Source organism: Prunus mume, linkage group LG2 (genome assembly GCF_029339155.1).
Source record: "Prunus mume cultivar Tortuosa linkage group LG2, ASM2933915v1, whole genome shotgun sequence".
Classification (NCBI taxonomy): domain Eukaryota; kingdom Viridiplantae; phylum Streptophyta; class Magnoliopsida; order Rosales; family Rosaceae; genus Prunus; species Prunus mume.
Window position 1 is genome coordinate 3,140,738 of NC_142699.1, and position 70,319 is coordinate 3,211,056.

The 70,319-nt window shown below is 36.7% G+C and overlaps 8 protein-coding genes and 1 pseudogene across 11 annotated transcripts; 5 read left to right on the forward strand and 4 right to left on the reverse strand.

Annotated features, from left to right (window-relative positions):
- Window positions 1–17,543: 17,543 nt before the first annotated feature.
- LOC103319294 (ran-binding protein M homolog) lies at window positions 17,544–24,596 on the forward strand. Its single transcript, XM_008220803.3, has 10 exons — window positions 17,544–18,177; window positions 19,023–19,169; window positions 19,260–19,346; window positions 19,497–19,542; window positions 20,884–20,957; window positions 21,834–21,996; window positions 22,836–22,904; window positions 23,182–23,241; window positions 23,698–23,784; window positions 24,133–24,596. Exons 1-10 carry the CDS (start codon window positions 17,810–17,812, stop codon window positions 24,412–24,414), a joined length of 1,383 nt encoding a protein of 460 aa, XP_008219025.2. The 5' UTR covers window positions 17,544–17,809; the 3' UTR covers window positions 24,415–24,596.
- Window positions 24,597–25,286: 690 nt separating this feature from the next.
- On the forward strand, window positions 25,287–26,968 carry LOC103319296 (phloretin 4'-O-glucosyltransferase pseudogene; annotated as a pseudogene).
- Window positions 26,969–27,768: 800 nt separating this feature from the next.
- On the reverse strand, window positions 27,769–32,905 carry LOC103319365 (2-isopropylmalate synthase). Its single transcript, XM_008220897.3, is given in 7 exon segments — window positions 27,769–28,225; window positions 28,227–28,302; window positions 29,206–29,276; window positions 29,426–30,538; window positions 30,540–30,677; window positions 31,752–32,309; window positions 32,626–32,905. Coding segments are annotated over 7 exon segments (2,328 nt in total). The 5' UTR covers window positions 32,749–32,905; the 3' UTR covers window positions 27,769–27,976.
- A 1,853-nt stretch (window positions 32,906–34,758) lies between these two features.
- Window positions 34,759–36,245, forward strand: NDHT (Chaperone DnaJ-domain superfamily protein). Its single transcript, XM_008220805.3, has 2 exons — window positions 34,759–35,205; window positions 35,709–36,245. Exons 1-2 carry the CDS (start codon window positions 34,856–34,858, stop codon window positions 36,130–36,132), a joined length of 774 nt encoding a protein of 257 aa, XP_008219027.2. The 5' UTR covers window positions 34,759–34,855; the 3' UTR covers window positions 36,133–36,245.
- A 221-nt stretch (window positions 36,246–36,466) lies between these two features.
- LOC103319366 (putative F-box/FBD/LRR-repeat protein At4g03220) lies at window positions 36,467–39,433 on the reverse strand. Of its 2 annotated transcripts, none has more exons than XM_089047369.1 (4): window positions 39,126–39,433; window positions 37,854–38,859; window positions 37,170–37,362; window positions 36,467–37,001 (listed from the first exon to the last, which is right to left on the reverse strand). In XM_089047369.1, exons 2-3 carry the CDS (start codon window positions 38,850–38,852, stop codon window positions 37,231–37,233), a joined length of 1,131 nt encoding a protein of 376 aa, XP_088903495.1. In that variant the 5' UTR covers window positions 38,853–38,859; window positions 39,126–39,433; the 3' UTR covers window positions 36,467–37,001; window positions 37,170–37,230. The 2 variants fall into 2 exon arrangements, with proteins under 2 accessions (XP_088903495.1, XP_008219120.3); XM_008220898.3 differs by having other exon boundaries at window positions 37,854–38,913; window positions 39,126–39,430.
- A 1,289-nt stretch (window positions 39,434–40,722) lies between these two features.
- LOC103319298 (uncharacterized) lies at window positions 40,723–42,613 on the reverse strand. Its single transcript, XM_008220806.3, has 2 exons — window positions 42,325–42,613; window positions 40,723–41,228 (listed from the first exon to the last, which is right to left on the reverse strand). The coding sequence occupies exons 1-2, from the start codon at window positions 42,505–42,507 to the stop codon at window positions 40,833–40,835; spliced, it is 579 nt and encodes a 192-aa protein (XP_008219028.1). The 5' UTR covers window positions 42,508–42,613; the 3' UTR covers window positions 40,723–40,832.
- A 1,074-nt stretch (window positions 42,614–43,687) lies between these two features.
- Window positions 43,688–46,328, reverse strand: TFIIIA (transcription factor IIIA). Of its 2 annotated transcripts, XM_008220809.3 has the most exons (6): window positions 46,119–46,328; window positions 45,787–45,920; window positions 44,806–45,094; window positions 44,386–44,621; window positions 44,139–44,282; window positions 43,688–44,005 (listed from the first exon to the last, which is right to left on the reverse strand). In XM_008220809.3, exons 2-6 carry the CDS (start codon window positions 45,805–45,807, stop codon window positions 43,829–43,831), a joined length of 867 nt encoding a protein of 288 aa, XP_008219031.3. In that variant the 5' UTR covers window positions 45,808–45,920; window positions 46,119–46,328; the 3' UTR covers window positions 43,688–43,828. The 2 variants fall into 2 exon arrangements, with proteins under 2 accessions (XP_008219031.3, XP_088901082.1); XM_089044956.1 differs by lacking the exons at window positions 45,787–45,920; window positions 46,119–46,328.
- A 2,709-nt stretch (window positions 46,329–49,037) lies between these two features.
- Window positions 49,038–56,238, forward strand: LOC103319300 (O-fucosyltransferase family protein). Of its 2 annotated transcripts, none has more exons than XM_008220810.3 (10): window positions 49,038–49,695; window positions 50,032–50,104; window positions 50,771–50,844; window positions 51,555–51,643; window positions 53,122–53,319; window positions 53,844–54,048; window positions 54,141–54,308; window positions 54,755–54,922; window positions 55,072–55,262; window positions 55,790–56,238. In XM_008220810.3, the coding sequence occupies exons 1-10, from the start codon at window positions 49,327–49,329 to the stop codon at window positions 55,968–55,970; spliced, it is 1,716 nt and encodes a 571-aa protein (XP_008219032.2). In that variant the 5' UTR covers window positions 49,038–49,326; the 3' UTR covers window positions 55,971–56,238. The 2 variants fall into 2 exon arrangements, with proteins under 2 accessions (XP_008219032.2, XP_016648041.2); XM_016792555.2 differs by having other exon boundaries at window positions 49,075–49,695; window positions 50,762–50,844.
- A 1,956-nt stretch (window positions 56,239–58,194) lies between these two features.
- On the forward strand, window positions 58,195–59,895 carry LOC103319301 (myb-related protein 330). Its single transcript, XM_008220811.2, is given in 4 exon segments — window positions 58,195–58,470; window positions 58,614–58,743; window positions 59,024–59,513; window positions 59,515–59,895. Coding segments are annotated over 4 exon segments (942 nt in total). The 5' UTR covers window positions 58,195–58,337; the 3' UTR covers window positions 59,704–59,895.
- The last annotated feature ends 10,424 nt before the right edge of the window (window positions 59,896–70,319 follow it).

A 70,319-nucleotide genomic window follows, 5' to 3' on the forward strand; every position in this document is an offset into this window, starting at 1 on the left:
TCTCCATAACCCAAGAGCCCAATCCGTTACTATTAGGTCATTACTCGAGTAACTATTGTCCCTTTTCGATTTTTTACTTTTCCATAATTATTATACATATAAAGATCTTGGTACTTTCACATTTAATAATGTATTATACACTTCCGCACGTATTTCTCATGTTTGATACACGTATTTTTTACAAAAATTTCTATGAGGCACACAAATTCGCGTATTATATACATATTCTCGCATATTATTGAATAAAAATAATATATATGTATTTTTTAAAACGTATAGCCGAACGGCTATACCCAGTTTTTAATTGTTTTTAAAAGCGGTATAGCCATGCGGCTATACGCTTTAGCACTCTGCCCTTTTGACGTGCTCCTAGGCTCTGGGCTGGTTTTTATAGTACAGCCGATCGGCTATACTGTAAAAAAAATAAATTAATGTTTTATGAAAATTACTTTCTTTACCTTTTGTTTTTGGGCTTACTTCTTCAATTTATTATATGTAATTAAGTAATATGTTAATCTTTTTGAATTACTTTACTTAATAATTATATTTTAATCACTTTTTAATACAACAAAATTAAAGAAAAAGTGCACAAAATAACTAATTTCTATTTATTAAGTGTTTTGTGAAATCTGTTGGGTGTCTTAATTAAATTTCTCCATAACCCAAGAGCCCAATCCGTTACTATAGAACATTACTTGAGTAACTATTGTCCCTTTTCGATTTTTTACTTTTCCATAATTATTATACATATAAAGATCTTGGTACTTTCACATTTAATAATGTATTATACACTCTGTTTGCCCGTTTTGCGTCTACTCCTGTGATGGAAGGGCAAAGTTCTGCCTTGAGAACCATAAACTGGTCGACAAGTCGCTTTCTTTGGTGTGCGAGCGTGCACTGCTAGTAATAAAATTCTAGCAGACTTAGTTTGGAATGGATAACTTGCGCCCCAAGTTACTGATTTCTGCAAACAAACGATTGTGAATTTGGGTGAGGAATATCTCCCAAGTAAGTTCTTTCTTGCCTCGATCGGTGAGGACTTTAACAATTTATCTCAAGTATAAAGAGGTCATTGTGGCCATAATGGTTGATGGAATTTAAATGCTTTTAAGCGAATCGCCTTTTACAAAACTATAACAATAAATACTCATGCTAGAGAGATGAAGATACAGCTTGGAACTCCATTTCTGCTGGATGGGAGGCTCTGTTACTGGAAATGTCCATCGAACTGCCCGGCTGGAATGTTGACAACTCGATTGCTAAGCTTCAACTATAAATCGATACCAAAGGTAGATTCTGAGCTTCAATGTACTTTAAGCTTTTGTGAAGCTTACGAGTGGGCGAAGCTGCGCTTCTTGATCTGTAAGCGAAGTGGCATTCTCGAGGACTTCAGTGGGCTAGAGATCTGACCGTAAAATTTGTTGAGGTTTTCATGTTTGGGAAAAGCTCAAGCTCTACTGTCTTGGTTTTTGCTAAGTCTGAACCTTGGGAATTCTAATCTAAAGCTGGTTTTCACTTGGAATTCAAGTGAGCTTCTGGTTGAGTTGTTTGTTTGTGAGTGTCTTGGCTCAATGAGCTTTGGTTGCTTCAGTGTTTTGAAGGTTTTTTGAGATCAAGTGATCATTTTGAGTTTTTGTTTTTGATTGATTTTTTGGTTGTTTTTGGGTGTCCTTACCCTGTTCACTCCTTCTTGTATTTATAGTAAACTGTTTCTTCTCCGGAGTAGGGTGATTGTGTTTTTCATTGGCGGCAAAGATATTTTCCCCATTTTCCTCTTCTTCTTCGATTTAGATAGGCTCTCGGATAGGCGATCACTTCCTGTTTTCAAACGCCTTGTGATATTTTACCCGTGATGGTTAGTTTGATTCAATCACTTCTTCTATGGCATTGCCATTGCTGACTTCCGCCATTGTCTTGACTTTTTATCCCGAAGTTGCCACGTGGGATTGTTCCTATACTGGCTCCCTCTTCCTATTTTGGGCTGTGAGGCCCAAATCACTTTGTTTGCTCGATGAGCTTTGGGTGGACTCTTCGATTTTTGGGCTTCCATCTTTTTCTGGGTGGGTGTGTCAATTTTGCCCAAACAATGCTTAAGTCTGAATCGTTTTGGAACAGGTTTCAGACTTAAATGATATGGCCATTAAATTGGCGCGTGGTAAATTCCCCGTTAACGGAAAATGTAGAAGTACAACAAAGGGACAAACTCAAAGACAAGTAGAAACAAAGGGACAAACTCAAAGACGAAGTAGAAACAAAGGGACAAACTTAAAGACAGAAGTAGAAACAAAGGGTAAACTTAAAGACAGAAGTAGAAACAAAGGGTAATTTTGAAAGGAATCAAAAGATTTAGTGCAATCTTGTGTCTATCCCAGGGTCTGTTTGTACAGCCTGCGAATCCCACGTGGTTGGATAAAACTTTTTAACCATTTGCCATTGATTGGGGCCGTATGAATTTCTCCATCCCTATCCTGCAACCTGTATGCCCCCATTCCGAGGATCTGATTGATTATGAAAGGGCCTTCCCATGTAGGCGACCATTTTCCATAACCAGCCACATGGGTTCCGAGGGGCAGAATCGCTTTCGGACTATCTCCCTTCTTCAAAACTCTTGTCCTCGACTCTTTGTTGTAGGCCCTTGATACACCTGTTTCCCGCCAGAGTTTGTTGAGAGTGTCAATTCTGCCTGCATCTAATCCCTCTAGTTCCAGCAGCATGGCACAGGAGTAGTTTTCTCCTACTAAGTCATGTTGGTGAGCAATTCTAAGGGATTGAACAGCTATCTCCATAGGCAGAATTGCATCATGACCGTAGGTTAACGACATAGGAGTCATGCGGTCGCTTCTCTTTTGAAGTTCTATATGCCTGAGTTTCGACTTCTCATGCCATTGTTTCGGATTCTTCTCAAGCATTTTCTGATAATGTTGATGATCACTTTGTTGCTTGATTCTGCCTGTCCATTGGCTTGGGCATAATAAGGAGTGGATTGGAGCAGTCTGAATTTGAATGCCTCGCCATGTCCAGCATTTCTCGGATATGAAGGAGGATCCTCTATCAGTTGTGATTGATTCTGGGATGCCAAATCTTTGGATAATCTGCTCTTCTATGAAAGTGATGATCTCTTGAGATGTAGTAGATTTAACAGCCTTGGCTTCCACCCATTTAGTGAAATAGTCTGTGGCAACAATGATAAAGCAGTCTTTGCTCTTGTGGCTGGATAAATCTTACCAATGAGATCCATTGCCCATCCTCTAAAGGGCCATGGTTTTACCACTGGATTCATGGGAACTGATGGAGCTCTGGATCGGGCCGTGTCTTTGACAAGATTCACACCCCTTGGAATAGTTAATGCAATCTTTCATCATGGTTGGCCGTAGTAGCCATATCTCCCAATTAACGACATTTTTCTCCCACCTTGATGCGCTCCACAAATTCCTTCATGGGTTTCCCCCATAACTTTCATGTATTCTTCCTTTCCGAGGCACCTTAAAAGCACCTCATCCTTGCTCTTTCGGACCAAATCTTCATTCCACATAAGGTAGTTTAAAGCCATGATTCTGACTCTCTTCTCATAGGGCAAAGTTGGATATCGTAGATAGGTCATGATAGGATTTCTCCAATCATCTTCAGTGATTGTGGCAGAGTTGACATCTATCTCCATCCCGGCCGCAGATGGTAGGCTTTTCTTTCCTACTGATGATTCTTTGTACACGCCTTGGGCATTTGTACACTGTTGCCACCGGGCCAATTCATTGGCCGCAAAATTTTCTTCCTTGGGATATGTTCCCAAGTGGCTTCTCAATTCTGGAAGATTCCTAGCTGCCACCAAGTAGACAGCCAAAGAAGGGCTTAGGCACTTGTATTCCCGACAATTTGTTTTAAAACCAGCATGGAATCTCCCAGAATTTCCACATATTGGATTCCTAGTTCTACCAGATTTCTAAGCCAATGATTAAGGCCTCATATTCTGCCCTGTTGTTGGTGCATTGGAAATCCAATTGGAAAGAGTAGCAGTGTCTGATTCCAAGTGGTTCTTCCAAGACAATTCCTGCCCCTGAAGTTGTATCAGTTTTTGATCCATCAAAGTATAACTTCCAAGGTGCAAGATGAACTGAGTAGATAGGATTGTTGAGGCAGGTGTGAGCTCTGGTCAATAGATCTGCATTTGCTATGTCTAAAGAGTCCATATTTTCAATCTCCTCTCCGGGATGATCTGCTAGGAAGTCTGCTGCACAGCTTGTCCTTTGACGGCTTTGAGGAACATATCTGAAGGCAAATTCTGTCAAGGCCAAGGTCCATTTTCCAATTCTGCCTCTTAGCATTGGTCTTGTTAGCATGTATTTGATCAGATCTGTTTTGGCAATGATATAGATGGTGTATGGCAGCATGTAATGTCTGAGCTTTACAGCAGTGAAGTACAAGGCTAGGCAAAGTCTTTCAATTGCAGAATATTTTCTTTCCACTTCTCAGAGTTCTGCTTAGGTAATAAACCGCCTGTTCCTTTCCTTCCTTGTTATCCTGAACCAATAAACTTCAAATGGATACTTCTGATGCAGATATATAGAGCTTGAGTGGTCTGCCTCTCCTTGGTGGGGACAGAACTGGTGGATTTGAGAGGTAATGCTTGATTTCCTCAAAAGCTTGTTGGTGCTGTTCTTCCCACTTAAAGGTTTGTTCCTGTTTTAATCTTAACAAAGAAGAGAAAGGCTGGATCTTTCCTGCAGAATTGGATATAAATCTCCTCAAAAAATTAATTTTTCCTAAGAGACTTTGCAATTCCTTCTTGTTCCTAGGTGGCAAAGCTTCTATGATGGATCTTGCTTTATTTTTGTCGATCTCTATGCCTCTTTGGTGGACCAAGAATCCTAGGAAATTTCCCGCTTAAACTCCAAAAACGCATTTCTTTGGGTTCATTTTCAGTTTATGTTGCCTCATTCTTAGGAATGCTCTTCTTAGATCTGTCATGTGGTTTCCCTCCTCTGGTGATTTAATCACAACATCATCAATATAAACTTCCAGGGAATGTCCAATCATATCGTGGAAAACAGAATTCATTGCCCTTTGATAGGTAGCCCCTGCATTTCTCAAGCCAAAAGGCATTACAGTGTATTCAAAAGCACCTATATGCCCTGGACACATGAAGGCTGTCTTGTGGATATCTTCTTCTGCCATCATGATCTGATTGTAACCTGCGTTGCCATCCATAAAAGATAGCATCTGGTTGTGGGCAGCTCCATCTACTAGCATGTCTGCCATTGGCATAGGGTACTCATCCTTGGGAGAGGCTTCATTCAGTTTCGTAATCCACGCAGATTCTGACGCCCTTTTCCTTTTTAGAACGGTACAATATTAGCTAGCCAATCAGCATAGATGGCAGGCCTGATGAATCCTGCCTTGAGCAGCCTTTCTATTTCTTCTTTGACTTTTAGTTCTATGTCCATGGACATCCTTCTTCTGGCCTGCTTGACTGGAAGGTATCCTTCTTTGATTGGCAGCTTGTGCTCTACCAATTCCCTGTCTAATCCTGGCATCTCATGATAATGCCAAGCAAAACAATCTTTGAACTCTTGCAGAAGTGCAACGAGTTCATTCTTAAGTGGTTCTTTCAATAGTGCGCTGATAAAGGTAGGCCTTGGATCCTCCCCTGTTCCTAAGTTTATTTCTGCAAAGGATCTTCTACCTCTGGCAGAGAGTCATCCAGTGCGGCTGGTGCAAAATCTAGCACTTCCTCCTGTAGTTCCTCTTCCTCCTGGCTTTCCGTGCTTTCATGAGTGAATTCTGCCATATTGATGGCTGAATTCTGCGCAAAAAACTTTCTTTCCTCCCAGTATATCAACAATCTTTTTGTAATGGACCGGATTGTTGCAGCTCGATCCTTTTCTTGTTGATTGGGACTAGACATTAGTGCTATGGAAATTTAGAACAAAAGGTCTGTTCCAATCCTCCAAGGAATTGGTTAGACCTTCTTCAATGAGCCTCTGGGCCGTGACACCATGGGGGCGGCCGTTCTGGTTGACTCCAAAGAAGGTGAAAGGTCCAAGGTCATCATGATAATACCTTGCCTCACAACACATGGCAGAAGGTAGAAATGGCCGTGGATCGGCCTCTATTATCTCCATGTAGCCTTCTTCATTCCATAAAGCTAACTGTTGATGAAGAGTGGAAGGAACACATAGACTCTGGTGAATCCAGTCTCTGCCAAGTAATGCATTGTAAGTGGTAGAGGTAGTTTCTACCACAAAGAATGCAACCTTCAGCTTCTTGCTTCCTACTAAAACATCCACATCTAGGATCCCAAGGGTTTTGGTGATGCCTCCTGCGAAATTGGTGACGGTCAGGCGGTTGGAATTAAATCATTTTCTGTTCTCGCCATTTTGCTCAGATTCTGTGAGGCAGAAGGTTGATGGCTGCACCTCCATCTACCATAGTTTTGGGAATAGGAACACCCCCAAAGTTTGCTGTTATAAACAAGGGTTTGAGGTGGTTTGCCATTTCTTTGGTTGGTTTGGAGAAGCAAAGCGATCTGTAGCCAACTTGTAGGTTGTTCCTTCATCCTGGGATTGTCTGCTTGTCGGCCTTTCTTCCGCCGCCAACCTGCATTCAAAACTTTCTTGGGAAAATACGTCTCCGTCAGAGTGCTCTTGTCCTTCTCATCGCCTGAACTTTTACGCGGAATGAACACCATATTGATGCCTAGGTCGACGTAACAAGTCCTCCAATTCGCACCAAGGCCTCGGTTCCGCATCCAATTCTCCGTCATAATCCATCTGTTCTCCATCATACTCCTCCGTCCATTCTCCTAGTTCTTCTGTTCCGAGGAGCGCATTCTGGTCATCTGTAGATGGTTCATAATCCATTGCTCCTCTTCATATTCCTCAACCCAGTCTCCTTGCCCTTCTCCTGGAATAGGATCGGTTTTTTCCTCTGCAGTCGGGGAGTTTTAAGTAGATTTTCTGAGGCGGAGGTAGAATGGATAGAAGGTTTCTTTGAGGATTCTGCTTTTTCCAACTTCTGTGGTTGAGAGATTGCTTGTTCTGTCTGGGGAAATATTTATGGCTCTTTCCCTTTTTGGCGAATTGGCCTCTGAAGCACTGCGTTTTTCTCGTTCTTGAGGAATGTGCGATCTGTCTCGAACCCTCCTCCTTTGGGTTCTTGTCAGCTCCATTGTTGGTCGCCACTTTTCCCGACAGATACCACCTGCCTTCAATGATGGCCGCCAAAGGTTTATCACTGGCACTCTTATTGATTTTTCTTCCTTGGGCTGCTTAGTCATTCTTCTTTGGATTAGACAGGCCTAGGGTAGTTTCTCTGTCTGCCTTATCTCGGGCGTGGTTCCAATCCGGTCAAAAACACTTGGAGTGGGCAGATCCTGTTTTCCAGGGATTACCTCCTCCACCTCACACGCACTTGCTGCAGAGCACTATTCCAGTGAAATGGTTGCTTTTGGTCTTTCCATAGTCTCCTTTGAAACTATTCTGCTTCTACCGGAGTCACCTCTATAGCCGTTCGTCCCTCTTTCGTTACGCCAATTTAGGTTGACCATATTAACTTGTGGCGGGGAAAAGGATCCGTGGTGACGGATGGAGGCTTTTCGCTAGCTTCACCTTCCCGCTGTTATCCTTCTGTATAACATCTCGAAAACAACACAACTATTGGTAGAATGATTCCAAGAATTGTGCCATCTGCAATCTATGCGCGCCTTGAGTTCTTCTGGTTTGGGCATTCTGTGAGGCGTCTCTATTGCTTTCAGTAGCAACATTTCATCAAACAAAGCATCTACTTTGGTCAGATCGAAAGAATATACTTTGTTCTGCATGGGTTTGTTTGGAACGAATCCTCCTGTGAATGGTGGTGGCTTTTGATCCCTTGGAGGCTTTGTAAGGGTTTTACAACTGATGGGATGCTTTAATTTTGCCATTTCCGCAACTGCAACCTCTCTCTCCTCCGATTCCTCTGCATCTTCTTCTGACTCCACTTCAATCATATGTATTGAGGAAGAAGGGGATTTGTAATACGTGCCTTTGGAAGAGTTTCTATTCTGCTGCTCCTCTCTGAGCAATTCCTTGTACTTGGTTGCTTTATCTGCCAGTTCTGCCAGATCTCCAAACAACATCCCATCAAATCTTTTCCTCAGAGAAATTTTGAGGGCAGCCTGAGCCATTTGGATGAAGTGTCTTTCTTCGATGGGGATTCGGCACTTCATTTTGAGCTTCCTGAACTCTTTATAAAGTCTTGGCAGTTCATCTTCACTCTTGAGAGCGGCAAGGTCACTGATGGTGACTTCTGTGAATCTGTAATAGTAGTCATGGAAGACGCTCTCCATTTGCTCCCAAGTCTGAATATAATTAGTGGTGTTAGTGTACCAAGTGAAAGCTTGTCCAAAGAGAGAATTCCCAAAAGTCTTAGCCTTAACAGTGGGTTATTCTCTATGGCTATGCATTGGGTGAAAAATCTGCCTACGTGCTCAACTGATGAAGCATGAGGATCCTCTCCGTTGAATAAAGTGAAGTTTGGTACTTTAAAACACAGGGCAAGGGTATCCGATCGATGTAAGGTGGATATGGCTTCCTATAGGTGGGCCTTTCCCTCCCCGGCTTCAGGCTCCATCATTTCCCTGATCATCCTCTGCAATGCCCCCACGTCGCTTTAGAGCATTAACGGGAGGGGTTTTGTCCTCATAGCCGAGCAAATCCTGCTCGCCGAGCAAATCGTGGTTCTGCCTATATGGTCTAGGCAGAACTTCTTCCCCGTGCTCCTCCGCTCTTCGTCTGGGTGGTTCCTCCAGTTGCCCCTGCTGTTTACATGCGTTATTAGCATAAGGATAGTTTCCCCCTCTGCCTCTCCTTCCTCTTGCAGGTGGAGGGAATGGATTGGGGTCCATCCTTCAGGGCCTGTAGGTAATATTGCTGCCTGCTGCAGAATTTCCATAGGGAGATCTTGTGGGGCCGCTTGCTAACAAGTCGAGGTTCCGGCCGATTCTGCGGACTTGTCTGCGCAGAGCTTACGCCGTATTGAGGGCCACACGTTCTTGGACAGAACAACCACTTCCTGTGTCCACTGATTTCTCCCGTTACGGTATCCGGCTACTGTGCACCGAGAGGATTCTCTTGACATGGCCATGCCAATCCCGGTGGGGACCATAGGGAAGGTCTAGTTCGACCACCTCATCGGGATTGGGAATTACGCCATGGCGACCTCCGATCCTTCCCGACTGCTCGTTGACTGCCATTGCATCATGGTCTGTCATATTATTTAGGTATCTTGGCTCCTTTGTGTTGTGACCTCTTGTCGTAATACGATTCCTACAGTTCATCCTTCGAGCCGGTCCCGACCTCCTGTGGCTTTGCCATGTGAATGCCGGGCATCACTTTCTTCGATTCAGTCCTTCCCGAGGGCCACTTGGTTTATTTCCATGTCGTGGTGTGGGTTCTAGCTAGAGCTTCCAGTATTCATGGACTGTAAAGAACTCAACGAGAAAATGTATACTTGAGAAGTCCCAGGCGTGCCAAATTGTTTGCCCGCTTTGTGTCTACTCCGTGATGGAAGGGCAAAGTTCCCTGCCTTGAGAATCATAAACCGGTCGACAAGTCGCTTTCTTTGGTGTGCGAGCGTCGCTAGTAATAAAAATTCTAGCAGACTTAGTTTGGAATGGATAACTTGCGCTCCCAAGTTACTGATTTCTGCAAACAAACGATTGTGAATTTGGGTGAGGAATATCTCCCAAGTAAGTTCTTTTCTTGCCTCGCATCGGTGAGGACTTTAACAATTTATCTCAGGTATAAAGAGGTTGTTAGGTCCGAATGGTTGATGGAATTTAAAGCTTTTTTAGCGAATCGCCTTTTACAAAACTATAACAATAAATACTCATGCTAGAGATGAAGATACAGTTGGAACTCCATTTACTGCTGGATGGGAGGCTCGCTCGGCTGGACTGAAATGTCCGGTTGGACTGAACTCCGGCCGGACTGGAATGTTGACAACTCGATTGCTAAGCTTCAACTATAAATCGATACCAAAGGTAGATTCTGGCAGAGCTTCAATGTACTTTAAGCTTTGTGAAGCTTACGAGTGGGCGAATCGCGCTTCTTCGCGTATGGTCGCTTCTCGAGGACTTCGGTGGGCTAGAGACTGCACTATAAAATTTGTTGAGGTTTTCATGTTTGGGAAAAGCTCAAGCTCTACCTGTCTTGGTTTTTGCTAAGTCCGAACCTTGGGAATTCTAATCTAAAGCTGGTTTTCACTTGGAATTCAAGTGAGCTTCTGGTTGAGTTGTTTGTTTGTGAGTGTCTTGGCTCAATGAGCTTTGGTTGCTTCAGTGTTTTGAAGGTTTTTTGAGATCAAGTGATCATTTTGAGTTTTTGTTTTTGATTGATTTTTTGGTTGTTTTTGGTGTCCTTACCCTGTTCACTCCTTCTTGTATTTATAGTAAAACTGCTTTCTTCTCGAGTAGGGTGATTGTGTTTTTATTGGGCAAAGATATTTTCCCCATTTTCCTCTTCTTCTTGATTTTGGTGATAGGCTCTCGATAGGCGATCACTTCGCTTTTTCAATTGCCCCTTGTGATATTTTACCCGTGATGGTTAGTTTGATTCCTTTTCCGACAGCTCCTGCTTTCTGCTTATCCTCTCTCGAGATTGTAACTTGCTTATCTTCTTGAGAATTACCTTCTCTGAGAAGACAAGAAAAATCTGAATATACATATATAAGAGGATTTGATCTTCGATTCTTGTAATCAACTTGATGTCATGAACCCTTCAATCACTTCTTCTATGGCAGTTGCCATTGCTGACTTCCGCCATTGTTGACTTCTATGTGTAATTAAGTAATATGTTAATCTTTTTGAATTACTTTACTTAATAATTATATTTTAATCACTTTTTAATACAACAAAATTAAAGAAAAAGTGCACAAAATAACTAATTTCTATTTATTAAGTGTTTTGTGAAATCATTGGGTGTCTTAATTAAATTTCTCCATAATCCAAGAGCCTAATCCGTTACTATTAGGTCATTACTCGAGTAACTATTGTCCCTTTTCGATTTTTTACTTTTCCATAATTATTATACATATAAAGATCTTGGTACTTTCACGTTTAATAATGTATTATACACTTCCGCACGTATTTCTCATGTTTGATACACGTATTTTTACAAAAAATTTCTATGAGGCACACAAATTCACGTATTATATACATATTCTCGCATATTATTGAATAAAAATAATATATATGTATTTTTTAAAACGTATAGCCGGACGGCTATACCCAGTTTTTAATTGTTTTTAAAAGCAGTATAGCCAAGCGGCTATACGCTTTAGCACTCTGCCCTTTTGACGTGCTCCTAGGCTCTGGGCTGGTTTTTTATAGTACAGCCGCCCGGCTATACTGTAAAAAAAATAAATTAATGTTTTATGAAAATTACTTTCTTTACCTTTTGTTTTTGGGCTTACTTCTTCAATTTATTATATGTAATTAAGTAATATGTTAATCTTTTTGAATTACTTTACTTAATAATTATATTTTAATCACTTTTTAATACAACAAAATTAAAGAAAAAGTGCACAAAATAACTAATTTCTATTTATTAAGTGTTTTGTGAAATCTGTTGGGTGTCTTAATTAAATTTCTCCATAACCCAAGGGCCCAATCCTTACTATAGAACATTACTTGAGTAACTATTGTCCCTTTTCGATTTTTTACTTTTCCATAATTATTATACATATAAAGATCTTGGTACTTTCACGTTTAATAATGTATTATACACTTCCGCACGTATTTCTCATGTTTGATACACGTATTTTTTACAAAAATTTCTATGAGGCACACAAATTCGCGTATTATATACATATTCTCGCATATTATTGAATAAAAATAATATATATATGTATTTTTTAAAACGTATAGCCGCACGGCTATACCCAGTTTTTAATTGTTTTTAAAAGCAGTACAGCCATGCGGCTATACGCTTGAGCACTCCGCCCTTTTGACGTGCTCCTAGGCTCTGGGCTGGTTTTTTATAGTACAGCCGCCCGGCTATACTGTAAAAAAAATAAATTAATGTTTTATGAAAATTACTTTCTTTACCTTTTGTTTTTGGGCTTACTTCTTCAATTTATTATATGTAATTAAGTAATATGTTAATCTTTTTGAATTACTTTACTTAATAATTATATTTTAATCACTTTTTAATACAACAAAATTAAAGAAAAAGTGCACAAAATAACTAATTTCTATTTATTAAGTGTTTTGTGAAATCATGTTGGGTGTCTTAATTAAATTTCTCCATAACCCAAGAGCCCAATCCGTTACTATAGAACATTACTTGAGTAACTATTGTACCGCTTCGATTTTTTACTTTTCCATAATTATTATACGTATAAAGATCTTGGTACTTTAACGTTTAATAATGTATTATACACTTCCGCATACGTATTTCTCATGTTTAATACACGTACTTTTTAAAAAAACTTCAATAAGGGACACAAATTCACGTATTATATACATATTCTCACATATGATTGAATAAAAATAATATACATGTATTTAACGTAATCGCCGCTCGGCTATACTCAGTTTTTCTTAGTTGCTTTTTAAAATAGTATAGCCGCTCGTTTTCCCATTTTTTCCCCAAAAAAAATATACAAATTTATAAATAAACTCAATCCTAGACATGTATTTATAGAAAAACCCAAGCACTATTTAAACATAGAAACACACCCAAAGTCAACTTTTTGAGTGTGTTTATAAATGGATTTTGAGTGTGTGTAATGATGGATTTTGGGTGTGTTTATATATTTAAATAGTGCTTGGGTTTTTTTTTATAATTTAAGCCCCCATTTTGGGTGTTTTAGTGAAACTCCCAAAAAAATATGACTGCCTTTTCACACGTGGTCCTATGCTCGGCTGGTCTTTTTATATAATAAATAGTATAGCCGGTCTATACTGTTTAAAAAATAATAATGTTTTATGAAAATTAGTTTCTTTACCTTAGTTCTTTACCTTTAGTTTTTGGGCCTACTGCTTCAATTTATTATATGTAATTAAGTAATATGTTATCCTTTTTGAATTACTTTACTTTGTAATTATATTTTAATTACTATTTAATACAACAAAATTAAAGAAGAAGTGCACAAAATAACTCATTTCTATTTATTAAGTGTTTTGTGAAATCTTTTGGGTATCTTAATTAAATTTTTCCATAGCCCAAGAGCTCAATCCGTTACTATTAGGCCATTACTCGAGTAACTATTGTCCCTTTTCGATTTTTTTCTTTTCCATAATTATTATACGTATAAAGATCTTGCTACTTTCACTTTTTATAATGTATTATACACGTCTGCATTTATTTCTCATGCTTACTACACGTATTTTTTACAAAAATTTCAATAAGGAGCACAAATTCACGTATTATACACATATTCTCACATATTATTGAATAAAAATAATATACATGTATTTTTTTTTAAGTATAGCCGCTCGGCTATACGCAGTTTTTCCTAATTGTTTTTTAAATAGTATAGCCGCCCGGCTATACTCTTTTTCCCTTCCAAAAAACATATGACTCCGCCCTTTTTTTTTTTTGGTTTGAACCACAGGTGGTCGTGGTTTAAGCCTAACCACAACACTAACCTTTTCACGTGGTCTAGGCTGGTCTTTTTATATAATAAATAGTATAGCCGGTCGGCTATACGGTTTATAAATTGTTTACTTATTTATGAAAATTAGTTTCTTTACCTTTTGTTTTTTGGTCTACTTCTTCAATTTATTATATGTAATTAAGTAATATCTTATCCCTATTCTCCAAAAGAAGGTATTTATAGTACAAAAATATAACCTTAATGGGGTCAAACTAGGGAACAAGATAAAAACTTAATTACACAATATCTTTACAAAAAGGAAAGAAATATAATCATAATAAACTAGGAAATAAATATCCTAATTATAAAATACAACTTGAAAAATATTCTTATATTGTTTGAAAACACGTCAAATGTTAAGACGCACCAAACATTTTAGTTTTACTTACACTTGAAAACAATAGGACAAAGTAATTATGACAAATAATACAAAAGTTGCGTTTTAGACAAGAACCAAATGGAGCCTACACTTTTATGTATTAGATGATTAATTCACTCCCTTTGTTCCCATAAAAAAAAGAAAAAAATATAAAAAAATACGTTGTTTTAAATAACAACCAATATCTTCACTGTAATAAAAAATACCAAAAAATTATTTATTTTTTTCTCTATACCTTATTTCCATTTTCAACATTTAAGTGTCTTTGTTTTTACTTTATTTATTTTATATTACTCCATTTACTTAAGTTTACAATGAAATAAGAAGTACATTTGGATTCAAATAAAATACTAGAAAATAAATTCTAATCAATAAATATGAAAAATCGGTTTTAGTGCAAAATACGATTTAGGCTAAAAATGATGGCTCATTAAGTCAATATATACTTCATATTAAATCCCATAAAATCTTTTCTTATTTGATGTGTAAGGAATAAAAGCCGCCAAAAATTTTCTTGAGAAAATGATTATTTCAAAAACCATTTTTCATATTATTCATAAACCCAAAAATCTTATCCAAATTAATTGTTTAAGAAACAAAGTTGTGAAAAAAACAAAAAAATGAATAGTATTTGCCATGTTTGGGTTGGGGAATGGCCTAACTGTTTACATGAAATTCCTTGGTCTCCGCACCTGATCCAACAACAATAAAAATTTTGAATATTCTATTATACCCAAACATTTTTCCCATATAGACACACTTAGAAGCCACTTAATAATATATTCTTATAAAAACTATATAATATGCATATATATTCTAAACACAAGGAGCGTTTGGGTTGGGGATTACCATCACCGCCTTGCCCCAAACATTTTACGAAAATTTCCCCAACTCATTCTCATTTATATCTTTCATATCCGATCAATAAGGTCTAACTCAGTAGAAAAAGGGTCTTTAACTTGCAGACAAGAGGTCTTATTAGTTGTGTGTGAGAAATCCGACTCCCCTTTAATTTAGGGGGGGTGTATTCAATTGAAATTTTAAAAAACATTTTAGGGATAAAAAAAGTCTAGTGGATTTAAGCAGAATGTAATGACTTATAGGATTTTATTTAAGGACTTTTTTATAATCAAGATTTTTTACTTATGTATTTTAAAAGATTTATATCAAGATTTATAAGATTTGAAAGGACCACATGGATTTAATGGATTATGAATTAAAAAAATCTAATGGCTTATAATATACCACATCAGCTAAATAAGTTTTGGTTTTATTTTTTTGAAAATGACAATGCTAACTGCAATTCTGCTAGTAACCCATATCGGTTCCCAACTGCTACAGCACTGGCGGAGTACATGCCAGTGAGCACTGGCCCTCTCAACTATTGTTGTACATACAATTTTATGTTAGTATATTGTATAAATATTATAAAATTCCTCACAAATTCTTAAATGGCCTCTATTTTCTTTTTTTCTCTTTCATTTTTATGTCTAAATTTCTTTTCGATTGCATGTATTTTGTTATCATAAAAGGGTGATAGGTTATTCATACAAAAAGTAAAGAGAAAAAAAATAGAGAAAAGTGATAAAATTAGGGATTTCTTAAAAACTAGGTTGATTTGTCATAAAAGAAAGTGTTTGAATTTTTAAAGGTGCCCCCTCTTACTTAAATTTATGGCTCCGCCACTGTGCTACAGCGAAGCCTCTTGGAGGCATTTCGATGAACAGATGGTGAGAACCAACAGAGAGCTGAGGATTGCAAGAACGGTGGGCATGTACAAGAAATGTATTTTGTACAGTCACTCTACCAGACTCATATGTGATCAGATAATACAATACCCAGAAGAATACCATTAACTGAGATACAAAATTGAAAATCTCTGCTGCTCCAGAAACAATGGAACTACCAATGAAGAACATAAATTTTGCACTACCTTTAAGAACTGATGTACTACTAGCAAGTATGCGTTGTGATACATCCATTCCTCGAATTGAAAACCCTTTTGCCATCTCAACTAATTCTTCTTGGTAATTACTAATTCCCTAACAATTGTATCAACCTCTGTGTAAATATGTCCCCATTCCCTCTTACTGATTCGATTTCTCAAACTCAGAAGTTTTTCTGTGTACGGAGATGGCCTACCAAGTGCCGTTGAAGGCTCTGAAGCAAAATCCCATGTGAAAAAAATCTCACATGAAAAATCTCATGTGTTGGGGTAGGATTTGAGATAGAGTTTAGTATTTTTACCTCCCACTAAAAGTCCCCACAATTCCACATCTTAAAAAATCCTTCAAAATTAGCAAGTTTTTGAATACCATAAGATTTTTTTATACTTGTTTAAAGTCTTGATTGAATACCATGTGATTTTGACTCCTTTTTTTTATAAATAAAATAAAAAATCCTAACAGTCTTAATGGAATACCACAAGATTTGTTTAGATTATTTAAAAGTCTTAATTGAATACCACAAGACTTTTTTTATCCCAAAATATTCTTTTAAAATCTCAATTGAGAAGATCATAGTTACACACCCTATATTTTTTTTCTAAACAAACCCTAAACTCTCTCTGAAGAAGAAACTGTGAGCTTGCACTACAGCCGCCGCCCCCCTCTGGAGGTGGGTAGCTTCCCCATCTTCCATCTTTCTCTCCTCATCTCCCTTTCTCCTTTCCTACTTTTCTTCCCCTATCCTCTTCTCCTATCCTCTTCTCTCCCTAGATTCTTTTGGATTTTAGGTCATCTTGCCCTGATCTATCTGGATATTGTCTTTTGTTTGTTTGTTTGTTTGTGTGTTTATTGTGGTAGGTCCTTGGTGACTTTTGTTGTTCTTGGATGTGTCTTGCTGTCACTGGGATGGCTGGGGTGCAGTGTTGTCGACCCAACTTTTTTCTTTGGTTTTTGTTGTGTTTTTTAAGCAAGTACTGCAATCCACCGTAAACGCCATGATTTGTTGCAACTTTTGGTCCACTCACATGAATTTTGCTCTAGTTCAGTGTTTGGAGTTGGAAAAGTGATTATTGCCAGTTTGTGTGGGATCGAGTTTTGTCTATGCAAAATAAGAGGTTTAGCCATGTTGGTGCTACGAGTCTCTTTGGTTTGTTGGAGAGGATATAGTGTGGTGTCCTTGTTTCTGTGTTTATTTTAGTCTAATAATTCTCAAAACTCAATAGGAGTTCACTGATGTTTGTATTTAGTATTCGACTTTTCGATGCGGATTTGCCGTAACTGCTATTGTGCGATGGATATGTATTGTAGGTATGAGTATAGGTGTTTTTGTCTGCCGAATTGGAGGTTTTATGTTTTCTTGGCATGTGTAATTCTCTCCAAATCAAACCAATTTATTTTTGTGTTTAGTCAATAGAGATGTTGTACTCATATTTGGCATTACGGCTACTCTAAACCTTTTTTGTTGTTGTAGTTATTGTTGTGTGTGTGTTATCAATAAAATTATTATCACTTTTAATTAAAAAATCTCAATTAAATACCCCTCTTAAACAATAACTTATACTGAAAAATAAATAAAAATATCATTCATACCCGACCCATTTAGGTTGAACCCGTCGGGAAACTGGCCATCCCCTTGGAAAATTGCCATGCTAGCGCAAGTATTTCATAAAATATTTTCAAGGAAACACGGTGATAAAAGATTCTTGATTCTTTCCCTCTATCTGCAGTAACAAATCTTTTCCATTTATCTTACTCTGCTAAGTCCCCAAATCGAAGAAGGGTTTTGGTTTCCAAGTTTCCACTCTGATTTTCACCAAATGATTCTTGAGTTCTAGGGTTTCAGATTCAAACAATGAGCAACAACACCAACAGTACCAACGGCCACAGCGATCGAGATCTCGGCCTGTGGTTCCTAGAGCAATCGCGGCTTGGCTCGGCTCGTGTGCCGACGGACATGGACGAGGACGAGGAGGCTCCTACAGAGCTCAATACCATAAATAGTTCTGGAGGCTTCCTCGTGGTGTCGCCCGATAAGCTCTCGGCCAAGTACACCAACGTCAACCTTCATGGACACGACGTTGGTGTCGTTCAGGCTAACAAGCCAGCTCCGGTCAAGCGGCTTGTCTACTACTTCGAGATTTATGTCAAGGATGCTGGGACCAAGGGTCAGATTGCCATTGGATTTACTTCTGAGAGCTTCAAGATGCGGAGGCAGCCCGGGTGAGGCTTCTAGTTTGATTGGGTCTGTTTGCTGTTGGAGAAAATGAATGAGCGTAATTGTCACAGTTGTTAGTGGTCTTTTTTGGTTGTTGGTAATTTGTAAATTTTGGGAAAATATGAAAGAATTTAAACGGATGTATTGGGTTTTAGTTGTGGATTCAAGTTGGGGCATTGCTTGGTGTCTGTGAAACCGAATAGGACAAGACAGAATAGAAATAGGAAACAAAAGTGAGATTGTGTTTTAATTTGCAACTGGGGACTTTGTAAGCTAGAGATTTCTGATAATGTTATTGGAGAGAAGCTTGTTTTGGTTTTGGTGGTTCTTTTTAGTTAGGTTAACTCGTAGAAAGGTCAATGGACATATGTTTTACTGGCAAATAACTCACCAGCTGATGAGTATTCTGTTGCATAGGTTTGTCTGACCTTTAATTGTCTGAACTTTTTATTCTTAATTGGATTAATAATTGCATGGCCTGTGAAATAATGGTGAAACATATGACACATACGAACCATAAAAAGTTTCCTTCGTTGAGATGTACATAAATTTTGTTATGAATTGGAGAGTTTGTTTCTTTTATGCAGTCAACAGCCCCTGGTGGCCTGCCACTACCTGTGATGAATAGGATTTAGTGGGTTGGTGTCAATTTTAAATCTTCTGTCTTTATTTGTGCTTCTCAATTCCCAAGGGAAGAAAAGAAGGAAAAACAAAGCAAAAAAGCATTCCTTTTCTGCATGTAGCATTGTTTTTCATACTGTTTGTGAGATTTGAAAAGTACTAGTTTGAATTGGCAAGTTCTGTTATTTTAGTTATTCTATTTGTGTTAATCTAATCATCCATGAGGCAGGTGGGAGGCAAATAGTTGTGGCTATCATGGGGATGATGGACTACTTTATCGCGGACATGGAAAAGGAGAGGCTTTTGGCCCAACCTATACCTCTGGTGATATAGTTGGAGGTGGTATCAATTATGCTTCACAGGAGTTCTTTTTCACGTAAGACAGTGGTCTACTTTGTTTAGTCTGTTTTCTCCTGAGAATACAGTGGTGTTTAAGGTTATCTTGTTTGTTTCATGTGTTTGCCAGTAAAAATGGTGCTGTAGTGGGGACAGTGCCCAAGGATATGAAGGGTCCCTTATTTCCTACAATTGCTGTACACAGCCAAAATGAGGAGTATGTGGTATCCTCTTTGAATGTTTAAGCTTTTTCAAATGTTCATCTGTTGTAATTAGGCAATTGCTTGCGTATTTACTTCTCAGCTTCAGATAATACAGATTCATGTTCTCATGTTCTTGAGATGTGTGCTTAATTTTGATCTGGCAGGGTGAATGTCAACTTTGGGCAGCAACCTTTTGCTTTTGATCTTAAGGCAAGATATACTCATCATTCCTTCTCTCTTATTTCAATAAATATGATCTTTTATTTTGTCCCTGTGTCATTGGTGTTCACAATCTCAGCAATCCATTGGTAGCTGTTTCTCTTTTAAAACTTTCAAGTGTAAAATTTAGATTTAGATTACTGATAACCACTTTTGTTGTGGTTATTATTTTGTTTATCAAGTCAACTTTGTGTTAGTAAAGACGCATAAAAAAAAATTTATTTACCCCTCCTGCGCTCTCCAGCTGTTGATCATAGACTATGTTACTGTTAGGATTTGTTGGGTCATGGAATGGGCAGAGGCAAGGGAATAGCTTTCCCATGGAGTGCTTTCTAACTTTTAGATTAAAGCATGGGATTTTCTTTCCCATAGGTTTCCAACTTTAGAATAAAGCATGGGTTTTGTAAATGCAGCGAAGTTTGCAGTCTTGTTTTCATTCTCTTAGGAATGAATCTTCAGGACAGTTTTCAACTTTCTGGAATGACTACGAATACCACTTGTATCCCGTCATGCAATTAACTAAGGCAAACATGGACAGGCCACTTTTATCCCTTCTTACAAATACCACTTGAGTCCTAGTAATGGACAAAACCTCAACGGGGATAAGAATGAAATCACTTTGATGATTCCAATTCACAGCATGTCCAAAGAAGCAGAAGGAAATAGCTGCACTACACAACCAACATTCCTGTAATATTTGTTCCTCAAATTGGGCTTAGGATTCACAAGAGCCAGTTATGCGCGTTAGACAGGGCCTTAAAGTTGTAGCAGTGGATATATGCTTTTTGACTTCATTTTTCTTTTCAATTATGCCCATCATTTTGAAATTTGGAACAACTTTATTGTTTAATCAAGTAAATGGACAAAGACAGTGAAAAGGGTATTGAAACAATCTTGTACTATTTTTTAACAGTCTGAAATATGAGGTACCATTTGATTCTTCGAATAAGTTTAGTGGAGAAAATATTTGTGGCATTTTTTATTCATTTGAATTCCCAGGTGGAAAAATAATTTATGAAACTATAGGACAAGCAAAGGGGTCCCTTTCTGGTAAACACTCTTTGACCCAGAAAATTAAAGATAGGCCAAAACAGATAACCCCAATATTTATTTTGAAAAAGGGTGCTGAATGAATAGCATTCCTGCTCTGCATTGATTTTTTGCTTCTCTCATTCTTTACTGTTTGTACTATACTTTTCATGAAGTCCTATTTCATAAAGGATTGTGCAGGTTAGACTTGAAAAGATTTATTAGATTGAAGTTATAAAACTTGCTATATGTTTTGAATATCATGTCTTCTTGTCGAAACTAATTTTCGCAACATCTGATTAGGAATTTGAAGCGCAAGAGAGGATGAAGCAACAAAGGATGATTGAAAAATTTTCATTGCCAACTGTTAGTCATGGGTAAGTTCACATTTTTATATATCTTGAAGAAAGGCATCTAATGTATTTTGGCTTAGGCATATACGTTAAGGAGAAATGATCTGATGTTGATGGTTAAACAGACGCTCTGTGATTGGTTTTAGTAATTAAAGTTTGTGTTTCTGTGGTTATCTTTTATATAACTTGTTAATCTGGTTATAGGAATTTTATAGGTTGAGGAATTAGATGCAGTTCAGTGATAGTTGTAGTTGGATTAACGCAGCCAAATCTTTTCAATATATTTTCAGTTAGGTCATCACTCTCCTTCTTGAATTTTGAATGTTCTTTAAATCTGGAGTTTTGTTAGTAAATTATATAACCTTGTCCGAATTATGTACTCACATGAATATTGACACTGAATTGTCAACCAGGGTTCAAGTAGGAATTTTGACAAATTCAGGGTGTTAGAGGTAGGAACTGGCTACGTTTGGGGGTTGTTGAGATGCATAAAAGTTGCATTGATAGCCTTGAAAATTTGAAACAAAAGAGGGAAAACGGGGGGCCGGCAGGTGAGCCGGGGTCTTCCCAAGTTTTCCTTCCTGTCATTGTAGCAGACTCTTCCCATCAAGAAAAAAGGAAAAAAAAATCTTACAAGCTTTGGAATTTGAACCCTTTGTTTCAATAGACTCACTAGGATGAAAACTAGAATAGGCTCCTTAAAGTAATAAATTTTGATCAATAGTCCAGTTGAATTCCTGGTAAGTTTTGTTTGAGAGAGAGAGAGGATGTCAATTTTACCTGGGTTGAATTTTGTTATTTCTAGCAACATATCAATATGAATTTTTCCTGGGTTTAATTTTGTTTATTATTAAAGCTTTTATGTGTCAATTGTTAATTCATTTATACTTTGTTAACCAGAATTGTTCGCTCCTACTTACTACATTATGGCTATGAAGATACGCTCAATTCATTTGACATGGCTAGTAAAACTACTGTTCCTCCTGTACATTTAGCTCAAGAAAATGGTTTTGATGAGCAGGACGTTGTGTTTGCACTAAATGAAAGAAAGACTCTTAGACAGGTATCATTCTATTGTGATTACAATCTGTCTTTAAAGTTAAGTTAGTTTTCTGCTTCCTTTTTGTGTTTTGAACCATCCCCTTTTTGGGATCCTCTTATATTTGCATGAAAGTTTCCAAATCCCAGTTGTTTGGGATGATATATATAATTTTTTTTTGGGCTTTTGACTCAAAGGTTTCAAGAAACCAGAAAAAAAAAATGTTGCTGCTATAATCTGGAGACTGTAGTATTTAGTACGATGTTCAACCACAGAACTTGATGACATGAGCAAAGATTTATGCCTGCTTGGCTGATATCTATATGAAGTTTTTCTGTAGAATCAGATCTTAGCAATGGCTGCAAGATCCATCAAATTGCTGGGTTGTAAAAGATTTATTTCTTATTATTGATATATTTACAGTGACACCAATAATAATGATATGGATGATATATGCATTTTATCTCACATTTTCACGTCTAATTTCTGTTGACAATAGTTTTGTGCAACATGTGAATGTTTTAGTCTAGTTCGCCTGAAATCAGCCTATGAAAGCATCCATTTTTTGTCATTCAATTTGAAGATATGTTTACCTGCTCATGGCTTGGTTTATTTATGTAATTTAGTTAATCTGTTCACGGCTTAGGGAGTGTTCAACTGTCAAATGGTACACTATCTCCTCATGGCTTAGGATTTTGGGGAATATCATAGAATCAGTTTGTGTACCATTTGATATATGGATATTTTTTATGTCCTTTCCATTGCTTGTGTACCACTTCATTGGTTACTATATAACCAAAATATATTAATTTTTTCTAGTATAAGATTTGTATCTGGCTGACCACTTTTCTCTGCTAATGAAGCTTATCAGGAATGGGGAGATCGACTCTGCACTAGGTAAACTCCGGGAATGGTATCCCCAAGTTGTTCAGGTAGACTGTCTAATGCTTCAGAATGTTTTCTTTTGTGGTCATCTTTGTTTTTCTGTATTTCTTTGCTCTTGACGTTGACAAGATTTTTTGGTACATGCTGTGAATTCTGCAAAGTTTGTGCTTGAGAGGATTCAAACAGAAATTGTATTAAGGTCCTCACATATGTTTTAATGTGGTGGTTTTGAATTTTGGTTATTGGTAAAGTTGATCATCCTAAACTTCTTAGGATCAATGCTTAATTTTATTAAGGTTCTGACATATGTTTTACCTTCTGCAGGATGATAAATCAGCTACTTGCTTTCTACTCCACTGTCAAAAGTTTATCGAATTGGTCCGGGTATGTTTTTCCTCTATTAGAAGAATTAGCTTTAGTATTGCTGCTGCTAAAAAAATTTAATATTTCCAAAAAAGTCATGGCAAGCACTTCAGTTATTCATTTGAATGAAATTTTAGATGGATACAAGAAAGGCTTGCGTACCTGTTACATCTCAGTGCTGAAGCGTTGAAGGAAACTATAAACTGATGATTATGAACTTGGGTTGAAGTGTGCTTAATTTCATTTCAAATAGTTAGATCTACAACTTTCAAGTGTTAACAAACTGGCACATTAGATTTATTGTTCGCGAATAACAAGCTGCTGCCTACTTTATCCCCTTGACATCTTTTAGGTCTGGCTTATTATATGCATGTCTTGGTTTATTTATAGAGCATATGATTGCTAACTTTGGTGATGTTAATGACAAAGTTAATAGATATTTACAGATGGTTTGTGATACTTAAAATTTTCATGTAGGTCGGAGCACTTGAGGAGGCTGTGAAATATGGAAGAATGGAATTAGCAAAGTTCTTTGGCCTGCCGGTGTTTGAGGACCTAGTTCAGGTAATAACAGAATTTCTTTCGAACTATGGAATATTTATTTTATCGATGCATCTGTCTTTGGATAATATGTGAGATTCATTATTATTAAAAAGCCATGTGAGTTAGTATTTGGGCATCCTTTTTTTTGTTGGCATCTTCAGAATTTAGGTGATGGTTTGTGGATGGGTGTTTAAGTAACAGTTAAATTTCATATGGATGATGTTTTTAGTCTGCTTGTAGTATTGGGTTTGAGTTGCTACATGTTTCTTTGGTGCTTCTTTTGCAAGACGTGGATTAGAACTAGAATGCTTCTATTTTTTTCATTGAAGCTTAAGCTTGTCATCATCGTTACAACACCTCTCTCTGTAGGATTGTGTTGCTCTGCTGGCATACGAACAGCCGCAAGAGTCCCCAGTTGGATATCTGCTTGAAGAGTCGCAGCGTGAAGTTGTGGCAGACACAGTTAATGCAATGATCTTGTCTACAAATCCAAACCTGAAAGATTCACAAAGTTGCTTGCATTCATATCTTGAGAGGTTACTCAGGCAACTCACTGCTTGCTGTTTGGAAAGAAGGTTGTTGAGTGGGGATCAAGGTGAAGCTTTCCATCTGCACAGAGTACTTAACAGTTGTAAGAAGGCTAGGTGCTAGCTGATTTGTTCTCCAACTCATCTTGGTCTGTTCATATGCACAGTAGGCCATATTCTGAACTGCTTCTCAACCAAACAGATCGGCTTAGTGTTGAGCATATTGTATAGAGGCGGCCATGACGTTTCCCTGAGCCAGACTGATACTTCTTTTGCTGTATAGAATGGGATGTTATCTTTCTGTAAGATTGTAACCCACCGTCATAACCTTGAATTAGAAAATTGAATTGAACTGGCATGTGGGAAATGTTACATATTAGGTTTCAATAGATGCAATTTGCATTGTAGGGTTCAAAAAATTTCAAATTCAATTTGATAGGTTGCTGCACACACGAATTTAGCTTGATGCCATTCAAATTCTAGGAAAATACTGAAAACGAAACAGAGGATGGTGCATGTTGAAGTTTATAGAATTCGAATGCACCATCCTCAGTTTCGTTTTCAGTGCACCATCCTGAAGCAGAAAGCTCTTTCCTTGTGCCATTGTATCATGAAGTTGCTCCAGTGGCTGTCGTCTTTGTAAGTTTGTGGCAAATAATGAGCAAATTTTCTTCTAGGATTCAAATATCTACTCGAAGATCAGCATCAAATCATTGAGGGCTAACAGAGTCAATACCCCAGTTGCTAAAACTGTAAAACGAACTCCTGTATGTTCAAGGGAAACTAGCGCTCTTTAATCACGATGATCTAATATAATTTTTATATACCTTCGTTTATATAAATATACTGGAAATGTGGTTTACATTAATCTAGACAATAATTATCAAGTTTCCAGAAAGAGATTTTGTATCAATCTAACGGCGCTCATGACTAGTTGATCTAGTGGCACTTCATGACTTTTGACTCTAGTGTGGATTGGAATTTGCCTAATTAGTACTCAAAAGTCCAAAACGACGGTTAATCATGAAGCTTTAACCCCACCTTCATTACTTAGAACAAAATTTTCAATCCCATTATCCCAGATCAAGATTCAGCCAAGCAAGAGAGCAATTGTCATGGACATTAAGCATCATCATCATCACTTCCTTCTCATATCCTGCCCTGCCCAAGGCCACATAAACCCTACTCTCCAACTTGCCAAGCGCCTCATAGGAATTGGAGGCACACATGTCACTTATGCCACCACCATCCGTGGCCTCACCCAAATCAAATCCTTCCCTTCTCTTGAAGGCTTGTCATATGCTTCTTTCTCAGATGGCTTTGATGATGGAATCAAACCAACCAATGACCCCAATCTCATCATGTCTAAATTTAAGCTTGTGGGATCAAAAACACTCAAAGCCTTGATTGAGAAAATCTCTACATCTCAAGATCACTCAGGCCCTGTCACTTTTCTCATCTACTCTGTCCTCCTCCCTTGGGCTGCTGAAGTTGCAAGTGATTGTGGCATACCATCTGCTTTTCTCTGCATACAATCCACCACCTCCTTTGCGCTTTGCCACCATTACTTCAACCACTTTCACAACTGCCCTCCATTTCCAAATTCTATGACAATAGAAGGGTTGCCTCCTTTTGCTCCCACAGAGCTACCTTCCTTTCTCCTACCAACCAGTCCACATGTTTCAGTCATCCCTACCTTTCAAGAACACATCCAAGTCTTGGAACAGGGCAAACCCAACTCCAGTCTTGTGCTACTCAACACTTTTGATGCCTTAGAAGAGGCAGCAATCAAAGCTCTCAGATCATCAAGCATGAATGTGATTCCAATTGGACCCTTGGTTATAACTGGGTTTTGGGAGGAAAGTGAAAACCAATCCAGTGATGCCGGGTTTCGTTGCGACTTGTTTGACAAATCTGAGGATGATTACCTTCAATGGCTGGACTCAAAACCAGATTGCTCAGTTGTTTATGTGTCATTTGGGAGCATGGTGGTGTTAAAGAAAGATCAGATTGAAGAGATGTTGAATGGACTAATTGAGAGTGGCCTCCCAGTTTTATGGGTTATTCGCTGTGTAGAGAAGGGAGGAGATCAAGAAGCTCAGATAATGAAGATAAAGAACAGACTGAAAATCAAAGAACAGGGTTTAGTGGTGCCATGGTGTTCACAAATGGAGGTTTTAGGGCACAAGTCAGTGGGGTGTTTTGTGATGCATTGTGGGTGGAATTCAACTGTGGAGAGCTTGGTAGCTGGGGTTCCAATGGTGGGTTTTGCTCAATTTTCAGACCAGAACACAAATGCAAAACTAGTGGAGGAAGTGTGGGGAGTTGGAGTTAGAGCCAAAGAGAATGAAGAGGGAGTGATTGGAGGTGCAGAGATTAAGAGGTGCCTGGAGATTGTGATGGGAGATGGAGAGAGAGGGGAAGAGATAAGAAGGAATTGTGAAAAATGGAAAGGTTTGGCCACAGAAGCTGTCAGGAGGGTGGCTCTTCAGATTACAATCTCAGGCACTTTATTGGAGGATTGGGATGAAATGGGGTGCATGAGAATATGCATGTATGTCCTCTATATATGTTAGAAAAAGTACTCCATCCATAGACTCTTTGTACTCTGTTTAGAGTCATGCATGTATTTAAGTCATCTAACTTCCTCAATGAGATCATATTTTGGTTTTGTCAAATCTACTAGCATGGACTTGTAACTAAGCAGGGAATTAACGTAATTGTTTGTCGATTGGAGTCTAACTAGGAGGGGGGTTTACTACAATGCTTGTTCTGTTCACTTGGGTGACCTTCATGAATTTGTAAGTTTCACTTCAATGATACTTTAAAAATATTAATAATCAACTAGTTATTGGTCTAGCCGTCTTCTCCCAATGTTAGAGACTTGGAAGAGGTCCTAACTTCACTTAAAACATTTTTAAAAAATGGTTATATTGTACTGATGGTTTTTCTTCATTATTCCTTCTATTTTCGGAAGAGATTCTTTATATTTCAACCATCCCTCTGTATGTTTTTCGGTTGTTTAATAGATTTGAATTGGAAAGGAATCCTTTTTTCTTACGACTTATGGAAGAACATAGGGAAATGAGAGAAAATGAATGTTGAAAAGATTAGCATAAGAGGTATATGTAGCAAAAATAAGAAAAATTATTTCGTTAATGCTTTTTGAACCATAGCAATAATGTTTCTTCTAATCTTTTACAAAATCATTTAAATTATTCAAGATAAATTGATTTTTTCTTCGATTTTTCACTTCTTTGTTGCATAAGTAGTCTTTATTTTCAAGGGTTAACTTCAATTTAGTACTCTAACCTTTCACTAACATGAGATTAATTTCAATTTAATACTCTAACCTTTCACCAACAAAACATGTTAGTACCCGTGTTTTCAATTTTAACATTTAAGCACCCACACTTTTAGAAATTGTTGCAATGTGGTGATCGTACCTTATGTTATGCGCCCAGGTTGTAGACAATAATTTAACATCAAAATAACAAATCCAGTATGCCTCAGATGAAATGAATTTACACTTCTAGAATCTTCATCCCATAGCCAATTTTCACATTCGTCATATTACTTTTATACACATTTAAAAACTGTTGCTATACTCAGAATTGTAATTTATCTAAGCCACCTAGCTAGAAGCATTTTTTAATCAAGGTTTGCATTAGCAGCAGCTAAAAACACTACCTATGTTTCTTTCCTACCATAGATTTCCAAGCATTTTTCCTTTTCTCCCACCTTAGTTGTTTCTTTCTTTGAATTTTCATCCCTCGATACCTTTCTCGATCCTTCCACCAGCTAGAATAATCCTTCGCTCGTTTGCACACAATGAAGTCTGCTAAATCATCTATGTCAGATTTCTGGGAGCTTCCTAGTATGCAATTGAGAAAAACCTCCCCATTGCAGGTCTCCTCTGTTTCCTCCTCCATGACAATTCATAGACTCCCTTGTACTCCTCATGAAACATGCATTTTCTGAGGTTTCTGCTACCTCACTTTGAGATTCTTTGCTGAAAAATAACAAGGCGAAAAACTGATTTAGCTTTGATGGCAGCATGTACCATCACGTAAGAGTAATGTCCGTTTCCAATTGTTATTGGACTCTAATAAATACTTATATCAAAGACATCCTCACTTTCAACAAACCAAGCCCTACCAGTTCCAAAGGAAGAGATGACCAACATCAAACAAGAATGATTAATTGAATTTATTCAAGTGATCATAACAAGTTATTTATTCAAGCTAGAACTATAGAATCCTCCTTTTCTTCTTTCTCGAACCAGAGCGCTCCATGATTAGGTGCAGTGATTTTTCTTTTGCGGGGAGAACTACAGCATGAAATTTCTTACGCTCCAAGGACTACCAATATCATGGCTCAGTACATGTCAGAAACCACAACACTGAGAAGACTGATAGTGTAAGTTTCTAATGACAACTAGCCGCTACTGAAATCTAATCACAATTACATTACAATCTCTTTATATTTTTTATGGTTTAATACGAGAAGAAACAAGCATATTTAGAGTCAACTCAGATGCCACCTCCTTGAATTTCTAACAACCTACTCTTTGTCCTAAATAACAATCTCAGAAGAAATTTCTTTTGGCGTCATTATATGCATTCAACAGATTCAATGCCAAATGAGACACATCTGATGCATTTGGAGAACAAATGATGAACAAGACTTTGCATATGGATGATGGCTTGAAGCAACCTCCAAACAAAAAAAAAAAAAAAAAAAGGCAGATCTGGAAGCTTCACTACACAAAAATTGCCAAATCAGGCCTGAGTAACCTTATGCACTTCTTAAAGCTAGACAAATATGACCCCGCAAGAGAAGCTCCCAAGAAAGAAATGCATGGTAGGCAAGAGAACTATGAACAGCAGACACAGTACACAATAGTATTTTGTACCTCAAGTGAAGTGTTTGAATTTTCTGAAATTTCATTGCAACTCTTCTGACAGATTTCTTTTTCACCACGGCCTGCATCATATGTCACTTGTTTCAAATCTATAACATCCAGTTCAAAGAATTAAACATTTTTTTCCTTTTTTGTTTTACAAAAGTTTGAAGAATGAAACATGAACATACGAATTGAACTCAAAAAAGTCATATAGAAAAGCAAAGCTCACCTCAGTAACCTTGTCAGAGGACAATCCAGATGAAAAAGTTTGTGAACCAGAAACTAGCAATGAGCTGAGTGCCACTAAATCACTCTCTTCAAAAACATATAGATGTAATAGTGCCATGATTGTTGATATGCAGCCCTTAACTAAGAAATCAATCCCACTAGCAAAACACAAGGACAGCAAGCCTGAAAAATGCAGAAGCATCCACTTGGAAGTCTTATGTATCAACGGGCAGGTTTTCATCATGTCGAATAAGAACTTTTGATTTGGTAGAGACATGTTGAACTGGTGAAAACAGCCAATGATATCCACTACAAAATCATATTCCTTAGAAGAAACATCTTTTAAGGTTCTTGGAGAACCCAAATCCCCACCATGCCTTAGGGAACAAATAGCTTTCAACAAGGAAGTACTCATTAACTTCAATATGGAAGCAAGAAGATAAATATCTTGGGGACTTGTAACCCCTTTTCTATACAACACTGTATCACTTACATCACAAGAAAAACTTAAAAGTATTATGCTACGTAAGACTGACAATATATCATCTCTACATGATTCATCAAAAATATGTTGGCTCTCATTTACGTATGCAATAGAAGCAGCCATCAGGTCAGATTTTGTTCTATGGAACATATTGCACAAATACAAGTCCCATAAAGAATCTGAATTGGTAACTAGATCATAAATTTTATCTCTCGTGACTTGTTGAAGATAAGATTCAAAGGAAGGTTGAGAACTTCTCCCTAGCATGCATGAACTGTCATAAGAACATTTAACACCCAAGGGATGGAAATCCATAAGTAAACCAGACATGTGGCTGGTGTACAAATGGACAGACCTTTCAAATGCTGTTAGGTAGCCTTCCATCAGTCTAAGATCTGGTCTAGCATTCTTCAAAGACATGTCTACATCAATGGCTTCAGAAACCAATAAATTCATATGTGTCTGCAGCATTTTTGGTGCTGAAAGCATGATGGGGTTTTGAAGCAATGACACCGCAGAAGTCAGGCTCAGTTCAGGAACTCTACAATGCTGTCCGAAGTCACAGAACAATCTTTTAAGGAAGTTCTCATTTGCTCGCTTGCCATAAACTGACGAGATGAAATGAACAGCAAATCACCTCCAGAACACTTCCAATATCACCTTTAACAAAGTGGCACTCAAATAGAATTTCAGTTGTGGAAGAAGTAGAATCAACAAGACTAAAGTACTCTCTCAGCAATCTACGCATTACAAGTTCATCTGCAAATATCTAAAGACAATCTATCAAACTTCAGTTGTGTATAGGTGCAATAACTCATACAAAAGTAATTAAACATTGGAGAATGGCGTGAGAACTTCAGATGGAGGAATGAAACCAAAATTTGAAACAGATCAAGTTTAGTTCAAATAATTATTTGACGAAACTACAATGTATAAGATCATTGCGCAACAGAAAATCTAGCCAAGAAAAGATTTGATCCGGATAATAATGAAGCAATATACTATATTATGTCAACAGAATGCCACCCAAAAAATAGTTAACATCCATTTGACAATGAACCACTAACTGGAGGTTATCAAGAAAATTTGCAAACTGGGAGGTCAATGTCAATTTGAAAATAGGTAGAAAAGCAATTTCACCAAAGTTTGAAACATGGACAGACCTCATACAACAAAGTGAAATTATACAACTGTGCAAGCCCTGAACTTTCCTACCAGGTCATTAAACGTACGATAAAGATTTAGTTCTCAATATTTTTTGTTTTGCATATTTCGTTTTGACATATTTTATGCGAACATGTCAACCACCAGGAATGCCACGATATTGATAGTTTGTAATGTCTTAACTGTTCTGCATCGGAGAGTGAACTGACATTCTGACAAAACACTTAATGGGAATAGGATCTTTGAAGTGATTTTCTTCTCCAACTGCAAAAGGAATATATACGGCTGACCAGTGCAAAAATGTCCTCAAAGCATGAATCTATTTATTCATATCCTTATCTTGTAAATTATATCAATGATAAACTGTATATTGTACTTTTCTAATTAGTAGCAACCAATGTCATCATAGTAAGACAAAATAGAAAGGTCAAGATACAGAGAAATCCATATATCACAAACAAGTTCAAATGTGTTACTGTGTATACTTTTAAGACCAGTAAGTATGCGACATAGTCATATGAAAATGGAAACTCAACCATGTCGTATTTATAATTCTAATTTTATGAGCAAGTAAACCACTGTATGGGTGAAAGCATAGCTAACATTTCCACCGCACAAAAAGATTAAATAAAAAACAAAAAACTTGAAAAACATAGGCTGATATTTTTTGAATGTTTACCTCAAGCACTGCACATAGAGTCGGACACCACGGATCTGAAGGCTCTGTGAAACATAAAGAGGCAACAAACTCTTCGGAAACAGTGGTAGAAGAACCACCAACATCAGTGTACGTGAATTTAGAAGAAACAAACTTCTGAAACCTGACAGAGTTTTTCTCCTCTCCTCCATTTGTTACCAAGTAAATCAAGCTCCCTAGTACAGAAAGAAGAAATTGGGTTTTCTCCACTAGCATAGTAGGGTTAGCCAAGGCCAAGACTAACATACAACATCTTAGAAGCAGAGGTAGTTCATCAGCAGTGGCAAACATATCTGTGTCGGATTCTATGTGCTCCTGACCTCTACTTGCAAAAACATCACATAAAGCGGAGAAGAAGAGTTTAAACCTCCTATGAAGCTCTTCAAACAAAACATTAATCAAGTTATGTATATCCTCAAGTTTCCCTTCAACCCCACAATGATCGAAAGCGCCTTCAAAATTAGAACAACGCATTGGTTCGTTTAAAGACAGTGTAACTAGTAGGAAGTACAATCTTTTCAAAAGCGGCAGCTTTGGCCCCTGAAATTTAACACATTAAGAATGAATTGATGCATTTATCTATGTAAATATAAGTTCATATCCGTACAAAAGCAGCACATATCCAAGAAGTTTCAACAACAAAGCAACACAAAGCCGCTTGTTTCGACCAAAAAGGAACAAACTTGTTAGATTAATTTCCCAATTGTTTTTTCAATTCTCTCACATTCGGTCTCTAAACCCACAACCCATTACTCTGGGCACTCTATCCAAACAAAACGCTCAAGAACTTGTCAGAAGTGAGCCGTAAAACTCCAAAGAAGAGTAGGAAACGACAATGCAAAGTAAGATGGAGTACCTCAGGGGCTTGAATTGCAGAGATTAGGGTTTGGAAGGTGAGAGGGGGAATGTGACTGGGAGTTGGCGTTTCTTCCATTGCAGGGCTGAAGTGCTCTTTGGACCTCTTTCTCTTAGAACCCATCTCTATGTTGTGCGAGAAACGCACAGAAATCTCAGAAAGTGGTCGACTTCACTTACAGTTTGGCGGGAAACTAACACCAGAAAAATCGGAAAAAAGAGAAGGAGAAAGCTTCCACTTTGGGGCCTTTCGCTCTCTTTTTTGGGTTTAGTTTAGGAGAATTGGCTGTTCTACCCTCCTTAAATATCCTCTTTTTTCTTTTTTTTTAATAGCAAAAAGCCATTTTTGGTTGCTGTTGTTTATCTCCTTTATAATTTTGTTAGATAAATTATTTAAATGGTCTTCAAACTTATACCCAATTTACATTTTGGTCATTCAATTAAATTATTCGTTCAAATGGTCTATCAACTTTATATTAATCGCTTCATTGATCTTACTGCTACATTATGTTAATGTTGTCAAATGTAAAGGTAAAACCGCCCATAATTGTCCTATGTTCCCAAATAGGTGATAAAATGGTGATAAAGTGTGATACATATGTAATATGGTGATAAAGGGTGATATATAAGTCAAAGTCTTATTTTGCCCACAAATGTAGCATGTGTTGCTCATGACTAAGGCCCCATTTGGGATTGCTTTTTTAAAACAAAAAGTTAAGCAGTTTAAAGTGTTTAAGTAAAATAAAATATCCCTATTATTTTAAAACAGTGGCTTTTGACATTTTTAAAAGCATCTTTTTTTCAAAGCTTTTTCAAAAGCAGAGATGAACCTTTAATATAAAAAATTTAATTACCAAAATACCATCATTCATTTATAAAAATGACAGACCTCTACTTCCACATTCAACTACACCGCTTGCACCACCACATTCACTACCTCCACAACCACCACCACCACCACATCCTTCTCCTCCTCATCCTCCGCCACCACCACCACCACCACCACCACCTCCACCACTACCACCACAACCACGTCCTCCTCCAAAACCTCCAAATCCACCACCACCTCCACAACCAACACCACCATGCTGCCACTACCACCACCACCACCACCACCACCACCACCTCCTCCTCCTCCACTCCATCACTACCACTACCATCACATGATTAGTACATGATACTTTTAACATCATGTCTATTTTAGTCATTATTCATAGTTACAACAATTTTATATTTAAAATTTACCAAACGGTTTTGACACTGCTTTTGTTACTAACAGCACTTTAAAAATATTGTTTACCAAACATGGACCTACTTTACTTTACAGCTAATTATTTTCAAAGCACAGCATAAGCAACTTTTTTTAAAAGTGACAGCAATCCCAAATTGGGCCTAAATTTAACAAAAAATGTAACGATATGACCAAAGTACGGATTAATAAAGAGTTGGTGGACCATTTGAACGAATAATTTAGTTTAGTGACCAAAATGTAAATCGGGTACAAATTTAAGGACCATTTGAGTAATTTACCCTAATTTTGTTTTTGTAATTTATTTTAAATCCCTCGTAAACGATACCTAACAAATTCTGTTAGATTACTTATAATTTCTTCTAAAATACCTCTCTATACGTACTTACTTCCACACATAATTGGACATAAATCTAAACATGTTCTTTTGCGATAATATCCAACTGAAAGTCCAATTACTATAATTGAAACCGCAAAGACAAAACTGAAAAATCAAATTCAAAGAACATAGTCCAAGATAAATTCTTGTGACAATGGTTTCAAGATAAATACTATAGAGACTTCAGTTATCCAAAAAAAAAAAACCTCAAACTAGATCTCTCAAATTATCACGAGAATTTAAAGTGCCTTAAAAGAAAAATTCTTGTGAAAATCATTATGGTTAGATGACTAAATGCTTTTCAAGTTGGTTGCGGTTTCGACTAAGCTATTGTTATAATTTTAAACAAAAGTTAATTTGTAGATATATCGAGCTGCTTAATCCTCTTCAATGTGGACCACACAATAGCATACCTCTTGTTGTAGGTGAGGACAAGTCATGTTGTCACAAAATAAATAAATAAAATTCATTAATATATGAACCTTCTTTGATTTTTATTCTGAACCACATAAACGAGGCCATGAAAAACAATCCCCTCAGCAACAATATGACCAAAAAATAATTGTAAAAAACCACAGAGCACCTTCTTAGCCTCCCTTTTCCATGGCTTTCACAGCCGCTCCTCAGGCTTCACACACTTTCTTACTTGGGAGCCCAACAACAACAGCAGCAACAAGAAGAGGAGCAAGAAGAGCAACAACTAGAAAAGCAACAACCCATGTCAGATTACACGTGTCAGCATCACAAGGGCCAAGCAAACATGAGAGGGCCCCACCAGGAGTTGATACAAGAATCCATTGGGAGAATGAGGATGAAGGTTGGATTGGAGGAAGCAGTGCAAGTAGCAGCAGCAAAGCACAGCAGGCACGAGCAGAGCAAGAGCAGCAGAGCAATCTCTTGGAAGACAAGTTTGCTGATTTGCTGAATGACTCAATTTCTGATTCTCATTACCAGTGAGTCTTTCAAGTTGAATAAGTATTTTTATTATTTTAAACATTGATTTTTTTTTCCCTGTATTTAACTTGGCAATTATATGTTTCAACTTGATAAATAATTAAATAAAACCCAGCTTTGAAGAGATACAATAGTTCAAGGAATTGCAATTTCATGAGTGATTCATTATATCTGTGCCTTTGTTTTGAACTCATTCACTCTCAACTCTTCCCATATCCTTCTAATACCGAATTTCAGAGAGAGATATGAGGCAATTCTTCAAGATTTCGGAGAGATTTGATTCATTAAAATTTCATCAGGGGTTAATGTGTTGTGCTAAGAAAGTAATTACTACTAGACAGGGCAGATATAAGTGAAGTGTAAATCATAAAAGCAGGATATTAAACCTGAATTATGCATTATTATTATGTGTGTAATTAAGTCACATGCATGAAATACAACCACTAGATGTGTATGGTACTTTTACTCATTGTAAATTGTAAATGGCATCAATTTTGGTCAGGTTCTTAGGAGTATCAGCAGAGGCTGATCTAGAAGAAATCAAAGCTGCTTACCGAAGACTATCCAAGGAGTACCATCCAGACACCACTTCTCTTCCCCTAAAGACTGCGTCCGACAAGTTTGTGAGGCTAAGAGAAATTTATAATGTGTTGAGCAACGAAGAGACCCGTAGATTTTACAACTGGACACTTGCTCAAGAGGCTGCAAGCCGCCAAGCAGAAATAATGAGAATGAAGTTGGAGGATCCTTATGTGAAAGAAGTAGAGAAGTACAAACCTGTGCCGGATATGGTTGATCGTCTAGGTGGAAGGAACATGGCGCTGGGCGATCAAGCAATGACTGCTCTCACCATTGATGTTTTCATTATCATTTTTGCTATTTGTTGTATCATATTTGTGATCTTCTTCAAAGAGCCATATTACTAGATAGCTTGATAAATAGCTTAGAAACATAGCTTATGGCTATAGGAACCTGATACAAGTACACATTATTATTCAAGAAAAGTGCACATTAATCTATTCTTATAGAAAATTGGTATTTGTAATTATGTTTTACATGGTTTACCATACATTTTACTTATGTATACCCATTTCATAGAACATAGCACCGATAACAAGACACATAGTAACATTATGATTAAAACTAATAGGATGTTTGCTGATGAGGAACCCAACACTGACGTAGTGTTGCTTTTAGCTTCACCTTGTCACCATCGACAAGGGGAGAGAAGAACTCTGAGAGTACACTTACAATGTCATCTAAACCAAAATCTCCAAAACCCCATTAAATTATGAGTGATTCAATAGTTTACACTTAATGAATCTGGAACGTTATTCCAAACACAATAATAACAGAGCAGTACGCCGTTCAAAAACCATACTCCAAATTAAAACATATCAAGTTTAGGGTGTCTTGTCCAAAAGAAATATCATACTGCACCACCAATCAACATCAAGACTAAGTTTACAATGTTATAGCAAAAACAAATCCCTCTGAAAAATATTATACCTGCTCCTTTCTGCCCACTTTTTGTTCTTGGTCAACTGCTCTACTTTTTCTGAAAGACAACTGTTGGAGCGGAGATCATCTCGGTTTTTTTTCTCAGTACTACATCTTCTTCTTGCTTGGATGAATAAAGAATTACCATTTTCTTCAAACTCTGAATATGCTCCAGTATATACTTTGCTAACTTCCATTCATTAGTACCATTTGAAAGCTCTATTATTACCTCTTGAAGCTCATGCATACAAGCAAGGTTATGGGATCCACAGCAGCTCGTATTATACCTGGATGACTGGAAAGGCAGCAAGCAAATCGATTGAATTTTGTTAGAAACATATTCATAAAAACATAAGGAAAGGAAAAATACTTTATTATTCGACCAAGATCAAATGCATCTCATTCGAAGAAATGTCTGTGTGCATGTGAGAAGCAAGGGCCAACATACAATACTATTACTTACATTATCAGGAGCATCTAATGGCCGCCATCTTATGAAGGATGGATTAGAAGTTATGCACAATTTACGCACAAGTAGTCATTCCATTAAGAAGAGAGACCATTTTGGGGAATAGCTCGTCACTCAAGCTGCTAGTACGCAAACCCAAGTATGAAATACCATCTAATGTTGGCATGGGACTTTTCCTGCACAGAGCCTGCAATGTTTTGCAATGTTATAAAGGCTGAACCTCAACTAGGACAAGATAAGTGCCCTAAAGCGCAAGAATCAAAACAGAAACAAAGTTATCCCTTATCCCAAAAAAAAAATAGTAACAAAGTATAATTAAATCCAATATATTTCCTGAAGTCTAGATAAATGCAATGAATGATCATTTGCCAAATCTGTTGCATTTTTTGTTAACAAACAACTTTGTTTTGTGGACATCAGTAATTCATAACTAGTACATATTTACTTTCACCTAGTACATATTTTCAATTTAGGACTTATACATGGATTATAAAAAAATTCAGAATAATTATGAATTTACTTCTGTTTATAAGAAAAAAGTATTCATTTTCCTTCATGGTGATACTAGTATAGTGTATTATCACTGATAAAGTGTGGAAAGTTAATATAATAAGCTCTGCATACATAACGTCTTGTTTAAAGAAGATTACTGTATGAAGGATGGTAGTCACGCTTTACCTTCATGGTCTCTTCATTTAGAATAAGAACTTTACTCCTCCCTATGCTGCAAAGAACCTCAAATACTTTATCAGACTCATCAACCTTCGGATACAGATAAATCTCAGCTTTTTCTAAACACATTAAATTCCCCAGATTCTGGTGATCCATCAAATTCCCACCCAATTTCAAATACTTCAGATTTGGAGCAAAAATATTTAATGATTTTCCGCTAACTGAAGCACATTGCCACTGTATATGTATATCTTCAAGTTTCTCACCGGATATGCCAAGATAACAGAGTGGATTTCGATCATAAAGCACAAAACTAAATGATTCCAAAGAAGAGCTTATAACGGTCATACGTTTTATACCGGAAACATATACGAGCTGTAATTCCTTAAGGAATTTACAGCATGGGATCCATTTGTCAAAAAGCTCCAAACCTTCTATTTGAACTCTATTCAACTTCAAACATTGGAGATTAGTCAAAAAATTGGAAGAGGGCCATTTAAGAATGTTCCACTTAAAATCTATCACTAAAGTTCTCAAAGATTTACAAGCAGAGATGGAAGACGGCAATAACTCTAATGGTACTCTACACTGCATATCGAAGTCAAGATCTAACACTTGGACATTACACCTTGCCGCATGACGGATCCATGTGGATATTCTGAGCAACTCATTAAATGCTCTTGCAAATTTGACTGAATGGTAGTCCCAAGATATACGAAAGCACTCTATCTCATTACTATCACGATTAGCCAAGAATTTATCAAAATAGTTAAACGCCTCCAATCGTCTCCACATGTTATTTCTTTGGTGGTGACTTAGATTAAAAATCAATGACGGATATGAAAGATAAAGCTCTAGACATCTTTTGGACACACAGCCCACCTGTCCGATGTCTTTGATGGGGAGGAAGGAAAGAATGTGATGAGCAACTTCAACTGGAAGATCACTGAATCTATCAACAATGAACTCAGGACCTTGAGCTTGAGAGCTTGCAGTTGCCAACATCTTACGCCTGTGGTCCATATCAAGGATCTCAAGGATTGTTGAAAGCAGGGGCAGATTTACACTAAACACAAATCACGCATTCGAAAATCACGAAACAGGAAAAACAAAGCCACAATAATAAGCAATAGAACAGGATTATACTATTTTAACGTTAAAATTTGATTCTACTTGGGCATACAAAACTACACTAAATTAGCAGACGTTAGGGTCTACTGTTTATTAGCAGACGTTAGGGTTGAAAGAGACTGAGGGGCTAGAAAAATTTGACCTTACCTTCAAGAAATCGGGCTACTTTCTGCATGATTTTGATTTGTCAAGTGGTTGTAGGTGAGCAAAACCCCCGCGCACTCTCTGTGTTGCAGTGAGTGATGAGTTGTCTTGTTAGGTTCTCCTTTTATACCTTTCCCTGGGCCGTTGATAGTACCAAATAATTTGGATTTTGGCCCAAAGGAATTATTGATTTTGGTTTGGGGGACTTTCAGATAAGGACAAATTGAAACAAATCGCTCAACATTGGAGAAAATTAGTCGATGGTCATTCAAGCTCTCACGGTCTAACAAAAAAACAAACAAATCGAATTGATATTACAGTCCTGTTGATTTAAGTACTTAACAACGAGGACATGCGAAGACCTTTTTAAAATGGAGTAGAGTGAGGAAATTTGAGTTTCGGATGGTTAAGTGAGAGCGGGCTCGAGTTTCAAGAAGTGAAACAATAAATAAGTCTTTTTCTTTCTACGGGTTGGAATAATTAAAAGGATCATGTGAATAAAACAAAGAGCATGAGCGATGATTAAAACTATTAATAATATATGCCGTTAGTGAGGGTCAAACTAGTCACGTGTGTCGTGTAACCAATTTTAAAGGGGTATTATCGTTTAAATATAGCTCATTTTAGTCCTAAAATTCATGTTTGTGCTCAATAAGGTCATATTCTTTTCAATTACAGTTTCACAATTGGGGGCCATCAAGGTGAGCCTTGTTGAGCAAAACACGTTAGCTTTACTTTGTGTCGTGTTGATAGTTTGTATTTTTATGAATTCTCTCTTTAAAGTAGGCTAGATTACCAATTTTAACAAAGGTTTTGACGGAATAAGATGAGAGGGGCCAAATCGATGTTTGGACCAAAAAATTATCAAGGACCAATTGTTGATTTAAAACTTTGAGGACTTGTCAAATATTCAGGGACAACTAGTGAAAGAGAAACATAAGCCCCTTATACTCCCCCAAAATTCCAATAGAAGTTAGAAAAATTCTAGATACTTGTGTTCACCCGTTCAAATGAAGGAAAATACTTCCCTCCTTACCAGATAAGTAGGAGTTCCTACATTCCTACCAATAGGAGTGCGACATGCGTCAAATTGTGATTCGCAAGAAGTATGAGTATCTCCTTACCGGTAGGGAGGCAAGTAGTATCCTCAAATAAATTACTGGATACTGATTATTATTATAGTCAATCAAAGTTCAAACCAGGTATTGGAATACATTATCATGCTTGAAACACTTATTATAATTATATAAAAAACTTATTATGATACTTGTGTTTTTTGTTCCCATGAATTTTCTTAAGGTGTGTATATGCAATGCAACCAATGCTTACCGTTTACAACACTGTGCTACAGGAGCTGATTCGGTCAGTTGGACCTAATCTTCCATAAGTGGAAAAATGAATTCAAAGGCTTATTCGATTTAAGCAAAGAAACTTTACCACAAAGATCAGTTCAACAGTCCCAATTGTCAAAAGTCTAGCAATCAACCTTGATCAGATTCGTCCCCCAGATGTGACAAAATTTATATAGGTTGTTTGATGAGATAGGTACACTAGCTGTGGTGGTGAAGCAAGCATGCATGGAACTAAGTAGAGAGAGGTCTTCAAACCAACCAATTTGTGAGACATTCATTTGGTGGTGAAACAATGATAAACATTCTACATTTTAATTTCAGTTGCAGCAAACATGGCTACAAGAGTTCACTAATTAGTTCAAACAAATATGATCCCGTTTTCTTTAATGGTATCAAGAACAATCCCAAGCTTACCTTCAATCCGCTCATCTTTCCTGGGCTCATAAGACAATGCATAAACATCAGCTTCCTTTGATCGCTCAGCAATAAGCCTCCCTATAACTCTGCACGCATTGTGATCTGTGAGTGAGGGTAAGTTGCTTCGAACATCCTTGGCGTTCGTGGTAGCGACTGATATCACTTTGCTTGTTCCTCGATGCATCACTTTTGCATGGATAAACTTTTTTGAAAAGAAAACATTCAGTAAGAATGGCCTCATATACATATCAGTCTTCTGTTTCCACGATTTCCTGTTAGGCTTCTTTGCAGCTTCTCCTCGAGATCTCCGGGTCCATGCAGCTCGAACAACAGAATTCTAAAATTACAAGTAAAATATATTGTAATTACAAAGGCAAAAATAGGTGCCTAGCAGGTGTCAGCTCAACATTTTAAAAGGATTTCTAGTTATTCATTTTATGCAATGCATATTTCTAGGAACCTCAAAGAGTTCTTAAGGGGCAATATGACATAACAGTATGAAGCTGAAACCACACTTATTTACATTTTTTGGGGCCACCAATTCACCTCATCCCATATCCCCAAAAACAACAGAAACTACATATACTAGTAAGAAAGGACTTGGCACATGTAAAACATATACAACAACTACCATCAAAAGGTTTTGTCCCCAGTTTATAAACAGTTACGTTGTAGAATGTTCACGGCGTCAAGAGAGGGTAAAGTAGCCTCTTTGGACTTCCTGCAATTTGCTATAGGACATGCCAAACATGTCCCTCTGTCCAAACAAGAATGCCTGGTCCTGCTATTGGCTAAGAGACCCTCCTCAAAGAGGTTTCACTGGATTGAGGATTTTTGGTAACAGAGTGTTAATTGAGTTTATCAAATTTAGACAATAGCTTATACTACAAGTCCACAATAGACCAAGAAAATGCTTCTTCACAAGAAAGCAAATAGGATGCAACATCTACAATAATTTCCATACTGAGCATCCCAAGAGTACTTATACAACCACAATTTCAAGTTTCACCCTTTTGTGAGAGTGATTCCTTCTCAGCCTAAGTGACCTAAAATGAAGTGTTTGGCTACCCTGAGAAAGCTATACTCATCACATGACTTGAATTCCCAATACCACGTCTTATTTAGAAATCAAGATTAAATACAGATAACCCACAAAGCTCATTCATTCAAACCAGCACACTAATGGCAGATTCATAGAGCTCTGGTTTCCAAAATAATTGACTGTATCTATTGTTCATATCTTCTCCAACACACAATTTCAGTAAAATCCCATTTCAGTGATACTGCAACCTCTTCAATTAAGCTTCAAAGATTAAGAATTCAGAGTTATCTTCATATTTTTCGAAGATAAGGAATTTGAAAGATAACACATTTTTTCTCAGAATTGTCAAAAGGGTGGTTTGGGAGATTGGGAAAGTGAGTGTATTAATTACCTTGTTGAGAGTGGGAGTGGGAGGGTCTGCAATGGAGCTTATGGATATGTTTACCAGAGGAAAAGAAGAAACCCATGAAAGCGAAGCGGCTTTGAATGGCTGAGTCGACCGATTTGGAAAGAACTCGGAGGAGAGAAGCGAACAACTTGATGGAGCTGAAGAAGAAGATATCGTTGACACCATCTCTGACGGGACCAGGTCGCAACACTGTCGCAGGCAGCAGGCTAATGGCTAATGTTTCGTTAGTTGTTCAAAAACATATTGGGTCCCCAAAAAAAGGTAAAAATGAAGAAACAAATAGTAATGATCGGGCATGCGCAAATTAAACTAGTTAGTGGGTCGTTTGCTTAGCCTAAATTATTTTAAAATAATCTAAAAGTGTAGGATATCAGACTCGATGTTTTGATTAACTGACTTAATTTACGCATGCAATAATCAAGTATGGCTTGTTTCATTATTTTTGTTTGTTATCTTTTTGTATAAGTAAATTCCAACTTCAAATCTTATTCTAGGAAATATAAAAATTATTTTGGAGGTATTCAATCCAACTTTTTAACCCGATTGGACAGGCTAGGAAATGAAGGAAATAAAGGTAGCATTCATTGAAAGTTCTACAAAAGAAACACACTTGACCTAATCATTAACAAAATTACTCGGTCAATCTCTTGATGTTTGCATCAAAGCTGCCTACAACCCCTCGCCAGCGGTGGCATCTGCTTAAAAGGGAGGCTGGAAAAGTGTCGACTGAGGATTGGGGCCTTATGTGGTATTTCATTTTTTTAATTCATGGAGGGTAAAAGTAAAATATTTAGGGGAGAAAATTAAAGGGGTAGATTCAAAATATTAAGGGTTTCCAAACCAAACAAGGGAATTTAAATACTACCAAAAAACAAAAACAAGAATTCCTTATTTTCTTGTAAGTGTAAGAAGTAAACCAAACAAAGTAATATGCAAATGTGGAAAGAGTCAATTTGCTGGAGCAATGGCCACCTTGTATCCAAATTCAATTCCCATCCCTAGTTTATAGTTCAGAATTTCGTTTAATTTTGGTTAGGACAGAATGCCAATCACCCGAACTCAAATCCCGTCCCAATATTTTGAGTAGTTTAGAATATTTACCTAGTCAAAAAATCAAAAATAAACCGAGCAATAGAAACCACTTTTTTTTTTTTTGGGTAAAATAGGGGGCAAAAAACCAAAAGGATTACACAGGAACAAATCTAGGTCTCAAGAGACCATTCTTATCATCATCTAAAATAGGCTGCAACAGAATAGAAACCACTTTTCAAAATAACTACTGAGAGTAGAAAGAAACAAGAGCATGCAATGCACTACATGAAGAATTATAGCCAGAATTGTGACGGATTTAAAAGCTATCAAAAGCTACTAGTATATATATCAGTATTCGTATTCGTATTCACATTCACAAGCAGCAATAGAAGTGGTGGAATAATGTCCAAGCTACTAGCCTACTACCTATATATATCAATATTCGAATTCACATTCACTGCTCGTCATTGTCCTCTTGCGAGTGTAACCAGGAGATGTACTCGCACTCTTGGCCCAATTGATTTGGTGGAGTCACCCTTTTCCGAACCAGCATTGGTATGTCGGGGCACTCCCTTTTACGCCCACCCCTTGGACGTGACCGGAATTGCTCATCAGCCTCTTCAAAGTCCCCCTGAAATTCAAAGCCATTGATTTCCCTCATATGAGTTCATATTTTGACATTGGCTGAAAAGATGCTTATCCAAAAAGAATATGCAAACATCCAACATGCAGGGGTATTGAATTATCCAAGACCAAAAAGTCACCTGAGTATAGACATGACATCCAGTTTTCTCATGGTTATCTCTCACATGCTTGTATGCAAACCTGAAACCACAACCCGAAAAGCTACAGACAAAAGGTTTATGTTCTAGGTGTACAGCTTTCACATGTTTAGCGAGATTGGACTTCTGCATGTGTAAAACCAAATGTTAACACAGAATTCTAAACAATTTTACATCCCAAAATAATTAATAATGTGGGTCAACTATTGTTTTTGGGTCAGCAACTTACAGTTGTAAATGCACTAAGACAACCATTATAATCGCATTTAATCATCTCTATTGAATGTTTATCTTCATGTGTGAGAAGATGCCTTTTGATGTTGTTTCTCAGTTGCTTGGTCCCGCATATCTCACAGGTAGTATGTTGGTGGCAGGAATGGATATGGGCCCGAAGGCATTGTTCATTCGTAAAGTGTTTCATACAACCTGGTTCAGAGCAAAATGCCTCCACTGTGTCTAGCTTAACTGCAGAAGTAAAGGGTATCATCAAAGGTTGCAAAAAATCATATTGCCAAGAATTATACCACCATATTTCTCATCGTTAGGGGAAAATATGTGTCATCAATATGTCAATCTGCATTTTTCATTGCATTGTGACAACATAACATAAAAGTTAAAAAGAAAAATGGAATTCAAAAACAAAAGCTACCATGGGAATCCTCATGCTTCCGCAGCCTTGAAGCAAATCTAAACACCTTTCCGCAACCAATTTCCTTGCACACATGCTGCTTCTGAGCCCCACCACTAGTTGAGGGGGAATTCTCACTGTGAAGTTCATTGACATGCCTCGTCATGTTACCTTGGAAACCAAATTCACGATTGCAGTTCTCAATTGGACACTTAAAGAGTTTCCCTTGGTGCTGAAGGAGATGGCGATTCAAGTGGTCCTTTCTTCTGTAGCTGGAATGACAATCATCCACTGAACATATGTATGGCCTCTGCAAAGAATAAGCTACATAAATTGATGAACAAATAAATATTAACAAAAAAAATACAATTGAACAGTCACTTAAACCTCAAACCAAACAGTGCGTGATTGAGGTTCACTTGATGGAGCTTCACAGGAGGTCTCCCACCTGGTACTAGTCCATTCAAGTCAGAACCATCTCGCATTTTGGAGTTCTTTGTGTGGGATCCAATGCTTCACGCTATCCATCGTATATATTTCATATATGTTGATTCCTGCAAAACTTATATATTCAATAGATTCAATTGATGCAAACGTTACAAAACTTTATCTAGTACATATATGCATATTCCGAAATTGTGAAACTAATAAGCTCTGACATCATCATCAAAGTCTATTATATCTCACTTGAAACATCATTCAATTACTCCTTTAGAAGCTACTGCTGGTCTACTGCCAACTAATGGGAGAATAACATTCAATTCCATAAAATATTCCCTTGCAGCCAGATCAATTTTAGTACATTGAAGAGTTATACTCAGTTAATAAAAGGCAGCAATTCAAAATTAAAAGCAGCAAGAAGAATCAACTCGTCCAAGCCATATAAAAGCAAAACACTGTAAGCTTAGTTCAATAAATCTCAGGCTAGAAGACAATTTATCAGTCCTTTTTTTTGTTGTTCAAAAGCCTCAGCTTGTTTTGAACATGGACGATAAACAGTACCTCAAGTGAGTGACTTTGCATATGCTGCTTGAGATGTGCAGGTTTTCTGAAAGTGACACCACACTCTTGGCAAGTATTAGATTTTTCTGGTCAACTTCTCGATCTTCATCAACATTAGACATTTCCATCTCATCCTACACCCAAAAATATATAAATAAAATAAATAAAAATTACAACAATCAATCTAAAAGCAACCCAAGTTCCAAATTTCGTTTCTAAGACAAAACCAAATAAACCCACAACAGCACACCACTCAAAATCAAAGACCCAATTCAGAAAAACTCATAAATCGACCATACATCATTAAAATTAAGAAAAAAAAATTAGTAAACCTTGTGGTGGGAGAGGATGTGAGAAGCAATCAGAGACTTTTTGGACCTGCAGATTCCACAATACTCGCAGTAATATCGCCTTATGTCCCTGAAATATAGGCCCCTCCATTTCTGCTTGACCTTTATCCATAGCCAATGCACCAACTCTGAAAGTCTCGCCCACCAACGAACAAGCAACGGCGTCTGGACTTTGAGACCCACTGGTTTCTGAAGGGCAATGAAGCGAGTCTAGGGTTTTCATACCTTTCTATTGCCGATTCTACCCTCTTTATTTGGATGCGAATTGACAATTATATCCTTAATGAGCTGCGTTTGACTGATTAGTGCAACTGTGCAACATACCCAATAAACAGAATAAGGTTGATGATACCGCTACGATTTTTCTTCCTTTGTATCTTCTCCTCTCTCTTTTAGTTTTCTCTCATTTTTAATCTCTCTCAATTTTTTGCTATTTTTTTGTTTTCTAAATTTTCACATTACAACATAGCCGTTGAATTCGTTTTGAATTGATCCAGTGGCTGTCAATTGATGACTTGATGACCAGTTAGCAATTATAATAGCAAAGAATAATGGCTAAAATAGGTAATAGCGCTCTCTAAATATGCTATTCCAATATGTCAAGACTATCACAATTTTGTTTAGATGCCCGTCGTTTAAGTACCCAACTCATTTTCAGCAGTGCCCTGTTAATGTCTCAATTAATTTTTTCTTTTTGAAAAAGATTTGTGTCGTCCTCTCTCAGTCGCGAACACTCTCTCTCCAACAGTACTGGAGCTAAAAAGTTTAGTGAGAGGAGGCATATTTAAAAATTCAAACTCTTTTAAAAAAAAAATGTTGTATTGATATTTAATTGTAGTAATATTATACAAATATTATGAAATTCCTCTTAAATTCTTAAATTCCCCCATTTTCCTTTGTTTTCTCTTTTATTGTCATGTCTAAATTTCTTTTGAGTTGCATATATTTTGATATTGTGAATAAATGTTAGAATATTTATACAAAAAGTAACAATAGAGAAAGTGCAAAGAGTTTTGAATTTTTTAATGTGCTCCCTCTCACATAAATTTCTGGCTCTGCCACTACCCGCGAGGGTCTTGTGTAAAGGAGGTCTTGTGTTTGAGTGTCACCAATAGTAAGGATGAGGCATGCCTAGCCTCGGAAGTGAAATACCAACCTTGTGTGTCGCCCAAGTTGGGGAACACACGATCGACCCCAACCATGGGCGCCATGAGAGGTACAATGTTCGATGCCAAAAAATAGGGTGAAAGTCGAGTAATCTTCATCTCCATCGACGCCGTGAGAGTTACAACAGTTGACAAAAAAATAGGGGCTAAACTAGTGCCTCTGATAACGTTGATGATGCCTCCTCTGGTGGTGCTGGCGACGCTAAGAATCCTTAGATCAATTTCCTTACATTTTAAAATCCTAATGTTAGAGGTAGTTGTTGCATTTGCATTACCATGTCAGGTAATGCCTATTCATAATATCGTATTTATCTAGATATTGTCGTAAGGATCTATATTATCGTTGATTGGAAAATGTGGGCCTTGAAGAGGTAAAGTTGAGTCCTTTTCCAAGTAAACACATGTACTACAATAAGGACTACAATTACATTTTTTTTTACAATAGGGTACCATAACTTGGTGTACTTGATCCATAATCTTATAAAGTACATTGTTTATACCACATATGACCGATAAATATCGATAAAGAATCGAACAGTAAGATGACGTCGTGCATGCTAAAGGCCCCTTTGGGTTTAGAATCGCTTAGTTTGCCCTTTGCCAAACCATGTAACCACACCAAACCCTTCTTAAAAAATGGAGAATGTGTCCACCTTCGACATGAAAAAGGAACAAAGTTGTCCTTCGCCATGTACTTGCCATGCTACCCTCATACAAAGTAATGCCATTAGTCCCACATAGAAGAAATCACAAGAGATGCATCCCATCTCTTGTCTATAAATAGGTCATGTAGCCCAATGCACATGTAATATTTAATTCACACATGTATTATTACTCTGTCAAATTTACTTACCATTTGTTTTAGTTTTATTATTTTATAAATTTTATTTATGTTGTGCTTCATTTATTGAACCCATTTCATGTTGTGCTTCTCTCTTTTGTCTTCCTCTATGCTGATGAGTTGAAATCAAGGCGCTCTTATTTTATGTTGAGTAATAATATGAGTAAGTCTTGAATGAGCCCCTTGAAAGATTGATGCAAATAAACGAATTTTTGTTCTACGTCTTCAAGCTATATACCCTCGTTTAATTATAGTCATTTAATAAATGAAATTTTGATGAATAACTAATAGATTTCATTTCTTTCAATTATTGTGTCAAAAAGCGTGATTGATATATATATATTATTTTTGTTTTAATACAAGTGAAATTGAGAGAAAAATCAAATATAAGACTTTGAATATATGAAGAATGGCATGCTATTGACCACTTAGAGAGTGAAGATAATAAAATTGATAGGAGGTTAGAGCATCCACAGTGGGGGAATGTAAATTTGAGGGTGTAAAACCACTTTTACATCCCATTTACACCTCCTGGGGATATAAATATGTTTTTTGCTCAAATGGGAGTGTAAATTTTAAGGTGTAGCCGTGAGTCCCAGCTTTTTATGTACTTTTCTTCATTTTTCTTTCTTTTCTCAGGTGGGTCTCAGAGATGTAAAAATAGATGTAAATATACATCTTATTTTACATCCTCATGGTGGTGATGTATATTTATATCCATTTACATTTCATCATTAGAGATAATCTTGATAACTATATATTTAACATACACTTCCATATACACCCCTCACTGTGAATGTGTTTATTTTTGGTTGAAAATAAATTGTGCAGTTTGATTGAGTGAAGATAAGCTTTTCAGTTGATAAAACAACAATATTTTTTCACTTACGAGTCTGGGGCCACCGGAAACCACACCCACGCACCCACACACCCACACACCCACACCACACCACTCTCTCATCAAAGCTGGCATCTGCAGTTCCAGTGATTCATGACAGCCGCCCTCCCCACGCGTTCTCCTTTATTATCTTGTCTTACCCCAAAACCAACCAAAACCACCCAAAACCTCTCTCTCTCCCTCATGTAATCACATAATGTCTCCTCCTCATCTCCTCTCTCCCACAATCAGATCTCGACTCTCCTCTCTCTCTAGAAACTTCTAGAACCCTAGTTCTCTCCTCCAATGCACGGCTACAGCCGGCTCGGCAATCCCCGAGCCGCCGGCTCTCCGCCGTCCTCCCCACGCTGCCGCCACGGCCGGAACAAGAACGCCGGCGGCAGAGGCCCCAAGCAGAGCATTGTGGAGAAAGTTGTGGTTTTGCTCATTTCGGTCGTTTTTAAGCGCCGAGGCGTGCTTTTGTTCGCGCCATTGTTGTACATTTCGGGGATGTTGTTGTATATGGGCTCGGTGAGCTTCGATGTAGTTAGTTTGAAAAACGCTGTTGTTGTTGTTAGTAAGCGGTCGCCGCCGGGCTCCTTGTATAGGAGCCCTCAGGTTTTTCAGAAGCTTTGGCCTTATATGCAGGCTGAGAGCAATCACACTCACAATTTTGTAAGTGCTTTTTCTGTTTTATCCAAAATTTGTTTGTATTGGATTGGCTGTGGGATTGAAAATACAGCTTTTTGTTGTGTGTTTGTATGTTCTTAGAGTTTGAGCATTATACCAATCAATGTGCATGCTTATTTGTTCAGTTTGATATGCATTGTTGTCCACTTTCTATTACGTGTTAGGATTTCTTGATTTGGGTATGTATAAAGGACACTTAGTTTAATCAGCATAGCCAAAAATAACACTGCATTCATCAAATCAAAATACCTTTGATACAATGATGTTTACAGCCAATCTGAACTATGTGAATTGACTATATATGATATGAAAATCGTGCAGTTGATGACTGTGTGGAATTCAAAAGTGCATCAAGTTTGGAAGCCTTGTATTACCAAAGATACACCAAAAGAAGGTTTGAGTTTTCCATATGAGGATCACTGTTAACTGACAATGACCTATTTTAATTGACGGATGGATACAGTTATTTTACGGTTACCCGATTTTGTCTAATCAAACTCATCATGAAGTGGGTGTTGCAGCCTCTCTTGGCAATACGCGCCCTACACTACACTCTCAACCATTTTTAGATGAGGCTTTATAATTTATATGGTTCTCAAATGCCAGATAAAGAGAATATCACCACATGCATGCTGTACACTGGTGGAGCGATAGGGTTGGAGGGTTCATAAGAAAATACTAAACATGTTTTATTCCAAAAGGAAAAACACTCTGTCTCTGTCCAGTGCGTGCGCGCACACACACACACACACACACACACACACTTACATGCACAAATGTTACCAAGATATCATGCTTCATTTTCACATTTTGTATGGAAAATACTTATTGAAAAATGTTTTGTGGAAAGATATATGACATGTTTTCATTAAGTGATATGTTATTCCTTATTATGTTTAGATTGCTTCTATTCGCTCGTGTATCTTTAACTTAATGTGGCAGGAATTTGAATTTGAATTTGTGTTATTTGATAATTGGCAAATAGAATGAATACTTATGTGGTTGTTAAAACTAAATGAATAACTAACTTCTGTTTTTTTAATACTTGGAGGGAATATAGGAACAGCATTACCAAAGTCAAATGGTTTATTTATAATTGAAGCGAATGGTGGGTTGAACCAGCAGCGCTTATCGGTAGGTGTGATTGTATCCAACTGAAATTCATTTTCTTAATCAGCCCTTGTTTGATTTATTGTTATTTTGATGTTTGTGGTTTGGATCTTTGCATAAAGAAACTAATCAGTGACAGAGTTTGTAATGTTCATTTCAAAGTTTTCTTTTATTCTTGTTTTTTGGTTATAAAGTGAAAATATACTCCTGAATGTGGATGAAGTGTGTTGTTTTGGAAACACCAAGGAACTGTCTTTTTGTACTTTTGGTTATGAATCTTTTGTCTTTTTGAGGAGGCTTGATATATGCATATATATATATATATATATATATGCACACTCAATCAATAACAAAAAGGAGCGTTGCACATTGTTCTTGCACATTGTTGTCACGTAGGAGAGACGAACTATATGCATATATAATGCTCTTTTTCTGTTGGTGTGATATGTCGCTGGACTGTCAATCATAGCAATTTGATTGACAGTTTGGCAACCTTCCATGCTGAATTTCTTTGTATAGTTTTAGTCCGAAACGTACATGAATATATATATGGGATTGTGTTCTCATTTTATTCCACTAACTACACTTGGACAAAAAGTTTGTGCGTGAATTTCATGAATAGGCTAGATTTGGACACTTGCATCTAAAATAGTTGTCTCAACCATGTCTTGTGCCTCTTTGCTTTTTGTTTTTTTTTTTTCCCTCTGACATTTATCTTCACAACTTCAATATAGATATGTGATGCAGTTGCTGTGGCTGGACTTTTGAATGCAACTCTTCTGATCCCAATTTTTCATCTGAATAGTGTTTGGAGAGACTCAAGGTGATTATTTGATTTATTGTACCATAATGATTATGATCTTAATCACCATCAGCTGCATTACCATCTATGTGGTGACTTTTGTATTCTATTATCTTTCTAAATAGTTTGCCATAGTTAGTTCAGCACAATATAACTATGCTAACTTAATTGCTAGATTGCTCTTGCATCGTCCTTGGCTATTGTAATGCACTTATTTCCCACTTCCTTGCTCTTGTCCCTAAATATAAAATAGAATAAAAAATACTCTGCAAAACAATTTAGAAAGATCATCACCCTCCCTTCTCCCTTCTCTCCTCTCTCCTCTCTCTCTCTCTCGCCCGTTGATAAAGTTTTACAAATTACCTAAAAAGGACAAAAATAATTAAGAAATAAAAAAATTTGGCTGGGCAGCATGTCAGTGCCCAGACATGGGGCATGCTGCCATGGCAGTGTCCAGCCCATTGGGGTGCTGCCATAATAACAAAGGTTGGCTGGGGCGCTGCTATGATAGTTCCCTACCTATGGGGGTACCATTGCCCATGACTAACATAAGAAAAGGGGGTTAGGATTAGGGCTTGGGGTCATTTTGGAATGTGGGGTAAGGCTTACAGAGAAACACCTCTGCTCTGGAAAAAAGTCAAAAGGGCGTGCTCCTAATTTAACAGGTGCTCGCGCAGAGGCGCAATAAGACTTCACCTATGAGGTACTCGGCTCTTGGGTTCTTTTTTCATTTTTAAGAAAAACCTTAACTCTAAGTGATGCATTCTGGCTGGGTTTCTTTTATCATTTTCCAAATCAGATACTAAAGAAAATGTCAAAATAAAAACCTATACCAAATTACCCAGTCTCCCTAAAATAACAAAATGCTCTGAGAAAAACCAACTGAGATTGATTCCCCCTCTTCATTAGCTTAATACCCAAAACCAAGTCACCTCCATCCTCATTAGATCCAAGTCCACAAATCAATTTTCCTAGCCTTCTCAATTTCCCAAAATCCAGACCTTTCCCTACCATCTTCCGTAGTTGGCAGTGCAATCAACATCATCCATCAACTCTTTTCTGTGCAAATCTGCTTTGGTACCATCACATATAATCCATCTCTCCATTATTCTTTATTATGAAGGGTTTAAATGAAGTTGAGTTGCACTTAAAGCTCCATTGCAAAATAATTGTTGATTCTGGAAAGGGGAAGACATTTTCCCTGAATGAAGCTGGGTTGTAGTTGTAATTATACTAGGCTTCGTCAAAAAGTGCTAGCCCAAGATGATAGTTCATCCAAAGGTTTGCATATGTATTGGATGCAATATACAATATGATCTCACAGCATTTTGACTGGTGCATGGTTGTCTAACGGGTCCTAAGCTTCAAAATTTGACCACTTTGAAGGGGAAAATGCTGGCCACTACTGAGAGTATATGTAAAGCGTGACAGTATGATATTGAAAAGTTCATGTTTTGATAATGCAAGGTATTGACCACTCTATTTTCAACTTGTTGCAGCCACTTTGGGAACATATTTGATGAAGATTTCTTCATTCATGCTCTCAGAAATCACGTGAATGTGGTTAGGGAGCTCCCAGATGATATACTTGAGCGATTTGACAATAATATAAGCAACATTGTGAATTTGAGAGTGAAAGGTTGGTCAAGTCCAGCTTACTATCTTCAAAAGGTCCTCCCAAAGTTGGAGAAAATGGGGTATGCATCTTACCTATAGTTTTATTTATAATTACAATTTGTTTTATATATATATATATATATAAATTTGAGAGACAACCTTTAAGGTCCCCTACAATTTTTTTTCAATGATCCAAACAATCTATTTTTTAAGTTTACATTCATAGAGCATCCTTGCAAAAAATTAGACAAATCGGAAACCGTTTCGACATCCAATTGTGTCCAAAATCAATAAACACCGTGCTTTAAGAATGTACTAAAATTTCAATAATTTAATTGAGTGGTCAACTGATATCGGATTCAATTGATTTTTTGTAGCGATGATCTTTGAATGAATATCTACAAAATAGATGGTTTGAATTAGTGAAATACAATACGGAGTGGGCCCTACAAGGGTGCCCCTCAAATAAGCTTATTTGAGGGATCCCTCAACTGAAGCTCACTATATATATATATATATATATATATATATACATATATGTACATGGGCATGCATTACATTGTATGTGACAGCTATATATAGTTTCTCTCAATCCATATTGCAGGGCTGTGCGCATTGCACCTTTTTCCAACAGATTGGCTCATGCAGTTCCTTCAAATGTGCAAAGGCTTAGATGCTTAGCCAATTTCGAAGCACTGAGGTTCTCAAATTCTATAAGAATTCTTGCAGATAAAATGGTTGATCGAATGATTAAAAGTAGCTCCCACAGCGGGGGAAAATATGTTTCAGTACATCTTCGATTTGAAGAGGTGTATATTTGTTCATCTTTTAAATGAACAGTTTCTGAGTTCTTCAGTAGCTGTTTTTCCTTAAGTTCTAAATGCTATTCTCTTTATCAAAGGACATGGTTGCGTTTTCTTGCTGTGAATATGATGGTGGGGAGGAAGAGAAACGTGAAATGGATATTGCTCGAGAAAGAGGTTGGAGAGGAAAATTCAGGAGAAGGGGTAGAGTAATAAGGCCAGGTGCAAATCGTGTGGATGGGAAATGCCCTTTAACCCCGTTAGAGGTATAAAGCCGTCTTTCTTTCTTTTGATTTGAATTTCTTAATTTCTTTTCTGTTGCATGGGTAAACTGTTATTAAAACACTTTAAATTAAATTCCTTAAACAGAACAAGCCTATAAGGCAATGTTCAGATATCTTTAACAGATAATTTCTACTTCTACTACAATCAACTACTTTGGAGTATTAACTGAAGTAGATACGTCATGGAGCTTCCAGTAATTATAAAATGTATTGCAGGTTTATTGTTTCAGTTTACTTTTGTAATTTTTTTTATTTAGGGAGTAGGGAGCTATAATAGGTTTTATAGCTAAAAATATGGGGCATACCCAATATGAATGAAATCTGATTACTGTGAAAGATTCTGTTTTCCTTCTGTCATCTCTTTTGCGTACTATGATTAGTGTGCAATTATTTTTGAACTCTGACCAATTAAGTATCTTATGCTGTAGGTAGGAATGATGCTCAGGGGAATGGGATTTGATAATACCACCTCAGTATACATAGCAGCAGGAAAAATTTATAAAGCAGAGAAGTACATGGCTCCTCTTAAACAGATGTTTCCACGCTTGGAAATGAAGGACACACTGGCTACTGCAGAAGAACTTGCTCCTTTTCAGGTACCATATGAGGCATGTTATTTGCATTCGCAGAGAACAAAGCCAAGCATTAGCTTGAAAGTAGTGATATATTTATTATGCCATCTCTACGGTAGGTCCATTGGGTTAGTGTCAAGTTAATCTTTTCCATGCCAACATTTCTGATGTAGGGCCACTTATCTAGATTGGCTGCTCTTGATTACACGGTTTGCCTTCACAGTGAAGTATTTGTCACCACTCAGGGTGGAAATTTTCCCCACTTCTTGATGGGTCACAGGCGGTATCTCTATGGTGGACATTCAAAGACAATTAACCCTGATAAAAGAAAATTAGCGCTGTTGTTTGATAATCCCAGTATCAGGTAAAATGTGGTTGAACTGTCCAGTTACATTTGTATTGATCTGTGGAATAAGTAACAGTTCGTTATTTATGTAAGCTACAACATGGGGGTAGTGATAACTAATAACAGTTTTTTGTCTTTCTACATTTTAAATTAGTGCATATTACAGATATTAAAATTCGATTGAGAATACAAAAATCATAGTTCTACCGTTCAACTTTTTGTTTTGTGGTAGGCTAGGAATGTGCATTGTCATCTGTTTGATGTTTGTTAACTTTGAGAACCTCAGGATTCACTGTAATGGGTTTGTTATGGTTGTCGATTTCAAATTATATAAGAGAAATTAGTTGTATAAAGATTACATTAGCGGATAATAAGAGGGGCAAATAATGGAAGTTTAAGCACATAAACAAACAAACATGTATGCAATTTGTTTTACCTCCAATGACTTCTTGTTGATCTGTTCATTCACAGCCTCATTTTTCAGTATAAAGCAGCTTATACAAGCAACTTTACATGTTTGTTCATCGACATTTCTTATTTTGCAGATGGGAAGATTTCAAAAAACAGGTGCAAGACATGCTTCGCCATAGTGACCAAAAGGGTGTTGAACTGAAAAAACCCAGTGCATCACTATATACATTTCCCATGCCAGATTGTATGTTTAAAGAAGCAGAAGCTAGAAACGAAAACAGTAACACAACAAACAAGACTGATTTCAATACATAAAATTATTCACTAGGGTTATAAATTTTTTTGTTCATCTGTAATTTAGTGTATCATTCAATTGTCATTTTAGAAAATTAGTGTATCATTCAAATAAGTTGTGAAATTTTCTTTCATTTGAGTAGAGGGAACTGTATCCTAAGGTATTGATTTTTTTGGTTGGTTTACTCTGCGACTTGGTAGTTTGTTACTCAAAATTCATTGTACATGTACAATAACGGATCAAGGGAAAATTCTTTTGCAGTAATTAAATTCTCTCCTTTCCTTTGGTGATCGGATTGTCGGTATGCTTTGATATTCCATTGAGGTACTGTATGCTGCCCTTATTTTTGTGTCCCCACTCGGCAAGGACCAGTTGTTTCCTTCTTTTATTTCTCTAATTTAGTTGACATTTTTTTATTGCTGAAAATGGAATAGGATATTTTACTAATGTTTTTATTTATTTATGTAGAATGTGTTCTTGTCCAAAACGACATTGGTATTGGGTCTAGGGTTGAGCATCTTGGTTTTAGATTCTGGGTTTTGTATTTCAGGTTTATATCAGAAAGGTAATGGAGTGGAAAAAGACATTAGCAAGCCTTTGAAAGTTGAAACATCAACTGGTCTCAGTAATACTTCTCAATAAAGGTTCCATATATGTCCCCACTCTAGTTAGCACCAACCAGCTGATTGTGGTTAGCTTCACAAATGGTGAAAATATCTTTGTGTAATCATTTCCTCCTTTTGTTGAAACCCATTTGCACAATAAGCTTCTTCCTTGATCCAATATATAAACCCATTTGTTTCTGTAGGTGTTCTTTTGGTCTTTGGGAGTTTAGTGGAAGTTTATCTCATCTCCCGCTTGATTGATTCCTTACCTTGCACTGTCTCTTCATAACATTCCGGCTCAAAATTGTAGCCGAATTATTACGGCCCGATTTAAAATCAAATCAAACCAGTTACTACAGTTTAGGTCAATCAATTTAGTCGGTTCAACCAGATTGAGACCTACCCCTAATCACATGTCACCTGAGCTAAGGTTTTTAGACAAGTGCATTAGCTTTTTTTCATTTTTTCATTTTTTTATGAACAAAGGTTGGACAGAAATATTTCTGTTAGTTTACATAGAATCACCTTGGCATGTGAGCTCCACCTGGTTTTCTTTCTTTTTTATCTTCATAAAGTTTTCCTTCTTAAAGTTTTCCATTGAACTTGGCTACAACTAGACAAAAACACACGTACTTTTTTACCTTATCATATCCCTACCCGCCCTTCCAATATTCACTTGAGCCCCTTTTTCAATCCTCCTTTGACAAGAAAATACCTTTTTAGAGCACCTTTGATAATGCTTTTGAGAATACTATGAGGATGGATTGGATAAGCAACCGCCTAAAATATGACTCGGAAATCCCTCTTTAATTCGTAAAAGTTTAATTTTCATTAATTTTTTTTAATGGTATATATTTATGTAGATAAGATCATGTGGTCTTAAGCTAAAAGACAAATATGCCCTCGAGTAAGGCACCACCATAAGCCAACTAAGGAAACCTCAGCCAGCAGGAAATTGGTAGGCAGGCAATTGTCCTAATGTTGCGTTGTGTGTCCCTTTAAGCCACATGGAAATGACGAATGAGATGGTTTCCTACTTGGAGTTTGGACATTGATTTAGAATTCCCGTGGTTTCCTTTTTTTTCTTCTCTTACTAATATAGAAACCTAAAAACAATCGTTCGAATATGCATCTAATGAGAATAGATCTTATGATACGATCACGACTTAATTTACGATTACAATCACTCACGCACGCTAAAGCGAATGTTAATAACGGAACTCTTATACCAAACAAAAAAAGGAAGTCTGATTTTTGAATCCTGACATTAGAGAGAGAGAAAAAGAGAGCCCACAAAGGGGCCGAATGTGACGTAAAAGTAGAGCTACCTACCAAAATCCAGCCCTATCTGCAACCACTAACCACTCGTCATTTTCACCAACTCGGTCAAATCCTTCCCTCCCCACCTCAACTCTCCTCATTAATCTCTCTCTCCCTCTCTCTCTCATCATCCCCACCCTTTGTACATATAAATCTCTTTCTTCCCAAAATTTCAACAGAACGAAAACTCTCTCTCTTTCTCTGTTCTGAATTGTACTGGTCTTTCTCTTCTTATCCTTTTCAGCTCTTTCAAAACGGGTACAGACAAAACACCACAAAAAAACCAGTCCTACTTATCCATATAACAACTCACTGTTTGCTACATATATCACAATCTCTCTCTTCCAATAGCTACTTATTGCAGTTCTGTTGTCTTCTGTTCAATCTGATTTCTTAATTAATCATTACAAAAATTAAGCAGCAACAAGAAGAACAAGAACAAGAACAGGAACAAAAAATTTGATGGGGAGGTCACCTTGCTGTGAGAAAGCTCACACCAACAAAGGCGCTTGGACCAAAGAAGAAGACCAGCGCCTCATCGATTACATCCGCGTCCATGGCGAAGGCTGCTGGCGCTCCCTCCCCAAAGCCGCAGGTATATATATATTTTCAAATCTTTAAATTCAATTATCTATATATATAATACTGTTTCATATGTACTTAATTATAACCCATGATTTAGTTTTGCTTAAATTAATTGAATTTGTACTTATTTTTGTGTGGAATTAATGCCTGTAGGGTTGCTTAGGTGCGGCAAGAGCTGTAGGCTGAGATGGATAAACTACCTTCGCCCTGACCTCAAGCGTGGAAATTTCACAGAAGAAGAAGATGAGCTCATCATCAAGCTCCATAGCTTACTTGGAAACAAGTATGTAATCTTATTCATGGCACACTTTTCTTTGTTGGTTGGTTTGTTGCTGGGAAAATTATTGTTCGGAAATCACTTTGTCAATCTTAACTACTTTTCTTTTATACAACTACGAGATTTCGTCATGAGATTTGAACTCAGAACCTCCTTCAACCGAGACGAAATGATCATTCAATGATCATTCTTATTGGTTTCGTCAGAATTTTCTTACTAGACGAAATGATCGTTGGAAAAGTCAATTGTCATTCTTATTAATTGTAATTTGGTTTGTTGTTTTTAGGTGGTCGTTGATTGCGGGGCGATTGCCGGGAAGAACCGACAACGAAATAAAAAACTACTGGAATACACACATCAAGCGGAAGCTCATCAGCCGCGGCCTCGACCCTCAAACCCACCGTCCGCTCAACGACACCACAACCGCCGCCGCGGCCGCCACGACACCTGCTTCTCGCTTAGATTTCAGAAACATTTCTCCGCCATCCGCCGTCGTCGATAAAACCACCAACAAAAATTCCATATTGCATCACAAAACCATCAACAAAACCTCCTCGAACAACAACAACCACAACAACAATATTGTATTGTTCAAGCCCAAGATGGAAGAGGACAACATAGAAGAGGCCAGCAGTGGGACCACCACACAGGAAGACCAACAACAACAACAACAGCAACAGCAGAAATTGCAAGATCATTATATGTACAAGTGTAGTGACCTCAACTTGGATCTTTCAATTGGGCTGGAGCCCTTCCAGTCCGAGCCAACTCGGGCATTCGTCGGGGAACTCGGCCGAGTCAAGACTGCAGCAGAATAATTACCAGGTTTTTGGGACAGTGCAGAAGGCGGTGGTGACTCAGGCGGTGTGTTTGTGTTGTCAGGTTGGATTTCAGAGCAGTGAGGCTTGCAGGAATTGTCAGTGCACAAATGGGTTCTACAGATTTCACAGACCTTTGAATTCATAGCATGGTTTTTACTCCTTTTGGGGTTAAATTCTTTTTTTCTTTTGATAAATCTTATAGATTTGGTATAGTTGTTGTTATCTTCACTTGAATCCATTACTTTCTGGATGTAACTCTTGTTGTACGAGTAATTATAGTGTTATCATGGAACAAGTATATTATAATGAAATACTATCGTCTATTCATATTATAACATGCGAACTGGCTATTCAAATTATAACACGTGAACCGGTTGAATTAGGTGATCGTATTTTAGTACTATTTAATAATTATTTGCTTCTGATTTCACTTTTTCCGTTTTGAATTTTGTCTCTGTACAATTTATCATTGAAATTAGAGATTTGATGAGTTCACTCAATATTTCATTTGAAATTTGAGATGTAGGGTCGACAAAGCTGATGAGGTTCGGCTATATTTAAAACTTGTCGCATGTGCAAAGACTATCCATCCTACATGTGCATTTGATGCACACAACGTATGGATAATTTCTGCCAAACTCTCTCTCTCTATAGTGAGCTGTAATTTGTGTTTGGCAACCGGCATTATTCGGGTGCTTGACTTCCATAACATCAATCAGAAACAGTTGGAGGAAGTGTCAATTTCTGTGGGACATAATAAGGGCTGTTTTGTTAAAAATTAACTTGTTATAGATACTTACCGAGAAATTCTGTATTTGACCGTAACAATGCTACACGAAATTATCAATACCAGGTAATGATTGACGAATTTAAGGTATAATTTTAATAATATAAGTCGACTAATAACATTACGTGACACTATATCATAGTCCGATCATATTTTTTTAGCACCATACCTTCTCCATTAGTTCAATTTAAGACCAATGATTCCAACCTGGCGAGTCCTACCTTTGCGCAATTAGGAATATAAGCTTGTCAATCAATCAGTCCAATCCCACTTGCTAAAATAAACAACCAGACTAACTTTCTTCTCTGGTATATATGGATCAACCTGACTTTTATGTAACCAGTTTTGGGTAGATTTAGGTAAAGATTGGCAATGGTGATACCATATTCTTTTCTCGTATCTTGTTTTCTTTGACTTGAATTATTTGGTGTATCATATTCTCAAAAACCTACCATCCACCTGAGTATGAGTGATGATTTATTTATTTATTTTATCACCCACCTAACTAGCTTGGCATCTACCGTCTTGCATAAAACTATATATTTAGGATGACATAATTGCACAGTCACGTTGCAACATAGACATGGGGAGAGAGAGACATGTGGCATATGCTCACATGTTCTAAGCCTTCTATTAATATTAATTTCATTATTATTATTAGGTTGATTGATTGACTTTCTTCTATTAATTTAGACATTGAATTTTTATTCAAACGATTAGAATATGAGAAGTGTTCTGTTAAAAGCCTATCTGTATAAGTATCTAAACGTGATTTTTTTTTAGTTTTTTTTGCTTCTCGTCTTTGTAGCCCTATTCCTATGATGTGCATGTAAGTATAAATATTTTTGCCGTCGAGAAGGAACAATTCTTGGTTGCTTACAAATAATGATTCATTTTTATTTTTACAACGGAACAATACACTTATATCAATTTACATAATCATAATGTGGTTATAATTAAATAGATATTGAATTCATTATAAATATATATCGTCTTCGCTGTTTGATCTTCCAACGAGTGATGCAACTGGTATGTGAAAATTTTACATTTGTTTGAGAGTGATTCTGGATAAGACAATAATCACTTTCATGAAAAATCCATATAATCGCTTTAAGTGATTTTCTGGAGAAGTATGTAGGAAGTGTATCTTCCCATAAGTGATTTTGCCTATTCAAAAACACTTTTAAACAAGCCATAAAGTTTGATGCCAACAAAAATTAAGCACTTACTTCTTTAAACATTGACCGTTGACTAAGACCACTAGTGCCATAACATCAAATTGTTGGTGTGTGTGGACAGGCCATGATAATGGAGGTTTGATTAGGAATAAATTATCATACAGCAGTGCTGGATTTAATTTTAAAAAAAAAAATCAATAGAATAAACAGTTGTGATTTTTTGGCCGTCTTGGATTCAAATGCATCCTCCTCCAATCTACTTTCACAATTATGACTTGTCCCGCAAACTAAACACGTTGTTCCTAGCTAGTAGCTAGCTAACCATGATTTTTATTTTATTTTTAAACGCTATAATAACATTAAATTCTACCTAAAGTTTTTAAGAGTGTCCTTTTCAATTTCCTTCATTTCATTTTCTTAGCCTTTGAAGGTCTAAATCCGACTGAAAAAAAAAAGAAAAAGAAAGGCTTCTCGTGGTTTAATTAAACTTTAAATATAAAAATATAGTTCTAGAACCTTGGGACAGTCCAAGATTAAACGTAGGAATGGGAATGGGAATGGTTAGACCTACCAACCACTAATGAAGGAAATATAAACCACGTGTATATATGGAATCTTGTCTCAGGAATGGCGGATCTCTCTCTCCACCCAGAAACACCAACTCATTAAACAATTATATACAATTGATTGTGTGAGATTGAAGCTGGTAGGATTGAGTTTATATTGATTTGGGTGGGGGGCATAATCTCTGGGGAAATGGCTTCCGCAGGAAAATCTATACCAACGATGGAAACATGTCCCTACCCTAATGTTAGACATAAGATTTATTTTATGTAGATTAATCTAAAATAGATGAACTAAGGTGTTTCGAGGAAAAAAAAACAAACTAAAATGACAATCATTTAATTCAGTAATTAGGTAATTTATGTTAAAATGGTTTTTGCAGCGATGATTGAGAGAATACGTAAAACATAAAGGCTTCAGATTTTTGAAATAGGATCCCTTAATCGTAATATATAGTTTTTTCAAACCAAACACAAGTATCTGAAGATGCATGATCTCTTTTAGCCAAAGTATCAACCACTTGATTTGTTTCCCTATAAGCATGATTTAACGAAACTTGACGAAAATCCAGAAGTATAGCTGCCAAAGATCTTGAATGATTGTTCTGATAGTCGAAGCTCGAAGGAGATGAGTGATCAAGAATATGGATTTTAATACTTTATAATCACAGTCAATTTCCAGCTGAGATAAGACGAGAAGCCCAAATTAAAGTAATATAACAATGAACAATAGAAATGGAAGCAGTAATTAAAATGATCTCTAATAGAAAAATCAGCTCATGAAAGGAGGACTACTCCAATCATAAGATTTTGCAATTTTATTTCTCAGTTTTTTGAGATATAAACATATTAAACTCACACACACTACGTGGATTGTAAGATTCGAACCCATAATCTTTCTTTGGGGAACATTTTCTCTAAACCACTACACTAGTGCGTCATTTGTATTTTTATATTTTCACCTTTTAAAAGCAATATTAGCATGCCAATTTTAAGAAGGATTACATGTACTATACAGCATTTACCCAAAAGTTTCAATAAGAGAGTGGGTCCTGGTGGTGGTGGTGATGAGGATATTTTAGTTATCAGAAAGCATAATAGAGTGATAATGAATTTAAATATCTCATGTGAAGACAGAGAAGGGGAAAAGGAGAAGCAAGATGTACATGTGACATCCAATACAAAAAAAAATAATAAATAAAAAGGATGTACATGTGACATGTTTGGAAGGTAGGTAACCGATCTCTAATTAAAAATTAATATGATAAGAATATAGTAACGGAGAAAAAGAAATAAAAACAGTTGGTTAGTTAAGGGTTTGGTGGTGGTGGTGGGGTGAGTCAGAAGTGAAGAGAGAAGAAGAAGGTTATGCATGTGGCCATCCAGTGAGGTATGAGATTCCTGGATTAATGAGAATATTGAGAATTTAGATTTAAGCCAGCCAAATTTGATGCCTTTTTAAAAGGTAGGGGGGTTATTGGTTATTTGGTTATCTGGCATATAAGTAAATCATCCATCATCATCCACCATTGCTTCTTCTTCTTTTTTTTCTAATTTTTTTTTTTTTCTAAAGCTTTTAGTATTGACATATACGTAAATTAGAGAGAGAGAGAGAGAGAGAGGAGGAGGTGCATGTACATAATTTTGTTCTTCTTATTAAAGTATATTTTCATAGGCTAATGAGTAAAGAATAAGAATACATTTCATTTGGTTCGAATGGCAAAGGCCTGTTGTAAAGGAGAAGCAAGAAATAAGTCCCCCTATCTATACTTGTATTATAAAAATAAGAGTATAAAGTAAGGGAGTTTGTAGCTCAAGTAGTTTAGAGCAGTTGTTCTTGTATTCGATGTCCTGTAGAATCGACCTCTCCCAATATCAATTGGAGGAATACAAAGAAAATGAAGATTATCAAAAGAAGAGAAAAAGAACAAATGAACGAAAGTGATAAATTTATTGAATCTAAAATGATGCGTTGTGTTCTATCTATAAATTTTCAATTTGAGAAGTCAAAACGAAATCACATCTAAATTTAAATAAAAAACATGAAATTAAAGTGAAATCCAGCCTTTCATTCCTCGTGCCCATATGTTTGACTTTTCAATTTGCGACCAAGGTAGCTAGAGTTGTGTACGAAACCAAACGAGAGGCAGCCGCATAACCCTATTTTCTTCGTACGTAACTTCGACCATCAGGTAATTTTCTTTTTCGCACACACCAAAAGCTAATCAACGTAATATTTTGCCAGCTTTAAAAGGTAAAGACCGAATTATTAGATGCCCTAAAACCATGATTGTGGGTAAAGTACAATGAACCCATAAAACAAAGAGGAGAGCGTACCTACCCATTCATGTGGGCTTCGATGTGGAAGAAGCAACAGTATGATAAGAACCACAAAAGGATAGACTCTACCAGCTTCGAATTAAATTGAAGAACATGCACATGAGTCATGACTATGAGAGAGAGAGAGAGAGAGAGAGAGAGAGAGAGAGAGTGTTTGTATGCATGGTTGGTAGAGGTTGGTGCATGAGGTGACGTTAGAAAGGGCAACTACCTCCTGTCCCTTCTCATCAATCCATTGAGCAATGGGGTCGACTTGTGCTTGTGTGCTTGAGGATATTTTTAGAAAAATTTGTTTTCTTATTGGGTATATTTTATTTTACAATTTACTTTCCTAAATATGGAACTTGCTTCTAGAAAGCTAGGGAAAAGCCATGATACTTTGCACCTAATTTTTTGGCATTTGGCTTCAAGACATGACACTCTCTACCCTAATTCTTATCGGCATGAGAAAACAGACATTCGGTGCCGATTCTGAATAGACATTTAACCATTAACCAATTAACCAATATGTTGGGCTAAACTTCTTGTGTGTACGCATTATGTTGGCTTTATATATATATAAAGAGTTATTATATAACTGTTAGAACAATTCGGACACACGACTTTGAATGTGGAATAACTGTTTTTAATCACTTGAGTTATAAATTCCTTACATATGTCGGTATCTCTTAAACTTACCACGTTGACTTTCAAATAATATTTTTCTTTTCCCACCATCCTTTATTTCCATAATACCCATATAAATACTAACCCAAGCACTCACCCACATAAACCCCGGGTAGACCTTAGGGAACTTTTCATCCTTTTTTTTATTATATATTTTTTTAATTCAAACAGAAACTTCAATAGATAAACTTCAACGGTATAATCAAAGACATCAACAAGGCATCTAAAATACCAATTCTAATAGGGCAACAAACTAACATGCTAAAAGCAAAACTAACACGGACAAAAATCGCACTAAAACTACTAGCTCACATCACCACAATTAGCCATAAGCCCAAACAAAGCCAACATAACCAAAACCCTAAATTAACCCATGAGCCTAAACGAACCCTACCACCACTTGAAGAAGTTCCGTCGCGGCTACACCCACCATTGTTTTTTCATAACATATCTATGGAAAATATAATTTCCAACGATTTACCTGTGCATAAGATCAAACAAATAAATGAAAACAACGACTTTGCTAAAGAAAAATTGGTTGATTTGCAGCAACCTCTGTCAAAGACGATGTAGAATAAAAATTAAAGAAGATGGGTTGCGTTAGGGAGCGGGTTTTGGGAGTAGGATTTGATTGAGAAAATATACTAAAATGGGTGATGAGGAACTTCAATTTAACAATGGCTTAGAAGAAATCATTATAAGAGGCTTTTTATTCAAAACGCCCCAGTGGAGTTATTCATTAACCTAAAAGGAAAAGACGAGAAGAGAGGAAGGGCAATGACGCTTCTTCCTCCTCTCCCCTCTATGAAATTTTCCTTTAAGACTCACAGAGGGAGAGAGCGACTAGAGTTTGGGAGATGACACTACTGTGACCTTCATTGAGTGTTGCCCACAATCTTTGTTCTTTACTCTCTTTTTTCCCCTAAACCCTAACTTTTCCTCCTCACATGCCTACGTATCTCAAGATTCTACTTAACTTTTGTTTCTTTTATAATCCTTGGATCAATTCTTGGGTATTTCACCGAATTGTCCCCTAAACTTTGTACTTAATTATCAATTTACTCACTGATCTTTTTATTTTTTAGAAAATTAAGGACTCGAATTAAATTTTATTCTCAATTTCCCCTCGCCGTTCAAATTCTCAACATTTCATCAATTTGTCATGAAATATGAAGGCAAATTAGTCATTTTATATGTTAAAATAATTAAATACTATAAAATAAAATAACATGATGGAAAATGAAAAAAAATATATTTTAATAAAGAGAGGGGTGGGACATCTAAATTTTCTTCGAAATATGTGCAGGATTGATGGATTAAAGGGCATAGTTATTCGAGTTATTTTGTTAGATGGGTATAGTTGGTCAATTAAATTGAAGAAAAGATTAATGTATGGTAAGTGGGCTGTAAAGAGGTGTATGAACATTGACAGATTCATGAATTTTTTTACGTGGAGTCCACGTGTAAAAGTTCTCAATTTATTTTTCATGTAAAAAATAATTGTAACAATGAAATGATATATTCATGATTCATAGAAAAAATATCATCACAAGCAACAATTCTCCACCATAAGTTTTCAATACTTGTATTATTAATATAAGGCTTTTTAACTGTAGTAATCCTAAAATTTTGGTCAAATTTCATTTTACTCCCTTAAAATTAAAGTGGCCCACTTAACTCCCTTGATCGTGGCTTTTGTATTTATACTGCGCTTATGACGTAATTTATAAATACATTCTCTCTAGCGTTTGACCAAAGAAAAAAAACACAAAGTAGCTTTTGTTTTGTCAAAAGCTAAAAATGCATATCCGAAATTGCTGAACAAACTAAAGCCCATAAAGATGCCCAAACACAGAATTATCTTATAAAATCTCCATCTCCTCATCCCTAGAATTTTCAAAAAGCCCATATTTCCGCTAACCAACTACCCAAAATACAGCCATTTCCTCTCCCTAAAGCCTGAACCTCCATCCATCTCCCTCCACCAAGAAAACAGGCTGAGCCAACCTAAATTCCACAAAGGTGGCGACAAGTCTCCGGCACATTGCTAATAAATTCAAATTATACATATAGACATATATAATAAATTCAAATTGTTTTTTTATAGTAATATTCTTATACAATAAATAGTGTCACCAAAATGTTCTTCTAATGTTTTAAGAGTTCTAAAAATGTTGCTTATTTATGGGGTGGTATCACAGTAGAAAAGTGGGCCAAACTCTCCTCTTTCACCTTCAAGTACACTTTGTTCGATTCACGTAAAAGACAATCTTGTGACAACCTAATATAATACTCCCCCTCCTCTTCTCTAGCAAATGACAAAAAATGTGTTTATTAAAAACCTATAGTATTAAATTAACCAAAAGAACCAAATACACACCAAAAGTATTGAAATTGAATTTATTGAAATATATTGAAATATACAAAATTAACCGTAGTTACCAAAACGAAAGTTTTGATTTTTAGTTATGGTAAGCCCCATTACTCATTCCAAACGAAATAATGTCAGGCGTAATACTCCATATGATATTGGGAATGTAAAATAATCATTGTCCTTTTTGAATACTAAGTGTACTTTCCATTACCGAAAATACTAGGGAGACTAATTTTAGAGACCAACTTGTGTACATATCTTTAATAGAGGTGAGACCCATTATATTGGTGGACTCCTTCTTTATTAGAGAAATGATACACAAGTTGGTATCTAAAGATGGTCTTCCTAACATAACCTTACTATTATTACACATACCAAACATTGAGAATAAGAAATAAACTACATAGTGATAACATAGCATGTTCATACAATGTAATGGGAATCCATGATTTTCATCTACATTATCAAAATTCTCAAGTGAAACCATTTCTCCCATGATTTCCACTTATCAAACTCCGTGGTTTTGAAAAAGTTTGCTCATTGCAACATCAAGACACCTCCTGCAATCTACACTAGAAAGGTCCCAGTGCATTGAGTCGCACTACAAACTAAATCATTATCATTATTTGATTCCCCTAGTTGTAACCTTCCCATAAAGGTACATAAGTGGATTCACAGAAGCTTTAGAACATAAGTCGGTTAACAACTCATGAAATTTTCTTATCAAACAACAAGGGAGCACCAACAAATCTTATGTTCGTCAGATGAACGACATTATCTGTGTCATTTATACCTATGAAATGTGTATCTGAGTATTTTAAGGGGCAATCTTCATACCAAATTATTGCTCCTCGAATATAAGGACAAATTACGCGAAGTTCTTGCCCTGCTTCACTAATACATCTTCCACAATGTGTTGTCGTCATTATATACACACACATATATATATATATATATATATATATATATATGTTCATGTTCTAGACAATCCGTAAGTAGATTTATTAGAAAATCCATAATTGAGACGAATACATCCACGTGTATCATATTATTGAAATCTAGAACGTATAAATCATTTTCTTAATTATATTTTTCATTGGTTTATCAAGTAACATTGGTCCTAAATTAGGCAAGATTTACATTTTGGTCTCCTAATTTGATATTTGGTTGGTTCCCTAGTCCCTTAACTTCACATACCATTGGTCTTGCTATCATATTTGTTACATTTTCCCCCATTTAGGTGCAAAATTTGCATTTCATGTCCAACCCCCCATGACTCACACTAGGATCAACCACTCCCATCACTGAGGCTTATAAAAATTGGTCCAAGCCCGATGGGGTAGCCCAAACTCGGCTCGATATTATGAACGCGCTTAACTTGGCCCGTTGTGTAAAGGGTAAATAAAGTCTAAACCTTAATTTTGAAGTTCTTGAGCAGCCCGGCCCAGTTCGAGGATTAAAGTTAATAAATAATCAAGGCATACATGAAGTGGTTTCAAAGATTCCAAACCTCAGTAGATTGCAAATGTTGAAGGTTGTTCGATTACTAATGAGTAGCAACCCAGAAGAATTTTATTTACTGAAATCTGTTCCTGATGATGAGAAGACAGAGTGGATACTATTTTTGATGATAATTAGCCAATCTGAAGGTCAATTTCCTTTTGGCTTACTATTGCTTGGGAGAGAGCATTTTTCATTTTTTCCTCTCCTTGATCTTCATGACATCATTTCATTCTTCGGTGTTGTTAGGTGTCCAACAAAAATGAAGCCATTCATAGTCCCTATTCTAAGTGAAGGAGATAGAAGTCTTGTTTTGAAGAGCAATGTTGAGTTATGGACTTAAGAGTGTTGATTTTATTCAAATTCCAAAGTTGTTACTATATAATTCTGGGTTTTATTTCGAAGAGCCACCGTCTTCCACTGTGGTTGGATGGCCTTAATTTTAGATGGGTTAGGTAGAGGAAAGAGAGGGGGATATTTTGGGACAAAATCGGCGGTCATTGGTGTCCGGACGGGGGAGAAACTCTGAGCGTTGAGGGAGAATCAGAGAGAAAGAGATAGAAAGATAGGATTTGCTGGCGCGTGATAAGTATGTATAACTTGAATTGTAGTTCATTATTGGACAAATCAACCATCTGCAGACATATGAGAGTGAATATTACATTAATATTGAGGGAAAAATCCACAAAAATCAAGTAACACACAAAAAGAGAGAGGGGTCAATTCAAGTGCACTTTGAACATATATCTTCTTCTTTTTGCATGTTTTATTTTTTCGTTCTTCACATAAACAAAAAATGTTAAAGAGTTATAAAAATATTATGACTATGTTGGAAGAAACATTAGAAATATTATATGCCATCTTTCGTGGGGAAACCAAACCAAAAAAAAAAAAAAAAAAAAACTCAATTGGGTTTCATATCCTGAAACAACGCCGTTCAAAGTGAATGGTTATCATAATCATCCTCAACCATTTCCTTCTCATATGGAGTGCAAATTTGGAGCTCACAACTCTTCCAGCCAGAGGACCAGACATCCTTGCGCTTTTGTTTGCGACAATGATCCTTTCATTTGTTCTTTCGTCCAAAGGTTTTGGCTATGCAAAATCAGGTCAATCGTTTTGCCTTTGGTTCAAGTGAAACTTTTGATTCAATGGTTCAATACATTAGGAATGTTAGGCCATCTTCAGTCATATGGCTAAATGTAGTCCAAGGCTAAAAATTTAGCTCCCCAAAATATTAATTTTTTAAAGAATAGTGCATGGCTAAATTTTTCCATCTCCAATGCATTATATTTTAAGATCATTCATATTTTATTATTTTGAGAAAAACTGTGGTACAACACTCATACATTT

Coding starts and splice junctions, on each gene's coding strand:
- TFIIIA (XM_008220809.3), bottom strand. CDS start 45,807: ATGCAAAGTCACTCACTTGAG. Junction 45,095..45,786: donor TGCAAAGTCACTCACTTGAG/GTACTGTTTATC, acceptor TATTCTTTGCAG/AGGCCATACATATGTTCAGT. Junction 44,006..44,138: donor GATGTCATGTCTATACTCAG/GTGACTTTTTGG, acceptor TTTGAATTTCAG/GGGGACTTTGAAGAGGCTGA.
- LOC103319298 (XM_008220806.3), bottom strand. CDS start 42,507: ATGGTGTCAACGATATCTTCTTCTTCAGCTCCATCAAGTTGTTCGCTT. Junction 41,229..42,324: donor CCACTCCCACTCTCAACAAG/GTAATTAATACA, acceptor TTGTAATTTTAG/AATTCTGTTGTTCGAGCTGC.
- NDHT (XM_008220805.3), top strand. CDS start 34,856: ATGGCTTTCACAGCCGCTCCTCAGGCTTCACACACTTTCTTACTTGGG. Junction 35,206..35,708: donor ATTTCTGATTCTCATTACCA/GTGAGTCTTTCA, acceptor AATTTTGGTCAG/GTTCTTAGGAGTATCAGCAG.
- LOC103319366 (XM_008220898.3), bottom strand. CDS start 38,870: ATGGACCACAGGCGTAAGATGTTGGCAACTGCAAGCTCTCAAGCTCAA. Junction 37,363..37,853: donor TAAATGAAGAGACCATGAAG/GTAAAGCGTGAC, acceptor AAAACATTGCAG/GCTCTGTGCAGGAAAAGTCC.
- LOC103319300 (XM_016792555.2), top strand. CDS start 49,327: ATGCACGGCTACAGCCGGCTCGGCAATCCCCGAGCCGCCGGCTCTCCG. Junction 54,309..54,754: donor GCCCTTTAACCCCGTTAGAG/GTATAAAGCCGT, acceptor CTTATGCTGTAG/GTAGGAATGATGCTCAGGGG. Junction 54,923..55,071: donor AAGAACTTGCTCCTTTTCAG/GTACCATATGAG, acceptor TTTCTGATGTAG/GGCCACTTATCTAGATTGGC.
- LOC103319294 (XM_008220803.3), top strand. CDS start 17,810: ATGAGCAACAACACCAACAGTACCAACGGCCACAGCGATCGAGATCTC. Junction 18,178..19,022: donor AAGATGCGGAGGCAGCCCGG/GTGAGGCTTCTA, acceptor TCCATGAGGCAG/GTGGGAGGCAAATAGTTGTG. Junction 23,785..24,132: donor TGTTTGAGGACCTAGTTCAG/GTAATAACAGAA, acceptor CTCTCTCTGTAG/GATTGTGTTGCTCTGCTGGC.